At 50.6% G+C, this 67,782-nt stretch overlaps 16 protein-coding genes across 16 annotated transcripts in view; 6 read left to right on the forward strand and 10 right to left on the reverse strand.

The window, feature by feature from the left end:
* Nucleotides 1-19,682: 19,682 nt before the first annotated feature.
* HRG_01217 (mitochondrial carrier protein) lies at nt 19,683-20,716 on the forward strand (the record flags this gene model as incomplete). Its single annotated transcript, XM_044859688.1, has 2 exons — nt 19,683-19,715; nt 19,775-20,716. The coding sequence occupies 2 exons, from the start codon at nt 19,683-19,685 to the stop codon at nt 20,714-20,716; spliced, it is 975 nt and encodes a 324-aa protein (XP_044726088.1).
* Nucleotides 20,717-22,046: 1,330 nt separating this feature from the next.
* HRG_01218 (ZIP zinc transporter domain-containing protein) lies at nt 22,047-23,813 on the forward strand (the record flags this gene model as incomplete). The annotated part of the gene is made up of 2 exons (XM_044859689.1): nt 22,047-22,317; nt 22,378-23,813. The coding sequence occupies 2 exons, from the start codon at nt 22,047-22,049 to the stop codon at nt 23,811-23,813; spliced, it is 1,707 nt and encodes a 568-aa protein (XP_044726089.1).
* A 665-nt stretch (nt 23,814-24,478) lies between these two features.
* HRG_01219 (Clavaminate synthase-like protein) lies at nt 24,479-25,757 on the reverse strand (the record flags this gene model as incomplete). The annotated part of the gene is made up of 3 exons (XM_044859690.1): nt 24,479-25,395; nt 25,456-25,608; nt 25,706-25,757. 3 exons carry the CDS (start codon nt 25,755-25,757, stop codon nt 24,479-24,481), a joined length of 1,122 nt encoding a protein of 373 aa, XP_044726090.1.
* A 337-nt stretch (nt 25,758-26,094) lies between these two features.
* On the forward strand, nt 26,095-26,962 carry HRG_01220 (FRG1-like domain-containing protein; the record flags this gene model as incomplete). The annotated part of the gene is made up of 2 exons (XM_044859691.1): nt 26,095-26,489; nt 26,548-26,962. The coding sequence occupies 2 exons, from the start codon at nt 26,095-26,097 to the stop codon at nt 26,960-26,962; spliced, it is 810 nt and encodes a 269-aa protein (XP_044726091.1).
* Nucleotides 26,963-27,198: 236 nt separating this feature from the next.
* HRG_01221 (WD domain-containing protein) lies at nt 27,199-28,469 on the reverse strand (the record flags this gene model as incomplete). Its single annotated transcript, XM_044859692.1, has 4 exons — nt 27,199-27,397; nt 27,465-27,875; nt 27,955-28,054; nt 28,133-28,469. 4 exons carry the CDS (start codon nt 28,467-28,469, stop codon nt 27,199-27,201), a joined length of 1,047 nt encoding a protein of 348 aa, XP_044726092.1.
* A 560-nt stretch (nt 28,470-29,029) lies between these two features.
* HRG_01222 (kinase) lies at nt 29,030-30,571 on the reverse strand (the record flags this gene model as incomplete). Its single annotated transcript, XM_044859693.1, has 7 exons — nt 29,030-29,220; nt 29,287-29,452; nt 29,512-29,630; nt 29,684-29,893; nt 29,951-30,018; nt 30,073-30,285; nt 30,336-30,571. The coding sequence occupies 7 exons, from the start codon at nt 30,569-30,571 to the stop codon at nt 29,030-29,032; spliced, it is 1,203 nt and encodes a 400-aa protein (XP_044726093.1).
* A 409-nt stretch (nt 30,572-30,980) lies between these two features.
* HRG_01223 (mitochondrial carrier protein) lies at nt 30,981-32,350 on the reverse strand (the record flags this gene model as incomplete). The annotated part of the gene is made up of 2 exons (XM_044859694.1): nt 30,981-32,116; nt 32,173-32,350. The coding sequence occupies 2 exons, from the start codon at nt 32,348-32,350 to the stop codon at nt 30,981-30,983; spliced, it is 1,314 nt and encodes a 437-aa protein (XP_044726094.1).
* A 609-nt stretch (nt 32,351-32,959) lies between these two features.
* On the forward strand, nt 32,960-33,672 carry HRG_01224 (ribosomal protein l24e domain-containing protein; the record flags this gene model as incomplete). The annotated part of the gene is made up of 3 exons (XM_044859695.1): nt 32,960-32,964; nt 33,023-33,093; nt 33,152-33,672. The coding sequence occupies 3 exons, from the start codon at nt 32,960-32,962 to the stop codon at nt 33,670-33,672; spliced, it is 597 nt and encodes a 198-aa protein (XP_044726095.1).
* Nucleotides 33,673-34,303: 631 nt separating this feature from the next.
* Nucleotides 34,304-36,000, forward strand: HRG_01225 (f-box-like domain-containing protein; the record flags this gene model as incomplete). The annotated part of the gene is made up of 2 exons (XM_044859696.1): nt 34,304-34,723; nt 34,789-36,000. 2 exons carry the CDS (start codon nt 34,304-34,306, stop codon nt 35,998-36,000), a joined length of 1,632 nt encoding a protein of 543 aa, XP_044726096.1.
* A 761-nt stretch (nt 36,001-36,761) lies between these two features.
* On the reverse strand, nt 36,762-39,006 carry HRG_01226 (uncharacterized protein; the record flags this gene model as incomplete). The annotated part of the gene is made up of 3 exons (XM_044859697.1): nt 36,762-37,385; nt 37,443-37,829; nt 38,017-39,006. The coding sequence occupies 3 exons, from the start codon at nt 39,004-39,006 to the stop codon at nt 36,762-36,764; spliced, it is 2,001 nt and encodes a 666-aa protein (XP_044726097.1).
* Nucleotides 39,007-42,810: 3,804 nt separating this feature from the next.
* HRG_01227 (putative alpha beta hydrolase fold-1 protein) lies at nt 42,811-43,778 on the forward strand (the record flags this gene model as incomplete). The annotated part of the gene is made up of 2 exons (XM_044859698.1): nt 42,811-42,921; nt 43,011-43,778. The coding sequence occupies 2 exons, from the start codon at nt 42,811-42,813 to the stop codon at nt 43,776-43,778; spliced, it is 879 nt and encodes a 292-aa protein (XP_044726098.1).
* Nucleotides 43,779-44,002: 224 nt separating this feature from the next.
* HRG_01228 (MBOAT, membrane-bound o-acyltransferase family domain-containing protein) lies at nt 44,003-46,000 on the reverse strand (the record flags this gene model as incomplete). Its single annotated transcript, XM_044859699.1, has 4 exons — nt 44,003-44,109; nt 44,168-45,029; nt 45,085-45,692; nt 45,745-46,000. 4 exons carry the CDS (start codon nt 45,998-46,000, stop codon nt 44,003-44,005), a joined length of 1,833 nt encoding a protein of 610 aa, XP_044726099.1.
* Nucleotides 46,001-46,606: 606 nt separating this feature from the next.
* HRG_01229 (something about silencing, SAS, complex subunit 4 domain-containing protein) lies at nt 46,607-48,203 on the reverse strand (the record flags this gene model as incomplete). Its single annotated transcript, XM_044859700.1, has 2 exons — nt 46,607-47,580; nt 47,651-48,203. 2 exons carry the CDS (start codon nt 48,201-48,203, stop codon nt 46,607-46,609), a joined length of 1,527 nt encoding a protein of 508 aa, XP_044726100.1.
* Nucleotides 48,204-56,757: 8,554 nt separating this feature from the next.
* Nucleotides 56,758-57,341, reverse strand: HRG_01230 (hydrophobic surface binding protein A domain-containing protein; the record flags this gene model as incomplete). The annotated part of the gene is made up of 2 exons (XM_044859701.1): nt 56,758-57,144; nt 57,186-57,341. 2 exons carry the CDS (start codon nt 57,339-57,341, stop codon nt 56,758-56,760), a joined length of 543 nt encoding a protein of 180 aa, XP_044726101.1.
* Nucleotides 57,342-58,218: 877 nt separating this feature from the next.
* Nucleotides 58,219-62,894, reverse strand: HRG_01231 (ABC transporter domain-containing protein; the record flags this gene model as incomplete). Its single annotated transcript, XM_044859702.1, has 17 exons — nt 58,219-58,789; nt 58,852-58,944; nt 59,003-59,621; nt 59,707-59,771; nt 59,840-59,890; nt 59,952-60,023; nt 60,076-60,202; nt 60,261-60,272; nt 60,327-60,623; nt 60,687-60,849; nt 60,908-61,354; nt 61,427-61,465; nt 61,533-61,663; nt 61,741-61,974; nt 62,046-62,334; nt 62,391-62,620; nt 62,669-62,894. The coding sequence occupies 17 exons, from the start codon at nt 62,892-62,894 to the stop codon at nt 58,219-58,221; spliced, it is 3,666 nt and encodes a 1,221-aa protein (XP_044726102.1).
* Nucleotides 62,895-67,263: 4,369 nt separating this feature from the next.
* HRG_01232 (AMP-binding enzyme domain-containing protein) overlaps nt 67,264-67,782 on the reverse strand; it is a gene marked incomplete at both ends in the record, with an annotated part of 3,361 nt that continues 2,842 nt past the window's right edge. Inside the window, 3 exons of the mRNA XM_044859703.1 lie at nt 67,264-67,371; nt 67,439-67,479; nt 67,537-67,782. The exon at nt 67,537-67,782 is cut by the window's right edge and continues 505 nt beyond it. Coding sequence (XP_044726103.1) covers nt 67,264-67,371; nt 67,439-67,479; nt 67,537-67,782 — 395 coding nt within the window. The remainder of the gene's footprint in view (nt 67,372-67,438; nt 67,480-67,536) is intronic.

A 67,782-nucleotide genomic window follows, 5' to 3' on the forward strand; every position in this document is an offset into this window, starting at 1 on the left:
GAAGACTAATTTCTCCCTTATTTCGATCGTTTTTCTAACTTCTATCTAACGCCTATAAAAGACGGTTCCTATAGAGCATTTATAGTAAGCTGGCTTTTTAAGCTATAGCTATTAGTAAGGAAGGTATATAAAAGAGACCTCCTAGACCTACTAGTAAACTAAAAGTAGCTAGAAAAAGACCCCTTTAGAGACTAGTTTTTCTAGGCCTAGAAAGACTACCTAGCCTTATATAAGGAGATAGGGTCTTTCGAAGAGGTCCTTAAGGAAAACCTAAGAGGAAAATAGGTCCTTAGCTATAAGTAGGTCTTTATCTATAAGACTAATAAATATAGCTTCCTTTAAAAATATAAAGCCCGGCTAGTTATCTATAGGAACTAGTAGGAAAAGGGGGATTTACCTACTAAGGCAACTACCTTAGTAGGGATATCTTTTTAGACCCTTTTAGCTATAGTAGTAGAATTCGACCTCGAGCTTAAATAGATAGATATAGTTAACGCTTTTATTAACTGCCTACTTAAGGAAGAAGAAGTTATCTATATACGCCTTCTACTAGGCTTTTAATAGCTAGGAAAGGTTCTATAGCTTAGGAAAGCTCTATACGGACTATAAAGATTACCCCTTCTTTAGTAATAGTATTTAACTAGTTCCCTTAAAGCCCTAGGCTTTACGAAAGTCCCTTAAGAACCGTGTATAATATAGAAGGGTAAAATTATAGTCTTCTTCTACGTCGATAATATTATCTAAGCCTACCTAAAAGAGGAAGAAGCTAATACTAGGGAGGCTATATAAGGCCTATAATAAAGGTATAAGATAACTAGGCTAAGGGAGCTAAAGTAGTTCCTAGGGATACGAATCCTTTAGAATAGGTCCTAACGGACTATCTAGCTTACTTAGGACGCTTATATTAATAAGGTCGCTTATAAATTCCTCCCTAATTCCCTTAATAAGAAGCTTCCCTCTACGCCTATATTAGATAAAGAGCTTTTACCTAATCCGTCCTTTTAAGCTAGGGAGTAAGAGAAACACTAATATTAATAGAAGGTAGGCTCCTTACTTTTTTTAGCTATTTCTACTAAACCGGATATCTCTTTTACGGTCTCTTAGCTAGCTAGGTATAACTAGAATCCTAGCCCTAGGTATTAAGAAGTAGTAGATAGAGCTATCCTTTATCTTTATTTAATAAGATTATATAGTCTACGCCTAGAAGGGTAGGGAAGGAAATAAGCTACTAAAATCTTCCTTTATTTAAGCGATTCGTCTTTTATAGATAATTCCTTAGATAGAAAGAGCTTATAAGGGTATATTATATCTATTTTTAGAGGAACTATTACTTAGAGAGCTTCGAAGTAAGCTACCGTTATAACTTTTAGTACGGAGGCAGAGCTACTAGCTCTTTTAGAAGTATTAAAAGAAGCGATTTTCCTTAGCTAGCTACTAATATCTCTATAACTATAAATTCCGACCCTATTAGCTATAGAATATAATAATATATAGACTATATAAATTCTTATAGAAAATAGTAAGTTATTAACCTAGCTATAGTATATCGATATCTATTAATATTAGTTACGCTAAGAGGTCTAAAGGGGACTTATTTCCGTCCGTTAGGTTTTAATAGTATTAATAAAAGCTAACGGTCTTATAAAGCCCCTACCGAAATAAAAGCTAGCTATCTTTTTATAGTAAATTAGGCTAGAAGACGTTTAAGAAAAGCTATCCTTAGAGGCCCGCCTTAAGAGTCTATAAGAGGAGCTAATAGCCCGTATAAGAAGGTAACGTCTATAGCTAAAGAAAAGGAAGAGGTTTTTCCCTTTAAAGGGCCCCCTATTTTAATTAGGTTTTTTCCCTTCTAAGAAGGCCCCCCTTTCTTATAGGACTTTCTCCTCTTTAGGCCCCTATTCCTTAAGTAGGTCTAAAAGAGCTTAGGGACCTAAAAGGGCCCTTACTTTCCTCGAGTAAATAGAGAAGTATAGAGCTAAGAACCTCCTTTATACGCTTACTAGCCCGAAGCCGTATTAGCTATGCCCTTAAGGGGCAGGCTATAACTAAGGGGGTGTGTTACGAAGCGTGGCCTAATTTCTTAGTTCTCGGAGATATCCCTTAGTATAAGGGACTAAAGAAGCTAAAAACACCCGGTATAGAAGAAGGAAGAAGGAGCTAAAAAGAGGTATAGAAAGGAGGGTAGGGGTATAAGGGGAAGTAGAAGTAGTAATAGCTTCCTATAGAGGTAGCGAAAGATAAGACGGATATACCGGTAACGGCTAGAAAAGAGGGGAAAAACCAGTAAAAAGCTTAGTAGTCAAAAGGATATTAATAGCTTCTTTAAGTAGGATCTTCTTTATTAATTAAGATACTAGATAAGTATAAAGATAGGCGTTAAATAAAGGAAAGAAGGATAATTAAGGCAATATAATAATTACTCCCCTACTTATATTACTGCTCTTATAAGAATTAAATCTCGCTGCCTTACCTATCCGACCTATTACTTTTAATTTTACCTTTATATATTTTTATATACTTCTTATATCTCTCTTTATAAGAAGTTCTAGTATAGTAATAGGCTAATCTTATATACTTAGACCTTTTATAAAATTCCGGATTTTCTACTAATTTAATAGTAGTAGTATTATCCGTTAAAATAAGAGGTATAGTATTAAGAATCTTAATAGATAGATCCTTAGTAATATTTTTAAAAAGTATATTTAAATAAATAGCTTCTTTATTTACCTCCCTAAGGCTAATATACTCTACTTTATAGGTAGAAAGGGCAATAGCTTTCTACTTAGAGTAAGCCTAGCTTATTATATTATTATATATATAAAAATAATAACTAGAAAAGGATTTTCCGTCCGTTAAATCCGACGCCTAGCTAGAGTCGGTAAAACCCTTAATATATAGATAGGTAAAAGGGATATTATAATTATATTTAATCTTTAGGCTAGGGAATTTATTTAAATATTTCTAAATTATATTTAAAGCCTTAAAATACGTTTAGTTAAGCTTAGCCGTAAATCTAGTATATAAAATTATAGAATATAAGATATCTAGCCTAGTAAATAAAGCTAAGTATAATAGAGATCTTATTTCTTTCTAAAATTATAATATATCTTCCTTAAAAGGTAATTCCTTTGCTTTTATAAGCTTAAAGCCTACTATAGCGGGTAAATTTAAAGTTCCTAAACCTTCTTTATTAAATTCCTTTAATTTATTTAAGGTATAATTTTCTTAGGATATATATAGCTCTTTATTTTCTCGGTTTATTATAATATTTAGACCTAAGAAGTCTTTTATATCTTTTAAGATAGTAAAATCTAGGAATTTATATAATTCTTTAAATAATCTTTCTTCTATTATAGATTTAGAGGGCCCTACTTTAAGAAAGTCATCGACGTAGATTGCTAAGGCTATACTATAGTCCTTATTTATAAATACTTCTTTATTTATTAAAAAAGGAAGAAATCCGAGTTTATTTAATATAATTTTTAAATAATTATACTAGAGCTTAGGACTTTGTTTTAAGCTATATAATACTTTCTTTAGCTTTGCTTTAATTTAACCGGTTTTATATAGGTCTAGGAATTTAGTTAATTTAATTACTTTAGCTTTATAAGCTAATCTATATTTTAAATAATATTCTTTAAGAGCGTATTCTTCGTAGCCTATAGGAAGATCGATATATACTTTACTATCTATATCGGTATATATAAAGGCATTTATTATATCTATTTATAAAGCTTTAAATTTATAAATAATAGCTAAAATAAGTAGAATTCTAATAGATTTAGGTCTAGCTATAGTCGAGAAGGTATCTAGGAAATCTAAGCTATAGATCTACTTAAATCCCTATATTATAAAACGGGCTTTATATTTTATTATATTATTTTAACTATCCTTCTTAATAGTATAGACCTAACGGCCTCCTATAGCCTCCCTATCCTTACGGAGGTAAGAAAACTCCTAAGTTTTATATTTAATTAGCTAGATAATTTCCTTATTTATAGCTTCTTTCTAAAATACTACTTCGGGGCTATTTATTACTTATTTATAGGTCTTTAGAATTTTTAGATCCTAATTCTCTATACTAGTAAGAATTAACTCTATAAAATCGCAGTTTAGAAATAAATTAACGTTAGGGTATTTAATATAGTTAGAATCGAACCCTTCTAGATTCTTAGGTAATTCTACTACTATTTTACTAGTAGTAGGAATAGGATCGTTATTTAGAGACTCTTCTTTTATAAAGGGCAAGGGACTTTTATCTCTAGGTTCTCTAGTAGCTTCCTCTATAGGGATATAGCTTTCTAGCTTATCTTTATTTAGAATATAATTAAAATTAAAGATATTATTACTACTAGAAATTTCTAGATTTTTTATATATTTATTTTCTAGTATAGTAATATCTTTAAAGATAGTAATCTTTCTCTTAGTAAAGTCCTAGATTTTATATGCATTTTCTAAATAGCTTACTATTATTCCCTTAAAAGCTCTATTATCTAGCTTATCTTTAAGGTCTTTATTCTTATAATATATAAGGCTTCTAAAGGTCTTAATTTTATTTAAGGTCTTAAAAGGTAGTATTATATTATCCCTCTTTTTTATAAGACTTTTAAATCCTATCGTAGAATACGGTAATCTATTATATAAATAGGTAGCTATTAAAACAGCTTCTCCCTATAGATATTTAGGAAGCCTAGTAGTAAATAAAAGAGCTCGTACTTTTTCTAATATAGTACGATTTATTCTTTCTATTCTACTATTTAATTCCGGCGTCCTAGGAGGACTAGAATTAAAGGTAATTCCTTCTTTTTCGTAATAGAGCTTTATTTTATATATAAATTCTTTAGCATTATTAGAAAATGCTTCTTTAATCCTAGTATTTTTAGGGTTATTTTCTACCTTATTTTTAAATTCTAGAAACCTATCTAGAGCTTCCCCCTTTTTTCGAAAAAGGTATATTTCTAGATATCGGGTTCCTATATCTAAGAAAGAAATATAATAGTAATATTTATTATAAGGAGGCATTTTAATTAGCCCTTAAATATCTAATACTATTTTTTTTAAATAGGTATAAGACTTATACGAAGGTTATTTATTAACCTTATTCGTTGCTTTAGCTCTAATATATATTTTGTATTATCTTATTTTATTTTCCTCTTTTAAAGGCATTTTTATATCCTTATTATATCTTTTTAATATTTCTAAAATAGCCCTACTATTTATATACCTTAAGCGTAAGTACTAAGTATAAAAATCCATATCCTTTATCTTTAAAGATATAATAAGGATTAATTAGCTTTCTAATAAAGGTTCTATAAGAATATAATATAATTTATTTCTAAGAAATCCTTTAGTAAGGACCTTAGCCTTATTATCTAATAAAAGGACTTTATTTCCTCCTATTAAGGCATAGGTACTATTAAAATAAGATTAGGATAGTATATTTACCCCTAATTTAGGTATATAAAAGCAGTCTTAAAGGATATACCTTTTATAATTATATAGGAACTTAAATACTAAGTCCCCCTTTCCTTTTACTAATATAAAGGAAGCTTTTCCCTAGTAAACTTTAGACTTAATTTCTTTATAGTTAATAAGGAAATTCTTATTTGATACTATATGCCTAGTAGCTCCGGTATTATAAATAAAATCAAAGATCCTTTTATTCTTATAACTAGGAAATCCTCTTTCTCTTACCTTTAAAACTAATTCCTTTATTCTAGGAATTAAGGCTTCTAAAGGTCTTAAAAGAGAGTCTTTATTAGCTTCTACTATAGGGGTATTTATAGAGGTTAAAATTACCTCTAAATCCTTAGACGTTTATATAGGGGTCGGAGCCCTAGAAAGGTCTATAAGGTCGATATCTAGGTCTATATTTTCTTACGAAGCTATATTTAAGACCTTATTACTATCGTCCGAATTAGACTCTAGCTCTATAATTCGAGCCTTCCTTCTTTTATTAGTAGTAGAAATACTACTAAAAGCGGATTTCTTCCTAAAAGAAGAAGATAAAGAAGAAGATTTTCTCTTCTTAGAAATTTAAGTCCTATTATCCTTTTTTCCTTTATTTAAAACCTAATAAGTAGGAGCCTTATTCGGGTATAATTTATAGTAATTTACTATAAAATGCCTTAGTTTTTTATATTCCTTATAATAAGGAGTATCTATAGAATTTCTATAGGATTTCTAAGGCTTCCTTTATATTAAGAAGGCTTTCTCGGAAGATTTTTCTATATCCTCTATTCTTCTAGCTTTATCTAAAAGACTAGCTATTAAGGATTTAAGGGTAAACGCTATAAAATTATACCTAAGGCTCTATATAATATTTATAATATAGCTTCTAAATTCCTTATTAAGGCAATTAAGAATCTATGCTATAAGAATAACTTCTAGAATTTCTATATTATAGGATTTTAAATCCTCGTAGATTTCCTTTACCTTATAAAGGTATTTCTTTAAATTAGGGCCTAAGGGACTAAGATTAAAGAGCTGCTTTATAAGTAAATAATTCGACGAGAAATTCGACGGATTACATAGCTTTATAAGCTTATCCTAAGTAGCTTTAGCATTTATTAAATGCTTAATTTATATTAAAGGGCTATCTTCGACTTAAAGAAAAATCTAGGATAAAGCTTTTATAGTCTTTATATAATTTTCTTAATCTAAGGTAGCGATAAGCTTTTCCTTAGTAAGGATAGCTCTTATCCTTATAGTCTAAAGAGTATAATTTAAATTTCCCTTAAGTCTAGAGAATTTATATTCTTTCTATCTACCTATTTTATATAAATTCGGTATTATTTCGTTCGTAGGGATCGAGAAGTCTAGACGGGAGTTTAAGAGCGTAGAAAGGTAGAGGAAGTCGTTAAGGGGATTTTCGAAAGGAATTTTAATCGGGTATTTCGACAAGGAATTTTAAAGGTATAAGTTAATTTCCTAGCTTAAAAGGAGTAAGCCGGGCTTATAACCTCTTAAGGTATATAAGCAAAAGCGGAATTTTAGGAAATCAAGGAATTATATAAGACTACGTAATAGAGGGGAAGAAGGAGTATAAGGTAGGACTTTTAATAGAATTTATTAGTAATATATTAGTATATAGAAGAGGTATTAAAGTTAATAATCCTCCCTCTATCTACTAGCGGATATACTATCTTATATAGATAATTATAGGTAAACGGAAGAACCTTTCGGGACTAGATTTACGCTGCTATATAGCCCTAAGACTAAGGAATTTAGTAATACCTCGAGTATATTAGGAAGTATCTTAGTTCTACTAATATTCGTGTTTAAAGGAGGTTGGTCGTGCTAGTGTTCTTAAGAGGTCTTAGCTAGCATTCTAAGCTAGCTTTATTTCTTTAATTCCCGATTATACGATAACCGGCAACCCGTTTAATATATAATAATATATAAAATAACGAGCGATTCTTACTCTATAATATAGGATTTTATCTATAGTTAATATACTACTTATTAGATTATATAATTAGGAGAGTATATTATAGCTGCTTTATTTATAGTAGGAACACCGTTCCTTATAAAGAGTGCTACTTCCTATATAATAAATTCGTCTTTCTCTAGTCTTATTACTTCTAGAGTTTATTAATTAAATAGTCCTTAGGCTAGTTACGTTATACTAATTATATTAGTTATAAACCTAACTTCCTTTAGTACTTATTAGACTTCGAGGCACTTATAATCCGATTCTTTATAAGTAAGGTAAGTAAGCTTAATCGGTTCGACCTAGTATTCTTTATCCTATTCTTTAACTTATATTAAAGCTACCGCGAGTTTTCCTTATAGATATTCGAGGAAGAGTAAACTACTCTATATATTATCTTTAGCTACTTTTATAACTATTATTATACCTCTATAAGGTCTAATATTACTCTCTACTTTCTCTAGGGTCTAGAATTTAGTGTTTTCTATACCTTAGGCTATATCTATATATCTTTTATAAAGTCTCTCGCTTAGTTAAGGAATAAAGTTAATTAGGTAATTTAAAGGGATCAGGAGTTTTTTATATATAATTTCTCCGACGATTTTATTTATAAGTCTATCGAACTTCTTATCTAGATCTACTTTATATCTATAGTATATAAGGATAATCTTTAAGCTAGTTTTTACTATTCTCGTTATCTCGATTTCCTTTATATCCTCTTTAACTCTTTATCTTTTCCTTTTATAGGTATTAATCCCTATTATAGTTATATAGATTATCTAATTATATATATCGCTTTATTATATATTATCTATAATTATAATAACTAATATCCTTCTTACTTTTTTTCTTATATCGCTTACTTTTAGATTCCTTAGCTTTTACTTATATAGGCTTTTATATCTCTAAAACTAGTCTAAGAAACTAAATTCTTTTTTACTAGTAGCTTAATTCGGGTAAGATAGTATAACTATAGCTTTAACTGTAAGAAGGTATGAGCAATAAGCGCAGAATCGGGTAATCGATGACGTAAGCGGAAAGATCGGTCGAAGGAGTATAGGGTATGATTTCGTCTGGAATTTATAACGAGCATATAAGGGGCTGAATAATATATTGAAAGAATAGCGTTGCAAAAGATGCTTATATACTTGCTCTTTTTTTCTACTACTCCCAGGGAAATCCTTCGTCTTTTATAGACCATTGCTCGCCCACTAGTAGACCAATTAGTCAGCTTTCTAGCACATTCTATAGTGCTTAAAAAGCTCTATCTATAGTATATCTTCCTAACTTAGTAGGTGGTCTGATTGTGGCGTGATGGTTGACGTAAGACTATGGGTTCTGGCATGAGTAGTGGATTTAACCAGAATGTTCTATGCCCCACCTATTCTCGTATCGCGGATATCTTCGGAACCGCTAGGCCAAAATAGGCAATAGGGTATCCGTTCTGCTCGTAATTGACTTATGCATTTTATGCATATTTTTGTTTGTAAGGATAGGCTTATCCTGACCCGCCTTTCCTAGAGGAAGGTATAGTTATCTAGTAGAGGTCTTTGTCTTTTAAGGGTTATTCCTTAGACTGTATTATAGAGCCCCTTTTTACTAGCTTATTCTATAAAGCCTCCCTATGCCTGTTATTTCTTTATAACAGTAAAATAGGAATATAAGGGTATATTCTTATATTAACCTATTTTATAAGTAGTAATATAAAGGAGTCTAGCTATATATCTACCTAGTATATAATAAGCCTTTAAATATATATACCTATTTAAGAAAACCTATTAATAAGTACTAAGGGAATTACGCTTTTATTATTTTTCCTTTTAAGGTAAAGAGTCCTATTTACTACTTTATATATTATAAATCCGATCTTATAGTCCTAAGAGTATACTATATACTTATTAAGGTAATATCTTTCTTTATTATAATAAAAGTATCTCCTAGGCTAGTTAAAAGCATTAACCTAAAACTATATATATTAATTAGATAGGTAGTAAAGTCCGATAGTATTTACGCTACCTCCTTATCTATAACTTAAAGAGTAGCCTTTACTACTAACGTATCTTTATTCCCTATTAAGCTAGTTAAATATCTACTCTTATTAGTAAATAAGGTTAATCTTTATATCTTTAAAGGCTTTTATTAGGTCTAAGATCTCCTTTATAGGCTATCTAGGTTTCTTATCTATTTTCTTTAACTCTTTAAGAAGTTTTTCTTTACTTTTATTAGATTTAGCTTCCTTTATTACTTCGTTAATTTCCCTAAAGAGCTAGTCTTTCTTTAGGTTCTTAAGCTTTTAATTATAGACTTTAGATACTATATCTTATTACTTAACGTCCTAGTAAGGTACTAAGTAGTTATTAATTATATAGATAAGGCTTTTATATAGGAGTTTTAAAATAACTTTAGATATCTTTTTATTTCTTTCTATAACGTTAATAATAAGCTCCTTTAGTATTATATAGTAAATAAAGTATAACTAAACTATAGATTCTTCTTAGCTATTAAGTTATACCTTACGCTATAGGTATAAGTAGAGACTAAGCTATTCTATAACTTCTATAATAGTCTTAGGCTTTTTAGTATTATAATAGTCTAAGCGGTCGTTAGTAGTTTCTAGTTATTTAATATTATATATATAGTAGTATTAAAGGAGTCTCTTCTTTACTTCTTCTTAAGTAAGTCCGTTTATAAGAATTTTAATAGTAGGGGCTTATATAGAGGAGATATAGACTTTAAGCTAGTCTATTTTATCCTTATTATAAATACGGTTAATATATATCTCTTATTTAAACTTCTTAAGGAATTTAGTTACGTTTTTACTATTAAATTTACTAATAGGTAGGAGTTATAGTTAGCGGAGTCTTCTTATAAGGTTATCTTAGCTTTTAGTAAGTATATCTCTAAGTCTATTAATAATCTTATTAATATCTACCTTAATTTTCTTTATATCGCTAGTAGTAGGATTAAATAATCTCTTATAACGGCTAGCGTTTCTAGATATAGTATGCCTATAGATTATAAGGTTATAAAATTTAAAGTTAAAGTTTTTAAAGTTAAAGGATATCTTATTATAACTATCTTATTACTTACTTTCTTATTTATTAGCGGGAGGTAAGCGTTCTTTATAAGCTACTATATAAAGGAGAGCTAAGGTTAAGGTTATTAAGGTATCCCTTATTAGTACCTAAATTAGTATTATTAGTACGTATATATATCGCGAAGCGTGGCCTGATTTTATAGTTCTCGGAGATATCCCTTAGCACGAGGGACTAAGGAAGCTAAAAACACCCGGTGTAGAAGAAGGAAGAAGGAGCTAAAAAGAGGTGTAGAAAGAAGGGTAGGGGCATAAGGGGAAGCAGAAGTAGCGATAGCTTCCTATAGAGGTGGCGAGAGATAAGACGGATAGGCCGGCAACGGCTAGAAAGGAGGGGAAAAACCGGCAAAAAGCTCGGTAGTCGAAAGGATATTAGTAGCTTCTTTAAGCAAGATCTTCTTTATTAATTAAGATGCTAGACGGGTATAAAGAGGGGCGTTAGATAAAGGAAAAAAGGATAATTAAGGCAATATAATAATTACTCCCCTACTATAATTATTGCCCCCGTAAGATTTAAATATCTCTACCCTGCCTATCCGACCCCTTACTTCTACTTTTACCTTCGTATATTTTATATATACTTCTTATATCTCTCTATGCGAGAGTTATAAGCCTAGGAGGAATAGTATTCCTATACCTTCTAGCTACTATAAAAGGCACCTTTCTTATATCCCTCGTAGCTTCCTTTTACCCCTCTTACTAGAAAAGCCGATTTTTAACCGACTTTTCTACCTTTCCCCGTAATAATAACGAAAATCGACTCCTCTGCCGTCCCTACGGTCCGTAGGACGATTCTTATAGAGCCCTAAGATTAGGATAAGTAGGTAAAGGAGCTACGGGCTCGGGTAGACAGAACCATCTATAATTTAGTCTTCTCTAATAAGTAGGACCCTCTCGAGCCCCCTCTTCGACCTAGGGCAACGGACTTTATAGAGGGAGCTACCCTCTTCTCTAAGCTAACCTCTATATAATAGAGAGCTTTTTCTGCTGCCTTAGGCGACTACGAGAGTCACCGTAAGGAATACCTTTACGAGACGAAGCTGCTAACTGCTATACGCACGGCGATAACGGAATCCGTTAGTGCCGTAAAGCTAATCTCTCTTCGAGAGGAAGAGACTCCTAGGCAGTAGCTTTTAAAGCTCGAGACCTTAATAGCTCCCTCGAGAGGATATATAACTAACCGTATTAGGAAGACCTATACGGCCTACCTAGGAGCTTTTTCTGCTAGGAACCTACTAGCTTCTTCGTAGCTAGCTAAGTAGGAAGAAATCCTCGAGGAAGCTAACTAATACTTCCTTATAGAAGCTCTTTCCGGCTAGTAGCTACGGGATATATCTCTACTAATAAAGCTTATTAGAGACGGTTACTCGACTATCTTTCGAGAGGCTAGCCGGGAACTAGATAAAGAGGCTGCTAAAGTATAATAGTAAGCAGTCTTATTCCTTCGTGGCTAGCACTCGACATAGACAGCACGACCTGCAGCTGCTATAGCCCCTATTGCTGCGGCCCCCGCTGCTGCTGCTGCGGCTGTTGCTCCTTCGGCTCCTCCTCCCTCGAGAGCCTTAACCCCGTCTTTAACAGCTGCCCTAGTCCCGGCCCCGGCTTCGCCTTTTGCACCGGGCCCGGTCCCGTCTATCAGACCGGCCCGACTAGTCCCTTAATAGACCTTTTAGTCCGTTAGTCGAAAAATCAGGGAACTAGTCGAAATCGAACCTCTTCGTTAAAATTAGCAATAAGGGGTAAAAAGGGGGGGTTTTTAAGCAGACCTTCCGGACCGGGACGAGGATTCCTCGAAGAAACAACGTACGAGGAGGAATCGACCTACCTACTAAGCGTGCAAAAAGCCCTATCGGCTAGAGGACTACTAGCAGGTCTTCGAGGAAAACCGACCTAAAGGAATCAACCCTTTAAAGAGGCTACGAGAAATAGTATAATAGTCTCTTAGGGAGGACCCCTCGTTATAGAAGAAGATAGACGAGATTTAGGTTGCTAAGAAATAGTAACTAACGCCGCTACCGTAAATTCGAGGAAAAATCGTTAGTATAGTAAATCCGGCCTTCGTCTTCCCTACGGATTAATAAGGCTAAGACTAACTATTAGAGCCCTCCGACTATCCCCTACGAAAATCAGCTATCCTTAACTCTAGTGCTTCCCTCGATATCTATAATATACTCTTACGATTCCGGTCCTTTAAGAAGGCACGAAAGGAATATCTTATTGCCGGGGAATTAACCGTACGGATAGAGGGATATAGAAGGGTAAATTTTACGATAAAATTACCTAACGGATCTATACGAATTCTTCGAAGAAAAAGGGTAGCTTTTTGCCCTCGATTATTAATAAGCCTAATTTCCTTCCGCCTTCTTCGAGAGGAAGGAATCTTCTAGGATACGACGTCTAAGCCTACGAGGCTAGTCTAGAAGAATTAGACTATTAGGCTTATCGAGGAAAAATTCGGTTAATTTATTCTCGAATTCCGACCTATCCTTAGGAAGGAATCTCTCGAGAAGTTAGCTTTCCCTACTAGGAGGAATAGGTCTACTATAAAGGACCCTCTTCCGGCAGCCTAAGGAAACGGCATTCTTTAGCACGCACGACTTAGTTACCTAGGCCCCCTAGCTTTATATAAGCTAGGTTAATAATAAGGTATACGAATAAGGGGCCTAAAGACCGTCGAATGCGAATACTATGGCTAAGGGAAGACTAGGAGACGAATTTCTAGACGGACCCTAATATAGCCGGACTAGCCGTATAAGGAAATTTAGGTCGACTAGACCGACGTCTCTAGGGATTATAAAAGCTTCGTTAGGGTAATGTTTTTTATAGACGCTTTTTTAGGGATAGTTTTCCCCTATTTCTTACGGACCTACTAAAGTAAGTATAACTAGTCTGCCCTCCTGGACTTCGTTAACTAGATAAAATCCTACTTTAGCTACGAGGTAAAGAAGATACGGTCTAACGGAGAGCTATTTACGAAGGATATCTTAAATTAGCTTCGAAAAAGGGGCATTTTACCCCTTCTATTAGCACCGAATACCTAGGCCTAGAACGGAGGGGCAGAAAGATTAGGGGGTGCTATAATAGAAAGGGCCCGTACGATAAGACTTACTATAAAGCTTCTATACGACCTTTAGAGGGAAGTCGTTAAGACCGCCTATTACCTTCGGAACCGGACCCTAAGGGACCCTAGGGGACTAAGGGACTATAGGGACCTAGAGACCCTTTTTAAGACCTAAGGAATAGACTAGAAATCCCCCCTCGATCTCTTTACGAAGAAGAGGGCCTTGCTAGCCTACCTTCGTGCCTATAGCTATAAGGCATACGCTATAACTGCCGATATATAGCTAAAAAGGAAGAAGAAAAGAAAGCTTAATCCTAGAGCCTTTATTAGTTACCTCGTTGGGTATAATTCTACGAATATCTTCCGGATCTAGATTCCTCTTCTATAGAAGGTTATTTTAACTAGGGATATAATTTTCGACGAATCTAGCTTCTTCGACGGAAAGAGGGATTAATAGCCCCTCTTACTCTCTTAACGTTAGCTAATTTAGAAGATCTAAATTCCCCCTTCCTAATAGTCTTAAGAAGAGGCCCTAGACAAGGAAATAGAAGAAGAAACCGACGTCGAAGTAGTCGAGGATAACGCTAACTTCGAAGAAGAAGAAGAGGAAGCTGCTAGATTAGATAATCTAAATAAAGAAGGAGACTATAGGAAAGCGGTAGAGCTAGAATACGCCTACCTCCCTACGCCTCCTCTTATAGAATAAGAAGAAGATCTAGAAGCAGGTTTTTTAGTTAGTCTTCCTGTCTCGGCCCCTAAGGGGGTAGGAAAGGCACCTCTCTCGAAGGATTATCCGGCTGCCTTTTTATCCCTGCTTCGAGAAGCAAAGGAAGGTATAGGGCCCGATACGAAAGAAGACTAACCTCTCCCCTATTTCGATCGTTTTTTCGACTTCTACCTAACGCTAATAGAAGACGGTTCCTACGGAGCGTTTATAGCAGGCCGGCTCTTTAAGCTATAGCTATTAGCAAGGAAGGTATATAAAAGAGACCTCCCGGACCTACTAGTAAACTAGAAGTAGCTAGAAAAACACCCCTTTAGAGACTAGTTTTTCTAGGCCTAGAAAGACTACCTAGCCTTATACGAAGAGATAGGGTCTTTCGAAGAGGTCCTTAAAGAAAAGGCAAGAGGAAAACAGGTCCTTAGCTATAAGTAGGTCTTTATCTATAAGACTAATAAACACAGCTTCCTTTAAAAGTATAAAGCCCGGCTAGTTATCTACGGGAACTAGTAGGAAAAAGGGGATTTACCTACTAGGGCAACTACCCTAGTAGGGATGTCTTTTCGGACCCTTATAGCTATAGTAGTAGAATTCGACCTCGAGCTCGATTAGATAGATATAGTTAACGCCTTTATTAACTACCTACTCGAGGAAGAAGAAGTTGTCTATATACGCCTTCTACTAGGCTTCTAATAGCTAGGAAAGGTTCTACGGCTTAGGAAAGCTCTATACGGACTACGAAGATCACCCCTTCTTTAGCAATAGCATTTAATAGGTTCCCTCGAAGCCCTAGGCTTTACGAAAGTCCCTTAGGAACCGTGTATAATATAGAAGGGTAAAATCACGGTCTTCTTCTACGTCGATAATATTATCTAGGTATACCTAAAAGAGGAAGAAGCTACTATAAGGGAGGCTATACGTGGCCTGCAATAAAGGTATAAGATAACTAGGCTAGGGGAGCTAAAGTGGTTCCTAGGGATACGAATCCTTCGGAATAGGTCCTAACGGACTATCTAGCTTACCTAGGACGCCTATATCGATAAGGTCGCTTATAAATTCCTCCCTAATTCCCTCGATAAGAAGCTTCCCTTTACGCCTATATTAGATAAAGAGCTTTTACCTAATCCGTCCTTTTAAGCTAGGGAGTAAGAGAAACACTAATATTAATAGAAGGTAGGCTCCTTGCTTTTTTTAGCTATTTCTACTAGACCGGATATCTCTTTTACGGTCTCCCGGCTAGCTAGGCATAACTAGAATCCTAGCCCTAGGCATTAAGAAGTAGTAGATAGAGCTATCCTTTATCTCTATTTAACGAGATTATATAGTCTACGCCTAGGAGGGCAGGAAAGGAAGAAATTAGCTGCCGAAATCTTCCTCTATTCGAGCGATTCGTCCTTTGCAGACAATTCCTTAGATAGAAAGAGCTTATAGGGGTATATTATATCCCTTTTTAGAGGAACCATTGCTTAGAGAGCTTTGAAGCAGGCTACTATTACGACTTCTAGTACGGAGGCAGAGCTACTAGCTCTTTTAGAAGCGTTAAAAGAAGCGATTTTCCTTAGCCGGCTATTAATATCTCTACGACTATAAATTCCGACCCTATTAGCTATAGAATACGATAACACGTAGACTATACGAATTCTTATGGAAAATAGTAAGTTATCGACCTAGCTATAGTATATCGATATCTACTAGCATTAGTTACGCTAAGAGGTCTAAAGGGGACTTATTTCCGTCCGTTAGGTTCTAACGGCATTAATAAAAGCTAACGGTCTTACGAAGCCCCTGCCGAAGTAGAAGCTAGCTATCTTCTTATAGCAAATTAGGCTAGAAGACGTTTAAGAGAAGCTGTCCTTAGAGGCCCGCCTTAAGAGTCTACGAGAGGAGCTAATAGCCCGTACGAGAAGGTAACGTTTATAGCCGAAGAAAAGGAAGAGGTTTTTCCCTTTAGAGGGCCCCTAATTTTAATTGGGTTTTTCCCTTTAAAGAAGGCCCCCTTTCTTATAGGACTTTCCCCTCTTTAGGCCCCTTTTCCTTAAGTAGGTCTAAAAGAGCCTAGGGACCTAAAAGGGCCCCTATATTCCTCGAGTAAAGGGAGAAGTGCAGAGCTAAGAACCTCCTCTATACGCTTACTAGCCCGAAGCCGTATTAGCTATGCCCTTACTATAAGGGCAGGCCATAGCTAAGGGGGTGTGTCGCGAAGCGTAGCCTGATTTCGCAGTTCTCGGAGATATCCCTTAGCACGAGGGACCAAAGAAGCTAAAAACACCCGGTATAGAAGAAGGAAGAAGGAGCTAAAAAGAGGTGTAGAAAGGAGGGTGGGGGCATAAGGGGAAGCAGAAGTAGCGATAGCTTCCTATAGAGGTAGCGAGAGATAAGACGGATAGGCCGGCAACGGCTAGAAAGGAGGGGAAAAACCGGCAAAAAGCTCGGTAGTCGAAAGGACATTAGTAGCTTCTTTAAGCAGGATCTTCTTTATTAATTAAGATGCTAGACGGGTATAAAGAGGGGCGTTAGATAGAGGAAAAAAAGATAATTAAGGCAATATAATAATCACTCCCCTACTATAATTGTTGCCCCCGTAAGATTTAAATATCTCTGCCCTGCCTATCCGACCCCTTACTTCTACTTTTACCTTTATGTATTTTATATATACTTCTCGTATCTCTCTACGCGAGAATATAAGTAAGAGGTCTTAGTAAGGTTCTAAAATAGTTTAGATTACGCTATCGTCGTTATTTATATTTTTTAAAGTATTATATAAAGATTATAGTTTCTTAACTAAGTCGCTAGTAATAAGGGTTATAAGGCCGATAATAAGAGCTTAGGGTTTTTTAGTATTAGCTTATTACTTTTCCTTTACTACTAGTAAAAGCATTATCTAATTATTTATTTCCTAGTAAGTCTATCGCCTTATTAAGTCCTTAACTTTAGCTATTAAGGTAGTTACTACTTTAATTATTAAATCCCTAGATTTTATTTTTTCTAAATAGTACCGTCGTCCTTTAGGTATTCTCGGCTTTATAAAGCTACTTATCGCCGTATAAATAAAACGGAATAACGAGTTTACGCCCTAGAGACTAGTTTTAATAAGGATAAGAGTATATATACCTAAAGCACGCGTAGTATATAGCTAAGGATTAATAGAGTAATTAACTATATAATTATTTAATTATCGATTTTATATATAGCTCTAAGGGCCTTAGGTTATAAATATAAGTCTTAGAGATTTCTTTACTCTATACCTCTTTATTTCTATTAGAGTCGCGTAACTAGTAGCCTTTACTTTAAAGGGGAAAAACAAAAATTTAAATTAACTATAATTAAGGGAGATACTTAATTAAATAATCGAGGTCTTTATAACGCCTTTAAGTATACTTAGAAGTAAGTTAGAAAGGGAGTACTAAGGGTCTTATCCCTATAACGGGCTAATATCTATAGGGGTACGATCTTACCTATTAAACTAGCCTCTTATTTCTCCCGTTACTCTCTACTAATTATATAGCTATCAGACTATACCGGACGCGGCTAGAAGGATGCTATAGAATCCTCCTCGTAACCTTACTATAGACCGGCTTACGCTATTAGCGGCCTATTATACTCGGTAGCTCTAAGTTAGCCTTAGGCTCTATATATTAGTCCTTAATTAGTATTAGTACTCCTATCTTATTATTATATTCTACGGCCTAAATTAAAGGATAAGGCTCGGCACCTAGTTATATGCGTCCTTAGAGCGCCGTTTCTTAGCTTACGTTTAGCGTAGTAATATATACCGCGTCGCTTATACGCGACCCTCTATTAACGACTAAAATTAATAAAAAGGGGCTTAGTTATACCTTATATAGTATATCGGAAAGAGTCCGGCCGAGGGAACGCTAGGCCGTGTCCCTTATATTAATAGACTATACGCTAGCCTTTCCTCCTTATATTATACTAGTCCGTGGCGCGAAAGGGTAATTTAGCTTATTAGGGATAGCGCCGGTCTAGCCGTATTAGTTAATAGACCTACCCCTTATATTACGCGTTAGCGCTATTAGTAACCGCGTATTTTCGTAACTAACTAAGGGGCATATAGGCTTCCTTTACCTACTAAATAGGGGCTAGCGTTTAAAGGGGTAGCTATAACGGTAAGAGATAAGATAGTCCGAGGTTAGGTTAGGGATAGAACTTATAGCTAGATAGATAATAATACCTAGATATAATAGCTTTATTTAAGTTAAAGAAAGCGTATTATATAACGATAAAGATATATATACTTAGTAGTAGTAGTAGCGGCGGCGGCATTTCTAAAAGAAAGGGGCGTAGACGCGTCTAGCGGTAGAGGGCGAAGCGAAGAGGTCTATATAGAGGTCGGCGGTAGACTAGCGGTGTAGGCGAGATAAAGACGGCGCGTATAAGGAAGGCGGGCGAAGGCGGAGGGCAGGGTGCGGCAGCAAGCAAGGGCCGAGCGTGTTATAAAAGGAGAGAGAAGTTAAGAGTATATATCGACGAGCGAGGGCAGGTATTAAGATATTTATATTCCTGCTATATTAAGCGTTATAACTAGGATCACGGGGCAGGGGCGGGGTTAGGGCGGCGGCGGCGCGATACCCGATCGGGGAGGGGCTATTTCCGGAGGCGGAAGTAGCGTATTAAAGATTACTCTTTAAATTAGTTTAAGCTATATATAGCTATATATAGGTTAGGCTATTAACGACTATTAAAAGGATAGGGCTAATAAGGCTAAAGAATATCTAGAACCCCTTTTTATTAACCTATATACCCTAGACACCCTCTTATAGAGTCCTATACCCTTTTAAAAGGCCCTATACCCTTATATAAAGCTTTATATCTTTTTAAATTAGTATAAGAGTTATAGAAGCGGTTAGATAGTTAAAGAGTACTAAGAAGGCTATAAGATAGTTAGGGAGTAAATCTATTATTTTAGTATAAAAGGGTGCTAAAAGGGGGTGCCGTAAGCTAGTAAGCTGACTTACAACCTACCTTTCGTTGGGTATAAGGCTCATTTTCTCCCGTCGGCCTCAGGGTGACGGAGAGTTAGATTCCGCAATGTTTGCACGTTGGATGGTGGGGGTGGATTTAGGGAAATACGACTCCTCAAGAAGCCGTTTGATGTTACGAAGTAACCTACAGGAGAGGGAACAAGGCAAAAAAGCAAGTGTCAGCGGGTGGGTGCATGGCAATGCTGTAAACGCGACGTTTTTTGTCTCGCCAGGGATAACGGGCTTCATGGACGGGACCCGCGGGGTTCCGACTCGATCCCTGCTGCACCGCCACGGGCCGGACAGAGTCGTTGAAACTCTTTGTACCGGGACGGACATTCTACTATACTCTTTGTTCACCCTTGCTGCAGCAATACAACTCATCGTTTCTCATGTCTGTCGGCAACGGGGCAGGAGTCAGCCTGGTAAACCACAATGGCCCCTGCATGCGGAGTGGCACAGAAACTGACGTCGGATACACCAGGCTGGGGGAGTCGCCGCCGTGATAGGCGAGGTGGTGGTCCATCCCATGGACACGGTCATCACGCGCATGCAGTCTTCAGTGTACCGGTCGCAGTACAAGAACCTCGACGGCTCCCTCAAGCGCGCCCTCTTCTCCGGGCTCTACCAGGGCTTCGGCCCGACGCTGATAGCCAGCGTGCCCTCGTCGGCCGCCTTCTTCGTGGCCTACGAAGCCTCGAGGTCGGCGTTTGCAAGGGCCCGCGCCGCTGGACACGTCTCCGGGGTGCCGCAGCCGGTCCTCGACGCCGCGAGCAGCGCGGGCGCCGAGCTCGTGGCCTGTGCCATTGCCAACCCGGCCGAGGTGCTGAAGCAGAACGCGCAGGTGGTGCCGCAGGCCCGCCAAGCGTCGTCTCCCACGGCGGAGATTCTGCGGCGGTTCTGCAGGCGCCCGTCGAGGCTGTGGGCGGGCTACTCGGCACTGGTGGCCAGCCAGCTGCCCAGCATCTGCCTGACGTTTTCCCTCTACGAAACCTTCAAGGCGGCTCTGCTCGAGAGACTGCGGTGGCAGGCCGACGACGTGGCTCGGCAGATGGCGGCGAGCGCCCTGAGCGCGGCGCTGGCGGGCGGCTGCTCGTCGTGGCTCTTTGTGCCCATTGACGTGGTCAAGACGAGGATGAGGCTGGCGGCAGGTGGCGAGCTGCAAGCTGCGCGGCCGCTGCTGAAGAAGACGAGTCGGGGACTGGCAGCGTCGTCGCCGCCGCCAATGAGCAAGGGCGCATGGGCCGTGGCCGCAGATGTGCTTCGTACCGAGGGGGTTCCCGGGCTGTTCAGGGGCTCCATCTTGACCTGCGTGGCGGCCTTCGTGGGCACGGGGCTTTATATTGGCTGCTACGAGGGCGGCAAGATTCTGTTCAACGAGTTATGCCGCGGCCAAGCGCCTCACGGCCTATCAAGTCGGAGGTAGGGGAGAGCATGGTGTACGATATGTGAGCCCCGCGCCGGGCCAAGTGTATGATATTTTCCACTCGATTAGATGTACCATTATCGCCGCTTCGTCAATATACCTGTTTGGCCTGAACGGAGGGGGAGCTGTCCTGGATCTGGGGTTCTTGTCGAGCCCACACACCAAGGCTAGGCCCAGAGTCCAACAGTCCATGTGTATTTAGGCTCAACCTTGGGCTAAGGGCAGGCATGAACAAGCATGTAATGTAAGCTTATCATCCCGGCCACGTCCCCGCGTGCTTGCCGGGTGGTCTAGAAGCAGCACACGCTCGCAGTCTGAGACACGGCGACTCGGTGTGTCCGAGCAGCAGCCAATGAACAAGGTTGGTGCACCAGCCGGACCTCAGAGGGGAGTGCTGCCGTGTCGCGATCGACACTGGCTATCTTCGGATCGTCCGAGGCCCAAACGGCTGGTTCGTTCAAGGACCTGCGATAACAAACCGGAGGTGAGTTTTGCGACGGCGGCGACGGACAAGCTTTGCGTTGTTGGGTTGACAAGCCTCGGGTTGGTCTTGACAAGCCGTCACTCACCAACCAGTGTGCTTTTTCACGGCATCACATGACGGCCCGGCGCCTGAAGGAGATGACTTTCTGCGCCTGTCTGTCTGAGCGGCGATGGAGACGACTCTTTTCAAGTTGCCCGTACTCTTATGATAAGGACTCTAGCAGGTGCTATAGGTGGTATGGCTAATCCACGACCGCTGCTAAAGTATTAAAGTACAGCAGCAATGCGCGTCACTGGCCTACAGCGGCTACTGCAGCGCTGCCCAGACGCTACAGGCACCTAAAACGGACGGCAGGGAACAGAAAGCGAAAATGGGAACAAAGACCCAAGTATCGCTACCTCCGCCCCTGCGCCGGTACCAAAAAGAGAACCCTGGTGGTGCAGCCATTTGCGCCACGCCGGCACGTACCGCACCCGGCATATTCCGGTGGTTCGAGGTACTCGAGACCTGCGCCCCGAAGCAGTACCTGATGGAAATGCCCTCAAATCACGAACCCCCCCTGGTGCTGCCGCGGCCCTTGGGCTTCCTTCGCTCCCTCAGACGCCTTTTCCCCAGTCTTATGCTGCGCCTCTGGGCCTTGCGCTCTCTCTTTCCGCCTTCGTTCTTTATCCCTCGTCTTGGTATTTCCCCCCTCCCTCCCCTCGGCTCCGGACCTTCTCTACGTCCCTTCCTTTCCCTCCCCAGTATTTTGCGTGGCATCGCCATCAACAACAACATCAACATCAGTATCATCATCATCAATAGCCGCATCCCCCATCGTCGCAGCGACCCCCCCTCGCCGCCGTCATGATCTGCCTCGACAAGGCCGACGAGGCCACCCTCCGCCACCTCACCTGGAACCAGAGCCCGCCCGCCCTGGCCGCCGATCAAACCACCTGCCAGGACCTCAACGGCATCTCCAACAAGCGCCAGTACGTCGCCGCCGGCCAGGACGATGACAGTGGCGGCGGCGGCGGCGCACTCGGACCCGGTGCCGCCTCCGATGACGGGGCACGCCAGCATCTGCGCCGGCCCGGGTCCGTGGCCGCGGCTCCGGGCGCGGGACGATGGTTCAACGGTATGCACCCTATTTATGCACGCCGCCAAACCGCTCAATGACTCACCAGGCCCCCTCCAGGACCATCCTCGCCTCTCCAGGCGGCTGCTGGCGGTGATGGCCACCTCCGTCTTGCCCGGGTGCCCTCCTCCGAGGCGCGCCTCTGGAGCTGGACCACCTGGATCCTCTCTGTTCTCTTCTCCTCCTGTCTTCTTTCGTCCATGACCGCGCTCGCCAACTGGTCTCCCCTGCCGCATCTTGACGCCATCACTGCCGCTGCCAATGCCACGCCCATTGCTGATCACCATGGCCCGCCGCCCGTCTCCCTGCGCCTCCATCTGCCTCGGGCCGCCCTGAGCAGACGCGCCACCTGTGCCGCCGCCGGCGTCGACCACGTCGAGTACAACACGCCGCTCCACGTCGGCGCCCTCCTCATCATCTGGTTCGTCTCGTCCCTGGGCTGCTGCTTCCCCATCATGGCCGCCAAGTTCCCCGGCCTGCGCATTCCGAGGCGCTTCTTCTTCGCCGTCCGCCACTTCGGCACCGGCGTCCTCATCGCCACCGCCTTCGTCCACCTCCTGCCCACGGCCTTTGTCTCCCTCGGCAACCCCTGCCTCGGCGAGTTCTGGACCAAAAAGTACCAGGCCATGCCGGGCGCCATTGCCCTGGCCGCCATCTTCCTCGTCACCGTCATCGAGATGGTCCTGCATCCCTCGCGCCACGTCCCCCCGCCGCCTCTCGTCTCGGGCACCGCTGCCAGTGGCCATGCGGCTCCCGACGGCCACGGCCCCGGCCGCCATCTCTGCTCCGGCACCGCCATGCTCCCCTTTCGCGACATGGGACCCCTGCGCGGCCGGGCCTCGAGCATGGCGCAGGGCCTGTCGCAGCTCAACAACAGCCCTGCCGTCGACGGCAACCAAGACGGGGCTGACGCCGACGCCGACGAGCAGCCCAAGCCCGAGCACGAGCCCGAGCACGACGGGAGCGAGTCCCGCCAGGAGCAGCAGCTGTCGCCCGAGCTCAAGCGCCGCAAGGAGCGCCTGCAGTGCATCCTGCTCGAGATGGGCATCCTCTTCCACAGCGTCTTCATCGGCATGGCCCTCAGCGTCTCCGTCGGCACCGACTTTGTCGTCCTGCTCATCGCCATCGTCTTCCACCAGACCTTTGAGGGGCTGGCCCTGGGCGCCCGCATCGCCGCCATTGAGTGGGAGCACAAGAAGTGGCAGCCGTGGATCATGGCCCTCACCTACGGCTGTACCACGCCCATTGGCCAGGCGCTCGGCCTGGCCACGCACACGCTCTACAGCCCAGACTCCGAGGTCGGCCTCATCGTCGTTGGCGTCATGAATGCCATCTCGGCCGGCCTGCTGACGTTTGCCTCGCTCGTCGAGCTGCTGTCCGAGGACTTTCTCAGCGACGAGAGCTGGCGCTTCCTGCGTGGCAAGGCGCGTGTGGGCGCCTGCGTCCTTGTCTTCCTCGGCGCCTTTTTCATGAGCCTGGTTGGCGCTTGGGCGTAAGCCGGGAAGGGGGTTGAGGCGTCCACGTCCTCTCCCCTATCTAACCCGCGCATTGCATATTGCCGAATGGATCTGGTCACAAACAGAGCCCGGCAAACAAATCATTGTGGTGGAGCGAGGCCTGTCTTGCATAAAGTTGGCCGCCTTCTAGAGTGCTGGATCTTGAAGGAGCTTCAGCAAGAGGGTCGGCCAAGGGATGTCACGTATCCCTTGTTTCGACTTCTCTCTGCTTAACCCTGTTTATTTTTCTTTCATGACGCTTTGTGCATTTGACTCTGTTCATGGCGCCGCACACTTATTGCACTGTCGCTATCTTTCTCTTCTTGGACACTTGTCAGCTTCGCTGAGCTCAGTCTCAATGTCGAGTATTAAAGCAGAAGCCTGGCGTGAGCCATATTATTCGTCGCTTGCCGACACATTTCATCATCGTTTAACGCAACCGCTCCAACTGGACCCAGAGGAGTCCGTGTTCTCGTAGCCTTCGTTGAGTATGCTGTCCAGGCACATATGCCGTTCGCCCGCTGCCAAAAGCCCACAGACAGGTGCTCTGCCGTACGATTGGCACGATGAGGACAAACATCTAAAGACTACGCGATACATACACAAGGTAGACTTTTGCGTGCCCCTTCCGCCCACGTCCGAGTTTGTTCGCTCAACAATGGCTTTTACGACACCGTGTTCTGCGCGACGACGACCCTGGCAAACTCGCCAAACGTCAGGTGGCGCTCCCTGTCCACCTCCTCGTCGAGGTTGGGCTGCGTAAAGACGGCGAGGGTGTTGCGGGCGACGCGGCCGCCGGCACCGGAGCCGCGGCGCACGCCCCTGACAAAGTGCGGGACGGCCTTGAAGCGGCCGGCGGTGATGCGCTCGAGCGCCTCGCCCGTCTGGAAGGCGATGCAGTCGCGCGGGATCTTGACCTGGACCGTCTCGCCCGCGCGCGACTTGATGTACAGCCCGGCCGAGGGGTCGGGCGAGGACGGCAGCTCCTCGAGAGGCGACAGGGAGGCGCCGTTGGAGGGGGCGGCGGCGTCGGGCACGACGGGGCTGGCCGTGCTCTCGTCGACGAACATGGCCGAGGTGAGGCCGGTGAGGCATCCGTGGTCGAGGTGGGTGGCACACCAGTCGTCGTTATCGTCGTTTTCGCCCCCGTCTTGGCCGTTGCCGCCGCTTCCAGCCTCGTGGGGGAAATAATGCAGCAGCCGGGCCTTTGTGGTGCTCGAGGTGCTGACGACGTGCTCGAGATATCCGCGAGGATACCCCTGGATCTCCTTGTCGGCGAAGCGGTCGCAGGCGCGGGCCACGAGGACGGCCACGTCAATGATGAGGCGACACAGGCTGGTGAGGGCGGGCCGGAAGCCCGGCAGCACGGCCTCGGGGGGCCACAGGTTGGGGGCCAGGTACTCGGGGAAGGAGTCGGGGGAGAAGCCGGGCGTGGGGCGGGCGCACTCGAGGTGCGGGTCGAGGTAGAAGGCGCAGTTTGCGTAGTAGGAGCCCTTCAAGGTGTCTGCCTGGCCGTTCTTGAGCGTCTCCTTGCCGCGGGACCAGCCCGTCAGGTACTTTGCCTGGCCATTCTCCAGCTTCTCTGGACACACAAGGTTAGCAGCGTCTTTCTCATTCGCCTCCGGGGAGAAGGGACACGCACCGAGCTCAGCGGCCGGGAGGTTCCCAAGGTAAGAGGCGTAGGAGAGGGCGAGGCGGCGCAGCTGGGCAAACTCGGGGGCCACGTCCTTGACGACGAGAATGCCGAGCGAGTCGGGCCCAAAGGCTTGCTGGAGGGTGTCGAAAGAGACGGTGCCTGAAGATGGTTTGAGTCGCTAGTTTTAACTTCCCGCATTCCACGACAAGGTTTAAGTCGCGATGGGTCGTTCGGGGAGACAAGGTTCTTGTCTTACCGTTTGTGAGGTCCTCGAGGGAGACAGTCACGGCCTGCGCCTGGGCAACCATGATGGGGAGATGCGACCTAGACGATGACGATGGGAGGAAAAGAAGGACAGAGAAGGGAAAAGAAGGGATCGAGGCGCGTTAATATATACCTGCCTGGTCTAGATCACCGGCCATTCTTGTTCATTTTCTTCCATGCGTCTCTCCCGGCTCGAAGCGGGATGCCCCGGCCCATTCCGCGAGCCTCTATGCACGGAGAGCACTGTAATAATGCGGGGGAGGGGCTCGGCTCGGCGCAGATTCGTCCCGTGCCTTACGTAACCGCGCCGTGGAGCTCGCCGCCTCCCGACGACAACCTCGCAGCGGCTTGTTTGTTGACCTCAGCAACCCATCCGCCGCCATGGTCAAGCCACTCACCTTCAAGGGCGACAAGAAGCCCAAGAAGCGCAAGCGCGATAAGCAGCCGGGTCCGGATGGCGGCGGCGACGACGACAATGCGCGCGCCAAGCAGCTGCAAAAGGTCGACGGCGACCCGGACGACGATGCGAACCAAGACGACAGCTGGGTCTCTGCCGAGGCCCCGACGGACGTTGTTGGCCCCGTCGTCATTGTCCTGCCCACCGATGTGCCCTCTGCCCTTGCCTGCGATGCTGCCGGCGCCGTCTTCTCCATGCCCCTCGAGAACATTGTCGACGAAAACCCTGCGAGCGCGGAACCGCACGACGTCCGCCAGGTCTGGGTCGCCAATCGCGTCGCCGGCACCGAGAGCTTCCGCTTCAAGGGCCATCACGGAAAGTGAGTCAAGCACAGACAGCAAAATACCCTTCCTCACATCTTCTGACCGCTTCTCCAGATTCCTAGCCTGCGACAAGATTGGCCACCTGTCGGCCACGTCCGAGGCCGTCTCGCCCCTCGAATGCTTCAACGTCATTGCCACGGCCGACACCCCCGGCACATTTCAGCTGCAGACGCTGCGCGAAACGCTGCTCACCGTCAAGCCGCCCGACGAAGTGCGTGGCGACGCCGACACCATTGCCTTTGGTACCACGCTGCGCATCCGCATGCAGGCGCGCTTCAAGCCCAAGCTGAAGGCCTCCAAGGAGGAGAAGGCCCTGGCTAAGATTAGCCGCAGCGAGCTCGAGGCGGCGGCGGGCCGGAAACTGACCGAGGACGAGGTCAAGCTGCTCAAGCGCGCCAGGCGCGAGGGCGACTATCACGAAAAACTGCTCGACATCAAGGTCAAGGGCAAGCACGACAAGTTTGCCTGAAACAGCAACGGCGAGCGAGTGGAGCAGGCAACCAAGCCGCGAGTGTGTTTTCTTGCGTTTAATACTTCTTTCCGAGGGCATGTACGGTGTCTGGCGTGGGAGGAATGAGGCTCTGCTACGGTAAGACGGCGACGCCCACGTGTGTGCATCGGGACTAGATGCGAAATAAACTGCATAGGTTCAGGCACTGGGTATCATTTGACACGCAAAGAAAACAGCAGGCGGCGGCTCACGGGTCAGCCAGTCGGCCTCCAGGCCTTGACGGCACCGTCCTCGCCCGCCGTCAAGACGAGCTGCTCTTGGTCAAAGAAGCAGAAGGACCGCACAATCTCGTCCCCGTGAGCCCCCGGAAGTCCCACGCTGTTGCTCTTGTCCAGCACCCACGATTGTCCTGCGGGGTCCTTGGCCAGGAAGACGAGTTCAAAGCTCTGCCGGCTGCGTGACGGGTCTGCATTAGCGTCGAGCTGAACGCTGCAAAGAGGGTTTGGGAGATCAAACGTACTCGTGCGACCCGGCGCCGATAATGGCGCCGCTCCCGTCCGTCTTGGGCGTCACGTCGGCCACGTACTGACAGCCGAGGACGGCCCTCAGGTCGCCCGAAGGAAGGTTGGTGGGCGCGGCGTCGTCCCCGTCGCGGGCGACGTCGTAGATGGCGAAGCGCTCGTCGTGCGAGAGGGCAAAGGCGAGCGAGTCGGAGAGGAAGCCGGCGTGGTGGATGGAGGCGTCGTGATTGTGCGTCTGCAGCGTCAGCTCGTCCTCGTCGGCGATGCGCGTGTCGTGCAGGCTGACGAGGCCGTCGGTCGAGCCGCTGAGCAGAAGGGCCGGGTCGGACGGGTGCCAGGCGAGCGCCGTGACGTCGTCGCTGTGGGCTTGGTCGTAGTGCGCGCGGGCGGTGGGCGCGGCGCGAACGTCCCTGGCGGCCGGTGTTGGTGACGATGGAGCGCGGCGGAGGCGGATGGACGAGGGTAGATGGAAGTGGTAGAGAAACTCACCAGAGGAATATAGAGGCCGTGTGGTTCTGCAGCTCGGTCCCGACGGCAATGGTCGGCGTGCTTGCGCTGCAGGCCATTGACAGGATGGGCGCGTCGCTCGCTGCGCAAGGAATGATGAGTCTCGGTTCCTCTCACTCGCAGCATCGAGCAAGTGAAACAAAGAGAAGAAAAAGCCCACCTCGAAAGTGCGCAACTCTGGCCGCATCCCCCCTCAGCCTCACATCCCACACGCCCACCGTCCCATCCTCGCCCGCCGTGCACACCAGCGCGGCCCCCTCGCCGGCGCCAAACGGGCGCAGCGTCGTCGTCGCCCCCCCGTGGTCGGCCCTCCACGCCGCGGCCGGCGGTCCCTGGCCGAGGCGCGCCGGGTCCAGCAGCGAGAGGCTCCGGTCCGAGGCGAGGGCCGCGACGAGGCCGCCGCCCGTGCGCTGCAGGTCGAGCACGTAGACGCCTCCTCCCCCCTGCGCCGCCGAGCTGGGCAGCTGGTGGCGGGCGACGTTGCTGAGGCTGTACATTGGCGCTGCGTGTTTCTCTGTCGGGTTGGCTGGGTCGAGGTGAGTGTGTGGGTGAGTGGGTGAGTGGGTTGGTAGATGGAGGAGTCCACTACGGGGCCCTCTGTTTCTTCTTTTCTATCCGAATGAGAATCGTTTTTCTCGTCACGACGTTGAGAAAGTCGACTTTGGACAGGTTTCTGAGCAACAGTTGCTATATTCCATATCAAAGGCCGTCTTTTGCCCGGCGGGTCGTGATGTCGCTGGAAAGTTTGTGACCTCGTTAACTGAATATTCCAAGGTGAATAAGAAGCTACTCCCAACCCTAGTAAACCCATCCACGCCCCAATTCGTCTTGCCCCCTTCGACCGCGGCTGTTCGAGGATCAGCGACTCTAGGGACTGTCCAATGGGCTACAACAAGCCGCTGATCGGTCTATAACAAGTTGCTAGCATGACATGGACGGACGAGTTCACGTCCCCCATCATGTGCAAACTCACGGCCACCCCCAGGTCGTTCAGCTCTGAACCTTCCAAGTCCCGGGCACACATCGTTTTACAGCGCAGTGTCAACGTGGCCAATCCTTATCTATCCTGCTGCGCTAGCCACGGCGATTCAAGCAGCTTGCTGGCATCGGGGCGGTCCCATGGATCCGGTCTCACCATTGACCCAATAAAGCTCAAGAACTCCTCCCTTTCTGAGCCCAAAAGGTCGGTATTCTGGCTAAACTGTTCTAGAGTGCACGGCGGGAAGGTTGAGGGCTTGAGTAGGTGGCCTATATAAGTTAGTAGCCGTCCAGCAAGTGCAGTGTCTATGTTGAGCTGGCCTATGGGAATCGTACCGTCGGCGTCAAAGTACCGATGTCGATTCTTGGATCTATCCAACAACCGTCTGGGTATACCGCCAAAGACGGCGGTGATTTGAGCCAAGTGAGCCTCGGGCGTGTACAGGTCGTTCGAGGTCCACGTGCCGTCGAAGAGAAGTCGGCCTTCGGAAAGTTCCCAAATCTGTCGAGGAAACGTCATGATGCCGCACGGCGTTGAAGTACTGCAGGAAGGGAGCTTACTATTAAGCCCAGATTCCATATATCCACCCTGTAGTCCCAGTCCGCCCCGAGTATCACCTCCGGCGCTCGCAGCATCTGGGGCTGGATCCACTCTGTCAAGTGCTTGTCGATCCAGCTCGCTTCCGCCAACTCGTTAGATGTTGCGCAGCTTTCTCTGTCCTGAAGGGCTCACCGGTTCCAAAATCTGCCAGCCTGACGGAGAGATCAGCTGGGCAAGCTACGTCTTCCTCAGCGGAGGAGACTTGAACGGACTCGGTGTAAAAGTCGTTGGACGGGTCTAGCGGCGAGTCGCGTGGCTGGAATACCTCAGACGGCGCGTGCTGGAACATTTCGTTGATGGCCGAAGTCTCGATGAGGATGTTTTGCGGTTTGATGTCTGCAACTGGTGTCAGAGGCAGGCAGCCAAAGCGAGGCGCGAAGATGACAGATGCGGACTGACGGGAATGGATGACTCGACATGTATCGTGTAGATACGATAGGGCAAGCAGGAGTTGCTTTGATATGTGTCTCATGAGGCGCAGAGGGACCTTTAGTTTTGGGAATAGACGCCTGTAGCTTGACATATCTGGGCCCATGGCTTTGAACACAAGGCAGACATGATGTCCGTTCGGGCCACGGTGCTGGAAGTTGTCGAGCAGACCGAGAACATGGTTCGCGCCGGGGTTGATCGTGTTCCGATCCCTTATGTGCCTGAGAATATCCAGCTCAAAAGTATTGTTTCCTTGTCCGAAGGAGTCGGCTGTGAGGATTTTGAGCGCAACGTGTTGCTTCGACCTGGGGTTGGGCTCAGACCATGTCTCTTTGCAGGCGCTTCAAAGACTTACTCGAGGTCGAATGCCAGCCAGACGGTAGAGTAGACGCCGTATCCAAGCTTGCTGACGATCTTGTATTGATCGTAACCGAACAGATCTCCGATCCTCACGGCGTGGTAGCCTCCCTTGCAGTACCGAGTGATGCTTTCCTCGGAAATGGCACTCAGTGAATGAAGCTGTTGAGATGAGCGGCTGAATAGTGACTTCAGGCGAGCCGCGCCAGGGCCGAGAACGTTTGCCAATGCCATCATCGATAACGTGGTTGCTGTGACGAGGGTGAGGGGCGCAGCTTTTGGATCAAGCCCCTGCAGGGCACCAACCACCCGCTGCTACTTCGCACAGAGCAATAGATCTAGGAAGCTGAGCTTGCTCCCCTTTGCCGTCTACAAACAACAACTCCACGCCTTCGCATCATTTCCGTCACTTGAACACAGGCTTTCACAAAGAATAAATGGTGCTGAGAAAGCTGCTCGTGGGAGATATCGTACAAGGTCTTGTTTGTCCACCTCGCGCGTGCCAAACTCCATCGACAGAATGTATCCTCGCAACCGTCCGACAACGAAGCAGCCTCTTTACTCAACGCCCGCTCCCTGTTCCTCCAAAACGCCGGATCGATGCAGGCCTTTGCCGCCGCCGCCACTGTTGCCAACCACCTCTCTACACATGTTCGCCGTGCCTTTTATCCGCACGCTCATTGACGCCTCGAAACACGCGCTTGCCCACCTCGTAACTGCTGATCATGATGGCGCAGGCCGGAGCCACCTTGAGCGTGCGCGGGATCCAGCCTTTCCATAAGCCCGGGACGCCCTCCGTCTTGAAAATGTGCCACAGCAGCCGTACAATGTTTCGCTCCTCGGGCACATGCGCAGGGCCTGCGCCGCCGGGCTTTGACTCGCGGGGCGCGTCGCGGTACACCTGCGTCCGAGTCTTGCCCACGTCAAACGGCGTCGTCACAATCGAGGCGAACGCGCCCGACATGGCACCGGCGGCGAAGCTGTCAACGAATGTCTCGCTGTGATTTTCTCGGCTTGGCAAATCCTGTCGCGTCGGAGAGTTTGACGTGGCCCGCTTCGACTCGCGAAGGTGCGTGAGTCTCGCTCGGATCGATTCATACCCCCACCAGTATAACCCAGAGAAGGGCACGTCCCGCCAGAGCGTCAGCGTCAACCCTCTCCACAGCGCCGTATATCCGTGAATCCCGACCATTTCCTTGATCCCCTGGAACGTCTTCATCAAGTGGTTGGTCGTTGACGTGCCCGAGGCGGCTTGCATCCGCGTCCGAACGAGCTCGATGGGTCCGACAGCCGTCGCTGCCAGCACGCGCGCAACCGAGCCGCAGGTCAGCGGGGCGTAGTCGGGCGACAGCCTCGAGAGCGGGCTGTTCGAGTTGTGCCGAAGCCAGTCGTAGCCAGTAAAGTAGATGATGTTTGCAGGGATGGTCATGACAAGCGTGGGAGACAGGCCCCTCCACAGCGTCGTGACGCCCTCGTTACGGGCAATCTTGCGCAGGCCATCAAAGGTGGAGCTGTACGTCTTCTTGCGCACTTCCTGGACGGCGCAGTCGCCCGAGGCCGTCGTGGATGGGTCCGATGCTCCGATCCGGGGAGCGGCAAGACAAAATTCGGCGTTGTTGCCGGCAAAGAAGACTTCGCGGCAGCACGCCGTGACGCCGAGCTCGGCCGACTTAGCAGACGAAAGGGTGTTTGTGGTGAGAGCGAGCTTGGAGAAGTCGATGCTGGAGATGGGCGCCTTTTGCGACTGTAACCGGACCCGAACGACGTCGAGAGGAGTGACTGTACAGTGGCGAGTTAGCAATAGACGCAATGAGCAGTGGATGAGGCCGACTCACCCAGCAGCGAGGTCACCAGGCTTCCCGACATAGCCGAGATCATCTTCTGCATCGCCGTGATGTCGCCCCTGGAACTGCCTGCATCGCCCTTGGCATCGGCCGCCCGAGCCATGGCGAGCTGCTGTGACTCTAACCTGTCGTGATTCTGGCCGCGAGAGCTGTGAACGACAGAGGCCATGCTGCGCACGCTGGAAGCATTGCACGGTAGGTGGCGAGCGCGCAAAGAGTCTACAGCGAGCTCGGGGTGGCCGGAAAGGTCTCCTGCGAATCGAGGAAGACGTTGCTCGGCCAGTTTCTGATGACTTGGACACAGAACCGGCCTAGGATGGCCGACAGATGGGTATGTATGAGACAGAGTTTCGTGGCAGTAGAGGAGGAAGCATTAGTCACTGTTGGTTGTGATGAGTTAGCTTTGTCATTGATAACGCCGAGAAATTTGGGTCGCCGGAGATAATGGACCTTTTTGAGCCAGCCAACATGCGATCTCGCCATCCGCCGATGATGTCAGACTGATCTTTGATTGGCCCTGCAGATCGAGGGTGGGGCTGCACAGTCAGGCAGTCAGTCACCGATAAGATATTGAACTGCTTTATTATCGATAAGCCGCCGAGTCCCGGCAAGCGAGAACCCATTGGTTGGCGCAGAAGGATCCTGAGGTGGGGTGACCGCCATGACTAAGCCCAGAAAAAGTTGCCTCGATAAGATTTTTGTCCTGCCGTCAGCCAGTCCAACATCATCACCAGCTTGCCTCGAGTTATACAGTGGCGCTGCGCCTCGACCGTTCAAGATGCGGTAGGTCGTCATTGTCTCTGCGACCGTGGAAGACTGTATGTGCTCACAGCTTGTCCAGGATCGAGTCCTGTTACTTCTGCGGCCGCCCCGCGTATCCCTCCAAGGGCATTACCTTTGTGAGGAATGACGGTTCGACGACCCCATCCTGCAGAGCACTTCACCATATACTCACCCGCCTGCGCTGCAGCCAAGTCCTTTCGCTTCTGCCGCTCGAAATGCCACCGCAATTTCAAGATGAAGCGCAACCCGCGCAAGCTCAAGTGGACAAAGGCCTACCGCAAAAACGCCGGCAAGGAGATGACGGTCGACAGCACCCTGCTCTTTGGGGCCCGCCGCAACGAGCCCGTCCGCTACAACCGCGACCTCGTCCAGAAGACGCTCGCCGCCATGCAGCGCATCAGCGAGATCCGCGGCCGCCGCGAGCGCGTCTTCTACAAGCGGCGCATGGCCGGCAAGCGCGAGCGCGAGCTGGCCGTGGCCCGCGAGCTCGTCGCCAAGAACGAGCACCTGCTGCCGCGCATGCGGGGTAGCGAGAAGAAGCGCCTCGAGGAGCTGGCTAAGGAGCAGGGTGTCGACGTGGACGAGCTGGTCGAAGAGCAGATGAATGCGGCGACGACGAAAACCAAGGCGTTTGGCGGTGAGAAGAAGAGACTACGGGTCCGGATCGACGGCGACGTGGAGGAGGTGGAACAAATGGACATGGACTAGAATCGCAAGCCGGGATAGCGCACGACGGGAAGCTTCGGGCTTCATCAACAGGCGCTCGAAGCGGGCTACACCGCATGGCCCAGGAGACGTTTGAGCTTTGTAGCTGGCGTTGTTGGACGGATCTTTTGGGTTGCAAAATAAAGACGTGTTTTTGCGGTTGCCATGTTCTATTCTCGTTGCCAGCCTCCTGGACATGCTCGAGGCGTGGTCAAGTTTGAATGCTTGCCTCGAGAAGGGTGGTTCCGGGGAGGCTGCCATCGTGTCTCGGAGTTGAGCCCCTTGAGCCCCGATAACGGCCGAATTGTATTCCTGCCGAATCGGATAACTACCGGCTACGCTATACCGCAGGTTTCGGACGACGTACCCGCCCGGGCTGCCGTGCATGTACTGTACCTACTTCTCCACTAACTCCGTTGACATTACCGCGTCATCCAACTTCATTACCATTCACCTCGACCTGCATTATTTCCGCTTCTTCCCCTCCTCAAATCCATCCTTCATACCTGGTAAACCTATCCTCTCAACTTCTCAAGGTCACGTCAACCCTAAACATCTGGACGGCCAGTCCGCGTAAGTAGAGGTACCGCCACTCCACTCCCCCTCCGGGGCCCAACGGACTTGGCCCTCGACCATGTCCACCCAAGCGCCTCGACTCGACTCGGAGCTCGATTCCTTCCGCGAGCAATGGCTCTCCGACTTGCGCACCCGCAGACACTCCTCTTCCTCCCACCAAGCCCGGCCCGCCTACGCCGCCGCCGCCTCATCCCCAGCGCCGCCCCTTGCGCCGAGGAACCAACAGCCCGCGCCACCGCTCTCCCCGTCCTCCGGCAGCAGACGGCTCGCGCCCGACCCCGACGTCGAAGACGACTACCTGCGCGCGCGCGCCTTCGACGAGCCGCCCGCCCCGGCAGAGTACACCCTCGATGGGTCGCTACGCCCACGGCCCGGGAGGACGCTCGTCTCGGCGCTCGACCACTACGAAGAGGCCATGGAGAAGGAGGCGCAGGGCAACATGGGCGAGAGCTTGAAGCTCTATCGCCAGGCATACCGTGTAGGCGTCTATCCAACCCCAAAGACCGGGTTTCATTAGCTGACAAAAGCCCTGTTGTGTCCCAGCTCGACCATCGCGTCGACAGGCGATACCGCGAGAAGCACTTCCCCCCGTCCTCGGGTGCCCCGTCATCCGCAGCACTACTCAAGCTGCCGTCATCGACCAACCCGTCACCGCCAAGCCAGGAAAACACAACGACAACCAAGGGCGCTGCTGCTACCACAGATGACCCGACCCCCCAGTTCCAATCCACCGCCGACCTCATCGACTCCTTCTCCCACCTCGCTATCGTCCCCCCCCCGCCCGATGTCGAAAACACTCCCTCGCCGCCATGTCCCATCGCCTCCCTCCCCTCGGAGCTGCTCGCCCACATCCTCTCGGACCTCGCCGCCGCCGACCCGGGCGCCTTTGCCGCCGCCGCCCTCGTCTGCAAGCGCCTTGCCTACCTCGTCGCCACCGAGCAGCGCATCTGGCGCCGCGTCGCCCTCTCTCCGGACCACGGTTTCCCCGCCATGCACTACCGCTTCAACCGCACCGTCGAGTGGGCCGAGCTCGTCGACGACGCCGGCTTCGTCGACTCGTCGGAATCGCGCAGGGCAGCCGAGAGCGCGCGGGCGGCGGCGACGGCGCTCGTGCCGGGCGTCTGGCCCTCGTGGCGCGACATGTTCCGCTCGCGCCCGCGCATCCGCTTCAACGGCTGCTACATCAGCACCGTCAACTACGTCCGCTCCGGCCAAATGTCCACCAACCAGGCCACTTGGGGCGGCAGCCCCGTCCACATCGTCACCTACTACCGCTACCTGCGCTTCTTCCGCGACGGCACCGCCATCAGCCTGCTCACCACCTCGGAGCCCGCCGACGTCGTCCACCACCTCACCCGCGACCTGCTCCGCCTCCACCGCGACCGCCCCCACCATCACAACAACCACAGCCATCAGCATCAGCACCAACATCTCCCCTCGGCGCCCATGCGCCTCGCCCACCGCGGCCGCTGGCGCTTAGGCTCCCCGCCGGACGACATCAACAGCAGCAACGACGGCGGAAAGAACGACGGCGAGGCTGCCCTCTGCATCGAGACGGAGGGCGTCGGCCCCCAGTACATGTACCGCATGGACATGGCCCTGCGCAGCGCCGGCCGCGCCGCGCGCAACAACAAGCTCGTCTGGAGGGCCTTTCACAGCTACAACAAGCTGACCGACGACTGGGCCGAGTTTGGGCCCAAGAACGAGAAGCCCTTTTTCTTTAGCCGCGTGAGGAGCTACGGTATGGGCGAGTAGCAGTTCCTCAGGGGGGCGGGAATTCTAGCCATCTGTATTGTATATTACTCATGCATTGTCCTGGAAGGAGATAGGTGGGGAGCATGACCGAGTCAAAGAGGGCGCCAGTCAAGACGACCGGGTTGAGAACTCACTATGCATGCAGACTTTCGCCTGGCACGTGTCACGGATCCGAGCCTGCCAAATGATGACGTTACTTTGCATCACTGCATCTCTGTCCCATCATATGTACTTCATAGTTCAAGAACCGTCCGAGGCCAACCTCCACGCCCATTCCCCGGTCCATCCGAAGCGCCATCCGAGACGACCAAGTACATATATGGAAGATGAGCCAAATCAGATGTTTTATCACGCACAAGAAATGCTTCCCTCGTAGCCAATCGCTCAGGCGCCAACACGCTGCCTGCCCATGGATATACGCAGCCATTAAAGATGATGGCAATGGTAGAAACGGGTTAAGCTCAAGAAATAAAAAACAAAAACAAAGAAAATGTCAAGAGTTGCCCCTGTCGAAAGCCAGGGACGAATCGTCAGGCGACCTTGGGTCTGCGCGCATGTTTGTGCAAAGCGGTTGAAGCGAGGATAACGGCGTGGCAAGGCAGCGCACGCTCCATGCTTCTGGGTATCAACTGCGAGGTCAAAACAATGGGTATGATATGAGGGTGGTGTAGAGCAAATTCTCGTCCCGAGGCTGTTTGGTGAGGCGACTTGCGCCGTCTTGGGCGGCGGTTAACAGCCATCCTTGTAGCGAGCGCCTCTCCTCACCGTATTCTGCGTCCGTCGAGGAATCTCGGGCTATTGCCGTCGTAGTAGCGATCCATCTGAGACCGAGCCTTACGAGCCTCGAATTCCGCCCGCTCTTCTTCGTCGAGGCTGAAGGCCTTCTTGAACCAGCCAAACGTGCTCTTCTTCTTCTTGAGCGACTTGCCTTCCCCATGGGACCGACCCGTCGGCGTCACCGCACCGTCGTAGGCCCCCAACGTGGCATCACTGGGTGTCCTCACGCTGCCTAGTTGAGACGGCTGGTTGCGCATTTGGTGTGAGCTAAATTGCGAGGCGCGGGGCCCCATGGCCGTGTGCGGTCTCTGCTGAAGAGGCGAGTGCGGCGAAGCCTCGACGGGGCGGTAGTATTGGAGGTGATCAGAACGTGGCGAGTGTACCATGTGCGGACGCACTGGAGGAGACAGGCTGGCTTCCGAGCCCGCGTGTGAGCCTTGCTGGAGGGACTGTGCCTCGGTGTCGGAGCAATACGCAGAGTCGAACGGCTGCGAGGCGGTCGACCGAGGCGTGGCGTACTTGGACGACGGCCTGGGAATCGACGCATCCGCGACAGACCTCGGAGGTATGTGGATATCATCAGGCACAATGGATTTGAGCGACATGCGCTGGCGGAGAGAGCCATGCGTGGCTTTCTTCACCGCGTTGCCATCATCTGCCTGGACCCTTTGCTCAGGCTTGGGCGTAATGTTTGCGGCTTGGTTGAGCGCAGGTGACGGAAGCTGCTCGGGGGTTCGTGGCGAGTAGATGCGAGGTTGGAGAACGTACAAGGACTCGTCGGTCGACGAATCGAGGCGTCCGCCCTCCTTTAGGCCATTGAGCGAGCCGAGCTCGAGAGACGAAGTCGATGGTGCGGATGTTTGCCGCCTCGACTGCCGCGAATCAACCGAGTCGTTGGGGGCATGGCGAGCCATGGAGCGGCTTGGCAAAAACGGCGGTACGGGAGGCACGACGCCTCTGGCATCTGTATCGTCTACGACTCCCGGCATGACCCCGGACGAGGAGACGCTGCGGATGCTAGACTGCTGGCGGTGAGGCTGTCTCGGGTCAGACTGTCTCGACGAGACCCTCGAGTGGGTGGAAAGAGACTTGTCGCCATGGGAGCTGATCGAGGGGGACGAGTAGGGTGGAATTTTGGCCTGCCGCCAGTCAGTCGTCTGCAGCGGCAGGGAACAAGAGCATCGGAGATTAAAACGAAGGAAGCGAGGAAGAAGGAAGAATAAAGGTGGAGAGCCTCACCCAAGTCCTCCGGCTGACCTCACCGGCCTTCTTCTCCATCTCAGCAATGACAGTCATGAGCCGGATGAGGAGGTTATTGACTTCTTGAGCGCGGTCGTGGATGTCGTCAAAGGCCAAGAGCCAGCCCTCGGCATTGCCCTTCATGGCATCAAAAACATCGGCCACGTCTGGGCGCTGGGTCCTCCACTCTGCATCCCTCTGATCGTTGAGCCAGCTGGTAAAGGCGGCGGTGCACTGCAGGCCAGCATCGATGTCGTTGTCCCACTGCTTCATGGCGATGTCGGTGCGGGATAGAATATGGTCGATCTTTTCGTTGGCCTCGAGGATGCCACAACGAAAGCTGCGGTCCTCGAGAAGCTCTTCAAAGGCCCCCAACTTGGACAGAGGCAGCTTCAGATGGTCTATGCGGGCGGTGAGGTCCGTCAAGGCCTGGCCGAGATCCTCGAGCGTGATCTCGAGGTACTCGTCCACCTCGTCAATGTGCCCCTGGAGAATGTTGATGACCTGGGCGTTGCTGTTGGCCATGCCGTTGAGTAGCAGGTAGACTCCAAAGGAGATTTGGGCGAGCAGCTTGAACAGCTCGTGTTGCTGCTGGCCAGGGCGGTACCGCCAGGTCACGTCGAAGGGTTCGGCATCCTTGTCCTGGGCTAGCAAGCGCTCTCTCCGGGCCCGCGCGTCGAGTTGCGCCAGCTTGGGCTTATCTGCGACGTTGCCGTTGGTCACCTCGTCCAGGGACTCGGTGAAGGCGTCTTGCAGCGATGGAATGGGATGGATGGGGATGTTGTGTGACGTCGGCGTCAGCGGCGGGCCGGGTGATTGGGCTTGGACAATCGAACGTCGGTCGGAGACACGGCCATCGGGGCCGGCGGCAGCGGAGTCGGAGGCATCGGGGTGGTCGGCGTCGGAGTTGGGAAAGAAGGAAATGGAGATGCGAAGACCGCCGTCGCCTTCGGGCAGTTTGAGCGACGGGAGCTGCTGCGTCGACGTCATGGCCGAGGCGGACGAGGGTCGGCTTGGAGAATCTGCAGCGAGCGGCAAGGTGGGGAGATGTTTCGGGGGGGCGTCTGCCGCCTGGGCCGCGACCCCCGAATGGGCGATGATCAACGAGGCAGAAGCAAGGTGATGTTTGCTGGAGAAGGAAGCAAGCGGCGGGGTTTAGGGCACAGCGCGAGGGGAAGCGGAAGGAGCAGGCGAGGAGGAGCGAATCGACAGGTCGTGAGGTCGGGAGGGGGCAGCAGCTCAGGCCATGATACTGTGTGTAGATGGACGAGGATGAGTGCCGGTGGAGGACGAATGGCTGGCGAGACAGTTGAACAAGTCGGGACAAAGGCGGTAGGCGACGCGTGTGACTCGTGGAGGGGGAAGTCGGGGGCAGGAGACGGGCGCGGGTGAGACGTGTAGATGCTGGAGACGAAAGTGAGACAAAAAGAGGGACGATCCTGACAGGCAGGTCGACAGGGACCGGGCCGGCAGCGGTTGACGGCGAGGCCGCAAAGGGGAGGTGTCTTGGTGGAGCGACGAGTCAGTGCAGACGACGGCCGAGCGATGGCACCATTTGCGACGGCGGCACACACTCGCAAAGGTGGGTTGCTTGCTGGTGGGCGACGGTGGGCTGTATGGAGAGAGGAGAGGAGAGGAGAGGAGAGGAGAGGAGAGGAGAGGAGAGGCGATGATGGATACCAAAGGCGATGGCGGTGGTGGTGGAGGTGAAATACCTACTGGGCTACGGATACTGGTACGTAGTAGGCTACTCCCCAGGGTCGGTTGCTGCTGCGCCGTGCCGAAGCCGATGCACTGCTGGCTACACGTTTTGGCGTCCACGCCATTTTGGTGTTGCCCCTCTTCGCACCCACTAAGCCCGTCTTGGGGCGAGGGCTGCAGGCATGTACATGCAGGTACGCATCGAGTACATATGCACAGCACAATACAAGTGCACGCCGATTACCTAAGGCACATGCCGGCATGCTCGCACCACCGACAAACAGTCGGCGAGATGTGCCTGTGCATTTGCATGGCGGCGCTCAGCTGGGGCGTCTTTCACGCTTCGCATTCGTGTGTGTTCCTCGTCGGCTTTGGTGTGTGTGCTGCGAGAGGGACCGGTTGGCCTGGCGCAGAGACCCCTCTCCCCTGAGCGGGTACCTGGCCAGGAGCTGGATACCTGCAAGGTACAAGCGTCGATGCCAACGCCGCCCTGCCGCCGCCAACCGTCGGCGTACAGTAGGTACCTTGTAGCCTCTCCTTTCTTTTTCCCGCCTTGCTTTCTTTCCCCCTCTCGACGCGTGGCTCCCACCAGGAACAAGGTCGGCCGTTGGGTGCCGAAGACAAATGCATGTCCAGCTCCTTTCTTTTTCCTCCTCGTTGCGCGCTCTATCCGCGCGCGAGCCATCTCAACCCCTGCACGCTGCATATCTGCATACGCCCTCTACCTGCATGTACATACCCCGTACAGGCATAAGGCACACGCACACGCACACGCACACGCAACCGTGTCACGACTTCGCCTCCAACAGTTTAAATGAGACTGAGGGTAATCAAACTCGCTCGTCATGCGCGTTGGCCAATCGTGCTTGGCGTCTTCATGCCCCTCTCGTCTCTTGTCCGGAAACACGGCCGCTCTATTGGCCTGCGCTGCGACAGGAGAAATTCCACGAGCCAATTCCCTTCGTCGTACACGGTCTGTGCTGCCTGGGCTGCCTGGGGAAGGCAACGACGATTCGCTGTGCGGGATGCCTTGGGCCCTGTTTGGGGCGTACGGCAGCGTCCAGCCACGGTATACGAGTTGCATGCAGCGGTTCGCCGAGGCTGCATCGAGTCTCTGCCGACTGTAGGACAAATGGTCCAATGGGAGCGGTCCATGCCGCGTTGCCAGCCGTCTCCGAAGTGCAGCGCAGAGGAAGCTGTGTACTTGCATCTCGTAACTTATCTGCTGCAAGTAAATCAGCCATCGAATTCTTATACTTTGCCCTTGATCCCGTGGCGTCTCTAACGAGTCGAACCACATTGTAACCGGCATGGCTTCGGTCCGCAGGTGCTCTGAGCGGCGTCATCAACAAGGACTCGGTGCTGCTGGAGTTTTCTCACGTCACGATTCGACAGTCTGGTTGGGTCGGAAGCTGCAGCACGTGTTTCACCATGTCCTTGAGCTGGCCATTGCAAGACGCTTCAAGGGTCTATAAGACAGGGCTGATTGCGTGTTTGTTACACGAGGCGTTGATGTGCAAGAGAAGAGCAGAGACGCTACGAACAGGACGCTTTCGTTGAGACATGTAGGCCGTGGCTTCGTGCAAGTCGGAGAGCCTCCAGCCAGCTGACAGACAGCCCCGGCGCCCTCCGCCTGGCCTGGCCGCCATGACCGCTCGGCCGTGCAGGTCCGACAAGTCCTCCGGGCCCCCCCGCCCGTCCGTCCGGTCTTGTGCGCTCAGACAGGCGCCGCGTGGTCCCCCGGCCAAGGCCTCGGGTCTACTTTCTACAAAGCGCAAAGTATGACAAGCCCCTTTTCTGACCGGCTTACAAAAATGGACTATGTGGCTTGAACCATTGATGTCTGTACAATTTCTATGTTAAGGGATTGCTCCAAGGTCCGCTTTTAAACGTTTTGTTACACGCCACATGGAAGCACGGAACTCGTCGCCCCCAACTTCATTTCGATTAATGACTAGCGATGGTGCCGAGTGAATGTTGGTAATGTTGGTAGGAGACTGGTTACTGTACGCACGTGGAAATGAGAGAAATATCCATGTATTCGGGTGAATTGATCGCGTTGCTATTAGACTCTCGGTATCCGTATTATGTATCAACTTTGCAGGCCAGATCGCCAGACTCGAGACGCCCAGGCCTTTGTTCTTTGTCGTCACTCCCCTTTCCACTGCAGTCCTCGGCCAGAATCTCGTCATCAGCCGTCCCGGCCGGCGTCAAAGACCCGGACGCCGTTGCCGAAGGCGCTCCCGGGTGTCCCCGATCTGCCCGTCCGTGCATGACGACGCCAAAATACGAAGTTGCATATTTTACATACAAACAGCAACCGGGAGAAAAAAGGCAAATCCATACATACATCGGCAAGGTATTCAATTGCGGCATGAATCTGCCTCCGGTCGAGGGGGAGAGGAGCCCCAATCGTCAGAGGGGGCGGTTGATCCTGGCCCAGGTTGAAACAGCAAGCCCGAGATAGGGGGATGAGCTGCAGCGACCGGCAATCGACGGTGCTGCGGCCCGCAGGTGTGGTGACGGACCTGGGGGCATGGCCATCCAAAGCGACAGCTCAGTTCGCGATGCTACCCTGCCTGGGCCCGTCACAACCCGCTCGGGTTTAATCTTTACTGTAATTAATTACAGTACATGTAGGATGCATACTAGGTAATGTATAATCCCTCCGCGGATCCCTCGACAACACCCGCCACGGCCCCCGAAGAACACGGTACGGTCTGTAGCCCTCCCTCGCCCACCGGCGAGGGATGGTCCGATCAAACCCCCCCAACGAAGGCCGAGGCCAACAAGGCCTCCGGCGTCCCGGCGCCGAGAGTGGGGCGGGGATGCCGCATCCGGCATGGCTACGGACCGCACGTTCTCTTCCTTCTCGTAGCGTTTGCTTTTTCTCATTCGCCCCGAGCTTACGTCCTCTCCACTCTTTACGGATACGGGTAGCAGTAACCTTAAGTACCTCGTACCTTGCATCAAATTCTTCCCTCCCCCCCCCGGCAAGATGCCTCGCCCGAGCTGACAGGCGGCTGCAGCACAATCCGGCGAACCTCGTCCCAACTCCAGTCGTCGCCATCGCCCTCATCTGCCGAGACAAGCATGGCCCGCGGCTTCTTGTGCTTTGGCTCCGGCCCCTGGGATCCCACGCACCGCTTCCACACCTCGTGGCTGCTTGGGCCCTGGGCCCTCTTCTTCTGCCGCGCCCTCATCGTGAGTTCTTCTCTTTTCTCCCTGGCCGTCCGTCCGTCTGCTGTCTGTCTATCTATCTGTCTAACAAGGTGTCCGTCCGACTCGAGCAGTCCCTCTGGGCCTTCACAACCATCTTCTTCATCATCGGCTGGACCTGCGCCCACCCAGCCTCCCTCGGCGGCTGCCCCGAAGCCCGCCGCTCCTTTTCCTACTTCACCATCCTCGCCTACTGGGGCCAGGCCTTTTACTTCTTCTTCGCCGCCGTCCACACCCTCGTTTACGCCCTCACATCGCGGCCCCTGCTCGCCCGCCTGCCCCGTCCCCTGCAGGCCCTGCACTCGCTCTTCTACTCGTCCGTCGTCACCCTACCCGTCATCGTCACCGTCGTCTACTGGGCCGTCCTCTACCGCAGCCCCTGGTTCCCCCTCGTCTTCGACGCCTGGCGCAACCTCAGCGAGCACGCCCTCAACTCGGGCCTCGCCCTCTTCGAGATCCTCGTCCCCCGCACCAACCCCTTGCCCTGGATCCATCTACCCTGGCTCGTCCTCTGCCTGCTTGGCTACCTGGCTGTTGCCTACATCACCGTCGCCGACCAGGGCTTCTACACCTACAACTTCCTCGACCACGACAAGGTTGGCGGCCGCGGATATGTTGCTGCCTACGTCTTTGGCATTGCCATTGGCCTCGTCGTCGTCTTCTCCGCCGTCCACGGGCTCATCCTGCTGCGCCGTTGGCTGACCGAGTCCAAGCTCGGCATGAAGGGCAAGTTTGCGGGGTTGCCCACGATGACGACAACTGACGCCGAGATGAATGTTGTCGAGCCCGGGGAGTCTCGGTCCAAAGAGGCAAAACCGTTGACATCGCCAGCGCAAATGTAAAGGAATAGACATCATGAACAAGGTCGGGTCATGTATGGGAGTGACTATTCCGACGCCCAGGGGCATGGTTAATGAGGATATTAATGGACAATTACATACCAGTTTCATAGCTTCAGAGCACATGACGGCCCCTGTGCCATTTCCTCGGCCGGAATATCGTCTTATATCATGATGCCATTGCTTGGTCCGCCAGCGCCCACGCAGCTTTGTTTCGAGGCATCGTCTCAACATTTAAGCGTCACGCCCTTCCTCTTCTCCGCCTCCCGAATCTCAAACATAACCTGGACCCCCACAAACAGGCACGAGCAGGCCACAACCAGGAACAGGAGGCCTGCGAACCCGTCAGCAAGGCGCTCTCCGCGCTAGACAGGGGATCCATGGCAACTTACCAGACCAGTCGTGTAGAATCGCCCTGACAATGCTCTCCAGCCCGTCCAGGCCGACGGCAAACCCAACCAGATTCGCCGCCATCATCATGATCACGTTGGCCACCGCGCCGACGCAGCACAGCATGCGATATGCCGTCGGCCGGCTCTCCCACTTCCTCTTGGGGAACAAGTAGCTCGCCGTCCACTCTGGCACCATGAACAGCACAATGAGCCAGCCCCAGATGAGCAGCCGCAGCTGAATGTCGTGCCAGAGGGCGACAAAGCTAAAGACCAGTAGGTACGACACGATTGACTGGGCCACGGCCCGCCAGTTGCGGAACGAGGCCCCGCCGAGCGGGATGAACAGGTACCGGATGAGCCAGCGGTTATACGAGCGGTGCCAGGCGCGCCAGAAGAGCTGCGTGCTGTAGTTGTTGCTCACACAGCGAACCATGTTCTCGGGCGGGTCGATGCCGTCGACGAGCGCCCACAGGCGGAACATGCGCCACGGGAGGAGCAGCTTCAGCCAGATGATGTGGAGGTTGAAAAAGGACAGCAGACTCAGCTGCGCCGCCGTGTACTCGCTCCACACCGGGCTGGCCTTGCTGATAGCCCCGACGTAATCGTAGTGCAGCACCAGCTCCATGGCCAGCAGCACGAGCACGAACCGGACGGCGTAGCGGATCGTGCGGGGACGTTCAATGCTGGCGCACCGGTGCTTGAGCTGCGCGATGTAGTCGTTGAAGGTCAGTATGGGCCCGGCCAGGTACAGGGGCGCGTACACAGCATACGCCACGTAGTTGCGAAAGGTAAAGTCCCCGACGTCGGCCGGAAGGGAGATGCGGTCTCTCTCCGACAGGTTGGCTGGGTCCAGTTGCTTCTTCTTGGACGGATTAGCTAGACTTCCTCTGGCCGGGGTCGTCATGGCCGGCACATACCTCCAAGGAGTTGCTGCTGCGCTTGTCGATGCTCCAGTAATAGTCCATGTTGAAGCTGATGAGGCGCAGGACGCTAATGTTGAAGAGCACCTCCCATCGCGACACGAGCCCTCCGTAGCCGTCGAGCCACGCGCCCCACTGGACCAGGGCCGAGTCGGCCGGCGCAAAGCGGGTGGCCAGGGGCTGCAGGCGGTATCCCTCGCAGAGCTCGTTGGCAAAGAGGGTCGAGATGTTGAACGCCCACGTCGCCGCGGGAATGTACCTGCGCGGCAGCTTCTTGGCAATCTGGAAGTTGACATGGAGGATCAAGAGAACCTTGAAGGCCGAAACGCCATGCAGGGCGACGAGGAAGAAGAGGGCAAAGGCGTAGTCGAACGAGGCGCGCTGCTCAAGCCGCCCCTGGCCGCTCGAAGAGGCGCGGCGGCCAGACGACGGGTAGATTGCGTTCCAGGCCCGCCTCAGCAGTGGATGCAGGACGAGGAGCGCGCCCATGTAAGGGAGGTTCTCGCGGAAGGTGTGGTACTGGGGATCCGACACGTCGACCTTGCGTCCGGGGATCCAGCCGTCGGACAGGAAGCGTTCGTACTTGTGGTATCGCGGGTCCGATGCTATTCTCCAGCGTCAGCACGATGCGCCCCGTCATGCCGCCGGGCCACTCACGTCGCGAAACATGGTACGCGGTCCAGAACATGTACGGGACGGCCAGGGCGAAGACGAGGTAGTAGAGGTAGAACTCGGGCGTCCGCCACATGGGGGGCTGCGCCCGGGCCTGGGCCTTGGCCGCCGACTCGCGGCTCGTTGCGGCATCGCTGCGGGCATCGATGACGGTCTGGTAGGGGGCGGCGGAGGAGCTGGTGAATCGCGTGTCGAGCGTGTCGAGGTCGTAGACCTTGCGGAGAAAGGACAGCGTTTCCATGTCTTGTGCGTTGTCGGGCGACGAGGATATTTTGCTCGGAAGGGGAGCTTAGGCCATTTTGCTGGCGCACCAAGTGACCGGCCGATAAGGACGGATGCAATGATCCAGGGCGCGAAGAAAGAAGCGACAATGGACAATGGACAAAGAACGAGTGGCGGCGGGATGGGAGAGTCAAGAGGGAGCGTCTTGGCATTGATGGTGGACGGACAAGCCCCTCCTCTAGTGGAGCTCCCAGTCGGGTTCACGGGGGCCGAGGCTTGGTGGGCTTCAACTGCTCAGTATCCATGTATTACCAGTACTTACGAATACCCCGTATACCTTCAGTGCCTCGAGGTTCGTCATGGGCGCCATTATAGACTAATAATAAAAGCCAGTGAAGCCCCCAACGCAAGTCTGCGTCAACAATGCCAGCCCCCAGCAATGCTTGGATCCGAGTGCGCCGCCATTTTTGTACACGGTGGTAAATCAACACACAGCGAGCAGAGACGCTTTTCCCTCAACGCCATGCCACAGCAAACCCCAACTCCCTTTATCCCATTTTCGCCCCTTGCAATCCACGTCACGTCGCTTGCGTTCTGCAGCTTCAACCGATACGGCCATCTCAGGCTATGGCCGCTTGCCTCGCTTGTCCCGCCGCTTCTTCCTCGCCCGAGCCTTGAGCGTGTCGTCGTCCCGGTATTCCTCGGGCAGGACAAAGTCCGTCTCGGCCATCTCAGGCACCGCATGGCCCCAGGCGAGTACCTTTCTCCCCGTGCGGCGGTTCCGGTTGAGGGCCCCGTCGCGCTCGTGCTTCTTGCTGAAAAAAGACTTGAACGCCTTGGGCGGAGTCGGCCGGGCAGGTGCTCGCGGCCTCTTGGAGCCTGTGCCGGCCGCCATCTGCGACCGCGCCATGGCTTCCTGGCGAAGCTGCTGGGCCGGCGACGAGGCTTCGCTGGCGTCGTCCTGTGACGTCGTCGAGATTTCCTCCATGTCGCGACGCGCACTGCGTCTCGCCTCTTGTCTTGCATCCTGCTTCGGCCCCGGACCATCGTCCCGCTTCTCGTCCTCTGCGGCTTGCTCCGCCATGGCCCGCTCCTTTTCCTGCTTCCGCCGCTTCTCCTCCAGGCTCCAGTTGCGAAACTTGTCCAAAATGCTCTGGCAGCCCTTGATGAAATGGGCGCGAGCCGGCTCAAAGGATTTCTTCTTGGTCTCGGTGACGCCGCTGACCCCCATTACCCTCAGCCAGTCGTGGCCCTGCAGACCCTCGAGCAGTCGGATGATCTGGTCCTTTTCGTGCTGCGCGCGCCCCTTTTCTGAATTGCGAATCGACCGTTCCAGCCGTTCGGCCTTTTTGTGCACAGGCTCAAACAGGCGGTCCGGCAGTGGGTCCTCCAAGTTCTTGCTGTTCTGCTGGGTCTCTAGGAACCCAAAGTCGATTCGCTGCGAGTCGAAAACGTCGGTATAGAGTGAGTCGCCATAGCCTTTGACGGGAAAGTCGGCGGGTTGGTGGGGATCTGGTGCTACACGCGGCAGTTCTGGTGGCACGACGCGTCGGCGATCCGAATCGACAATAACAATGGGCGTATCGAGGGTGAACAAGTCTAGACTGCCATCAGAAGGGGATTGGCCATGGAAACGCGGCGAGGCGAAGGGGGCAAGAGAGGCACAAACACTGTTCTTTGGGATCATTGCCAATGACCTCGTCGTAGTCGGGAAAGTATGCCGATAGCTCGCTCTTGAACCTGGTGGCTTCCTGCGAGCGGAGCGTCCGGCCCTGCTTCTTTGTGCCCGCCGGCTCTGGCAGCAGCTGGCCCAGCCCGTGATTGATGCCATTGATGGCTTTTGCTTGGTGTTTGGTCAGGTTCGGGTCGGACTCGGCGCCGGCCTGCGCTGTTGGCGCGGCGCTGGACGCGGGCAGTAGCTCTGGCCTGCTGCTACTACTGCTGCCGCCGACGCTCGTCGCCACGAAGGGATGCTGGCGCGGCGCGGGACGTCTGATGCCGCCGGGCCCGTCGGTGGGCGCCGTCCGGGCCAGGATCTCGACAGCGATCCTCGCCTTCTTGGACCGCAGGGCCTCGAGGTCGCGCTCGGGGGCTTCGAGGCCGCGCTTCTGGCGCCCCTCGTCGTGGTACAGGGCGGCGGCGGCTGGCCCAGAGCGCGGCGCGTTGTGGTGATGGTGATGCAGGCCTTCAGCTCGCCGGGTGGAGCGAGTGAGGGAGGCCATTGGCGATGGCGTCGAGGCCTGGCATGGTCTTGTCGCTTGCCTATCGGAGCCGCTCGCGCAAGTCCAGGCGACACGGTCGAGGCGACGCGTTTTTCTGCTCTGGTTTCGCCGCTGTTTGTCGATGCAGCGAGTGGTGGAGGGAAAGGTACCTGGAGGAGAGGGATCACGGCGGCTTCAGCAGGCACGACGGCGATGGGGGAGACGGATGGCAGCTACAGCGGTTGGGCATCGTCCGGGCACGCTGTAGTCGGGTTGCCACAGCGCACTGCGAGGGGGTCGATGGGGGCAATTACAGCGGACTGGTGGCGCACACCAGCCCGCCAATTGCGGGGGTGTATTTTCGTCTCCTGGGAACCGACTGCCCCTCGAGTTCAACCACCAGCGTCCGTCCTTTTCGACTGCTGATCCGTCATATGAGCGATGCCCCTGCTGTTCTGTGCCTGAGGCACTGTCGCGATGCCTCGCTTCACCCATTGAGACGATAATTGAGGCCCCTGGCCCCGGGGTGCAGTCTCGCCGAGCGATTCACGGCTCGATTTGTTCCCTTCCCTGTTCATTCACCTCGACACCGAATGCTCTGGTTGCCTTTCCGCCAGGCCCTCACCCGCCTTCATCCATCTCCATCTGGTCGGAACGAGCTCAATCATCCAACTTTGGGTTCTTGGAGCGCCCCGCCCGCCATGGACCGGGGCCACTCTCAACCTCAGCCTTGATTGCGGGACAAGAGATCCAGCTAGCTTCAAGGCGCTTTCTGGAGTTTCTGGCGGACCAGAGCCTACCTGAAAACCACTGCGTCGGACAACGACAGAGGTAGCTCCAGCAATTGCATTACTGGCGCGTGTTATCGAGTCTTCCCTACCAGGCAAGCGACTGCCCTCTCCCTGGATTCGAAAACCTCAACGAGTACGCACGAAATCTGGTCCGGCCGTGCCGTGAAGCAGTCACGGACAAAACAGCCGAACGGGCTGTCCACTGCCACGTCCCTCTTGTGGTATCAGCGCGGGCACACGAGCATCGGTTTTGCCTTTTTCCTGTCTGCAGCAGGATGATTTCAGCTTTCATTATTGAAAGAACAAGGTCCACAGTACGTCCAACGTCGCCGTCGGCGGACTGAGGCTCAAACCCCCTCCCACGACTCTTCACGGCATACTAACAAGCAATCACAGCCTCTACTGGACCGACTGTGCCATGGGCCGTCGAGACCGTCGGCTCGACTCACCATGTCGGAGGCTGAACGTTCACCTTTGCCAGGCAGAGCTCCGAGGCAAAGCTGCCAGACAGACCTGGCGGCTAAAGCAGTGGCCGACATCGACCACAGACAGCTGTCAGGGCCAGAGAAGGCTTCACAAAAAAATGGCGGCTGTTTGGTGGGTGGCGTCCTCTAAGGCGGTGCGAGTAGAGTTTGCGTCGGCGAGGACAAAGCTGGCAATAGTGCTGGCGGAGGCGAAAACCGTGCTGACGCGCATCTTGTTGGCGAAGGTAAAGAAGGTTGAGACTAAGGATATGGAAGGAATCAGGATGAATAAGCAGAGAATAAGACTTCGGAGAGCGAATCAAGTCAGCCCACTGAGCTGCTGGGTTTGCTGAGCAGTTTGTCAATATCACGGGGAGATCTTTATGGCTCTTATATAGAGTTGATCGGAATGGCAATTAGAATGGCATGGTTCGAAGCCGGCCTTATCACTAACTAACGACTACAAAAATCTTCATTACTTCCGCCGCCGGTTTGAACGTGCAAGCTGCCAGGATATGTGTGTATATCCCCCCTTATCGACCACAAAAACGGCTCGATTATCCTTCGGAGAACTTGCTGGCATCCCCTGGCGGGCCTATGTTATTGCTAAATCGAATGAGAAGGCATTCAGTGGCCAGAGTAACCCTATTCTATATGTTACATCATGAATTCAGACTTTTCAACTTATCATCGCTTGGCAGTGAGCTGCGAATATAACCTGTTTTGAGTACCAATACCGGTTTCGAGATAAAATTTTGTTTCAAACTCACATGTAGGAGTTTTCGGGATCTGAGCCAGGAGGTGTTCTCGGGCGAGGAGGAGCGCGCGTGGGGGTTTTCGATTTGCATCTTAACTTTGCCCGTAGACGAGGTACAGATAGCAATCAACACGAGATAATTTACTCAAGTAGAATGAAGGGTATGTTCTTTCCCGCAATGCTCTCGTGTGAGTATGCGCTGCGTACCGCACCCGCAAGGACGCCGTCTTACGCATCAGTAACAATGAAAGACGAGGCTATAAACAACCGTTTATGCCCTACGGCGATGCCAGTCTGTTTCATTGCTCGCTCGACGTTTTCAGTTCTTTCGTGTTGTCTAGTCCGCATCACATGCTTCTTCATTCCGTGATGCTTCTAGGGGACTAGTATCCAGGAGCCCCAATTGCCTGACAAAGAGATCGACCCTCTGTCCGGGCAATGTCTTTTGTGAGGCCATCTGCAAGCATCGCCTCGGGTATTCGCCAGGCTCAGTTGTCCCAGGGCGGAGGAGCGCACGGCTTACAACGATCAGGTGGCTCAGAGATGGATTGTAAAAGGTTGTCCCTGACTCAGATACCAACAAGGCGCGGTGGCACACCACCAAGATGCCTTTGGTTACGCCCATGACCCTGCAATCATCCTGTGACAACAGCAAGCCAGAACACGCTGCGTACTGTGATGGACTTCCAAGACCCTCCTGCTCAGCTCAGATGCGGCTTAAGGAGCAAATAATGGCTATCCGCAAGTCGTCCGAACCTCAACTGCCATCGCCTTGTTGTTGCCACCGGGCCCGAAATCAAGTTCATCCTGTTCGCAACTCCATAAACACTAAGAATCTTGGCACTGGGCTTACGTTAGGTGCCATAGGGTTGCCCTGGCAAGGGACCTTTCTGTGATCTCGGGGCCGCTGTCTCTGGGACCTCGACCCTAGAATGTGGCTCCCTAGCTTCTGGGGCCTTGGCCGTAGTATGTGACGTTGCTCTCTGCGTTGCCTTGGCCGCCTTGAGTTCCATGTTGAGCTTTTTCTCCTTATTATACCACTCCTTCACTTGCGCATTTGTCCCTCCCTGCATTGAGCAGTCCGGTGATGTGCGCCAATGTCGATGCAATGTCCTGTGCCGAAGTCATGGTAGATTACTGACGGCTGGGAGCGCTAGAGGCTCTGAATGAGATGACGAGAAATTCAGGTTGATTGATTAACGGAGAAGAAGCCGAGTATGTCTACGACTAGAGGCGTATTTAACACTATGTTAAATAACGTGTGTGAATTATTATGTTATACACTACATATCCCCGGCAATACATATACAAAGTATGTATTAGAGTAAAAATTAGTAGCATGTTGTTCATTATTGTTCTGCTATAATATATTTGAGGTGAGTTAAACAACAACGTAGCATGTTTCCGTAGATGGCTTCAGATAACACTGAAGTTATAAGATATTCTAAAACAGCCTATAGCTCTCTATTTGATATCTTGAGCAATAAGTAAGAAACTTATATTGCGGGTGGCTTTGGTTTCTCTACTTTCTTCATCTCCATCTCTTTCTCTGCCCTAGTCTCGCCCACTATTACCTCGTTGCCAAGCTGGTAACAGCTTCCTCCTTTGCTGTCAATCAGATCGGACTCATCTGGGGAGTTATCCTCCATGTTGTCACATGTTTGTATATTCCGACTCGAAGCCAACTGATTGAAACAAGTTCCTGGTCCTATCGATGGCTTTCTTTTCCAGCGCATTTCCGTCAATATCATCCTGCAGAGGGCCTCCGATCATCTCCTGTATGCCGGCTACCCAGCGATCAGTGTCCCGAGTAGCTTCTCCAAAGCGTGTATCCGTCTGCTTGAGCTTTCCTCACCCGGCTGTAAAGGATTGCGCTGCAGCCGCAGCAATAGCTAGCTTGAAATTTTCCGCCTCCGTTAATGTCATCTTGGCACTGCGTGATGCCTGACAAGGTGCCCTCTTATCTCCGCATGGCTTCCAGGCTCGATAGACTTTTCCTGTGGTCCCATGTAAGGACAAATCCGCGTCTGGTATGTGGGACACATCTGTGTGCGCAACTTGTGAATGACTGAGTGAACCGAGGGAGAAGCAATGTCCAGATATACTCGTTCTCAGATATCCTAGTTGCGATATTCAAGTAGAAGATAGCCAGTAGCATATTGGATCAACTGAACCTAGAATCCTTGGAGCTGGGGGAGAAGTCAAGCAGTATTTGCCACTCATAGACTCGTAATATTTGATCAAAGCGCTCAACGTCTCGTCCGGACTCTACCGCAATGACGACACGCAGGTCCAGTTACGACTGTCTGGATATATCGCAGAGTCGCCAACAGACGTTTCAGGCCTTGGCGTTAGTACACCCCATCTCGACGTGTCGCACGCAGGAACTCTCGGCAATATGCACTCATTGACAAGAAAAAGGGTTTGGTTGGATTCGTTGGCACTGCTTACATTGTCCTCGCGCTCTTGATAGTCAACTACCTCCTTGTGTTTGACCCGACAAAGGACCCGTTTCTGTCGCCGACGACGATCTCTCAGCATCGCCAGAGCTTGGACACGGACAGCCATGGCGTCCGAATCCTGTGGATGTCAAGTTCCTCAGGTGCGCTCGTGGTATTGGCAGATTCGTCGTGCGATTCCTGCCTTGCCCTCGCTTCCTGGCCGGTTAGTTAGTCGATAGTGAGCAGGTATTCAACGAGGCAAGGCCCAAGTTATATGCCAGGTTGTTTAGGCTGACCAGAGTGCGATTTCACCAGGCAATTCTGTCCATGTGCGATGGCCAGGTTGTCACTGGCGCCGGAATCCCCATCAGTGGCTTCGTATGCCTATTTGATGGTCTATCTGCCTATCATTGGCAGATGATGGCTGGTCTTGCTTGGTTCTCGACTATGTCCCACTTGGCTGGACTCTCGGTAATTCGAAGCTACCTCTCTCTTTCTGCCTGGAAGAGAAACTCTCGCTTCCTCCTAATGGCATTCATCTTCGTACTGCTGCTCATCGCCCTTGTGCCCACTCGGCTCTTTGCATGGAACTGATTCAGATGAACGCTTCAAAGAACCAGGGGTTCTTGCATCAGAGTTTCTTGCACAATCCCCAGCAATCTGCTACTTTGTCTAGGGCTTCTCGGCTTCTCGGGCAAAGAAAGGAGAATTTCTTTTACGAGACAGCTCGGGAAGGCAGGCAAGCGCCTATGTATTAATGCAGAGAGGGTTGGACAGGAAGCTCTCTCTCGAGCAGATGGTGAGCTCTGCTATCCTTCTTGTCTCTGGCGTCACGGCAAGCTTGTGTAAAAAATTCCAGCCTCTCTCTCGACCTTTGTCCTCGGGGCTGAGAAGGATCTTGAGGAAGGCGACCCTTCACGTTCTGGCCTGGTTGGCGCCTGAAAGACCGTTTGATAATGGAGCGGATGGTGCTCAGCGCCGCTTTCTACGTGAAATGAGGTTTCATCTCGTGTTTCGCCCAGCCCTCGCCATCGTGTTCACCTTGCGCCTTTTCTTAGATCTTTTTAACTCCACGTTGACAGAGGGTTGTAGCGAGCGCCTGCACTTGATAGGCTTCTTGGCCACGTTTCCACTGACACTCTCACATTTAAAGGCTTCTGGATCCTTGTTCCCATGCTTTGGGGGACGTTGAAACTGGCTGTAGCTCGCACAAGCCCATCTCGCGACATGACAATCGAGGAGAATAGGTGGTCTTTTGGTTAAATACTATCCATCCTACTACTATTAGGCCCCCTTCTCAACATTATCAACATCGTCGTGTCACACTCTGAATGGCACACTGTTGATTCAAGCTCTGGATGGCCACAGGTGGAGCGACGCGCTACAACGTCGGCTCCGGAACTCGAGTTAGGCAGACAACCCGCACACAGGTCATCACCAATATAAACTCGAGCTCGCGGAGGAATTCACAATCACATTGCGGGTGGAAGCAAGGAGGTCGCATCATGGATCTCTGACCTCCATAATTGTCAAGGAAACAGTGCTACAGCCCCATGCCGGCTTGACAACCGCCTGCCTTTTCTTCGTTGGCCAAACGGTCCTCCTGTTCTTCCAGGTTCCACCAAGTACTCTGAACAACGACTCTAATTCCTCGCTTGTCGATTATTGGCAGTAAGAAACCCCTATTACTGCTGTTCCTTGCTAGGAATCTCAGTTTAGTTGGCCTTAAGGCGTATGCTGCCGGTTTAGTAAGGCGTGCGGCGGCTTTTGCACTAACGATAAGAATTAGTATCTCGAAGTTAATCGGCTGCAACCTTGGGTTTTCAACTTACCTCTCCCCGACCTCCGGGTATATTAGCAGTACACTCAAGTCCATTGCAGCACCTAGGACCGTTCAGGATCGAGGGTTGGCATGGGCCACTCTCGCGGGAACACTTAGTAGCATAGCGTTAGCATATTGCAAAAGGACAACGTTAATAAGAGCGTTACCTGTGGTGGGATTTTAAGGCACTAAGGCTCAATTAGCATGCTCCTCTCTCTGTAAAATACACGCCGGTGCGTAGATCCAAAACTACCTTTCCTCGACCTCCGGGGAGGTTGGCATTACATTGAAGTCCGTTACAGCACTTTGGGCCATTCCGGATCGAAGGCTGACAAGGGCCTCCTTCTCGTGAACACTGATTCGGATAATATCCTGCTAGACGGTCGCCATCGGCAGCGGCAATCGTACCAGCGGCTGCAAGGATCAAAAACGTAAACGGCTTCATAGTAATGGTGTGATTGATAGTGATTTCAAGACAAATATATGATCAGTGTCAGATTAGCGTTAGATAGTACCTAGTGTTAGATAAGTAATGGAAATAAGCTGTTATTCGGTCCCAAACTAGAGATCTTTTCCAGCTTATATATATCGGTAGATAATATGCCATATTATTGTCTTACACTCTCGTCTTACTTTAATAATTTGAGTATAAAATAAGGGTATGCTTTACATTCTTAGATGCTAGCAACGTTCCAGTGCAGTCTACTATAGTCTTATACCTACGTGATTATGTCTGCAACACGTAAGGTACAAGCAACAAGCGAATCGGGCAAGGATATATTAGCTACAGGCCATATGGATTACAAACGCCTAGCGAGGTATAAGGCTAATAAATACTCAGTATAATGGTACAGTGACATAGTATAACTAGTAATAATAACTAAAAGGATAAGTACTACTACCCTCTACCAGCTAAAGCCTTCAGAAAATCGCCCGGAATAGCGCTCCAAGCAGCCCAAATGGCGTCTTGAAGAGCTGCAAGAGATAAATGGTCCGTATCGTAATTTTGGTCAACCCAGGTCTTCATCCAAGATCATACATTCTTGATAAGGTTGAGATCAAGGAGCCTACAGCATAACCGTAATCTCGTGATATTACAACCAAAACTTGGCTAATTTTGCTGTATGTGCTGGGGTGTTATCGCGCACAACGGGGGACGTAGAAGGAAGCCCTTGCTGCTGTTGTTGCTGCTGCTGGGACTGCTGGGTAAAGTAAATAAAGCGAATTAGCGTCGAGTACGAATGGCCGCTGGTGAGCTTTTAAGGCACCCTGATATAAGATAATGGCGATGCCAGACTATCGTTTCCAGAATCCTTTTTCGACCCTGGGGCCCAAAGCCGAGAAGAAGCGCTCCAAGTGATTTGCTTCCGGCTATACCATCCGGCTATACCATGGCCGATGTCCTCCAGGATGAAAACGAGATGGACCGCCCCTTCACGATGCTGAAAAGGTGGGTAGACCGGTTCGCGGAAGCGCAAAGGCCAATGGAGCAGGACAAGTTCACCGGTTCCTGTACATACGATATGGTTGGCCAGAATCTCTTTTCTAAGCCATTAGTTTCCTGGAAGCTGGTTTCGACATTGGCAACGCCATCGCGAATACCGTGTCATTGCCGGGTACTTTTATCGTCTTCTGTCAGCTGCCACCAGCACCTCCATGGCATACAGGGTCCACTTCCACGTCATCTGTTGGAGTGTCACTTCACTTTTGCCTGCACAACACAGTGATTTTCTCACAGCTTCATACTATTATAGTCGGCAGCCCTCTCATAAATAGAACACGAATACATCCAACGGGCCATCTCCTCGATACATCAGTCAAAGCCCTTGATAAATGCCGAGAAGACACAGAAATAGGCGTGCCGCTCAGTACTGGAAGTCGGCTCTCCAATCTGTACAACGTTGCAACCGTTCTAGCTCTGGAGTCCAATGCCGTGCGCCCCTATGATCACTATGAAGGGGCTGCACTACCGGCGGAGGCGAACAAGGGTTGTAGCGGGAGATCTCCTGCGCCGCTGAAGTTTCGGATAACGCGACATCATGCGAACCTGTCGTATCGTATGGTATAGTAGCAAGCTAAAGGCTGCAACATAGCTGCCACCGACGTCCAGACTACGCATAGTTTAAGCCACCCGCTAGATTCGGGCTCGTCAATGCTTTGTAGTATCAGCAAGCCGATGCCTTTTACAAAGGAAAGAGTCAAGAGGCGAGGTAATGGCTTGTATTTTTTAAGAAAATTGAGTTGATATTGGCACATGGAACCTCAGTTTAAATTCATGTCATTAAGCCTTGTGTTAACGCTTATTTGAATCGTTTAGCTCCGAGTCCGAAAAGTCTTAATACCTTGCGCAGCGCGTCCGAAATCACCTCGACAACTGCCTTGCCTTGCGCCTTGATCTCAGGCGATGCATCGGCCGGGACTCTGGCTAAGATGTGGTTGGAGAAGGCTTCATGTCCAGCTAGCAGCATCTCTAGCCTCGGCACAAGAAAACCGGCAACCTTGGCATCCTCGAGCTCCTTCTTCTTACTAATGAGGGTGTTCACGGCGATGGGATTGTCGATGGCGAGCGTCTTATTCACGTGTTCCACTAAGCCGAGGAGGTCCTTGATGGGAATGGGCCTTGGGAGCTGGCCCGAGTGGATAGCACCGCCGGCGAGAGCGAGGTAGACGTTGGATAGAGCGGCAAGCTGGGGAGCAACGCCATGAGGCCGCCTGTGTAGGCGCTGACAAGGCGGGTGAGTCTCTTGACGTTGGTGTCGATGTTAGTGACGTCCTGATTTACTTGCTTAATGGTTGCCACGGCGAGTTCGGAGAGGGATTGCTCTAGAGGGGCGGCCGAAACGGCGGCGAGAAAGAGGACGAGGGGCTTATTAGGAGACACCATTGTGCGGTCGGGTAGATGACATTAACAACGTGGCGATACCAAGACGAGGCTCAACAGCGGCATGCAGATAAGACGTATAAATGATATCAGAGGGGCTGGAGAACTCCTTTTCAAGGGCGGGGCATTTATACGGTCTCATTCCATAGTGCGTTGTTGGTGCCCTGACTCTCTGCCATCACTCCGCAATGCTCAGCGCAGTCACATCGTGAGCTAGGCAAACCAGGTCTCTAAGTAATCAGGCCGTTGCAGATCTCTAGTACTATCACAGTACTTCATGTAAACAGCATTTTTCATTAAAATAACATCACCCGAAAAACCCCCCAAATACAGGGACTTGGTGTTCTCCTATTATACAAAGAACCAAGGACTGCAGCAGGTCTCTATATTAAGAAATGCCGCCGTGATGTGCTAACTATAAAAGAACATGGATTACTGGTTTATATATATGTGGCCCCTTTTACCTCTTACAGTGCCTTCGAGAAATATATATATATATCTGTTAAGGAGAGTAGGCATAAGAGGCTATAGTTATGCCTAGTAGACCTAATAGTTATATATAAGGAAGCCTGCCTAACTAATATAACTCCCTTAGCCTAAGGATATTATATAGGCTTAACTTAGGTATAGGAATATCTTAATGCCCTCTTTTAGCTAGCTATATATAGTCACTATACCTATATAAGCCCCTCCCTTATCCTAATAGATAGACCAAGACATACATCACTAAATTCACCTTTCTGTGCCCCTATTTCTTCCACTGTGCTCTTAAGCCCCTGCTTGAGAATATCCTATGTTCGAGGGTGCGCCATTTAAACAGTGCAAAACACGGGGGTCTACACTATACAGCGACAGTCAATACCCTTCTTCCTCGTCCACCTCACTTCTTCTTCTTCCTCGTCACTCCAACGAGCCGCCCAGCATCCAGCTCAAGCATCACGTCAGCGTCTTGAATCGTCTCTAGACGGTGCGCCACCACAAGCATCGTGCACCCGGCAAAGGCTTCGGACAAGACGGCCTGCATTCGCACGTCGGTCTCGTGGTCGAGGTTACTCGTTGCCTCATCCACCAGCACCACCTTGCTTCCCGTGCTGGCATTGTGCACGACGGCCCGCGCAAGGCACAGCAGCTGCCTCTGGCCGTGAGACAGCCCTAGAGTCGCTAAGTCGGTGTCGAGTCCTCCGCGCGAGGCCACGTGTTTCCACAGGCCAACCCGCCTCAAGGCCTCCTCCATGGCGTCATCGTCCGCCGCGACGGTCGGCTTCAGTCGGCCAAGGGGCTCAAGGTTGGTCCGCACAGTCCCGGCTAGTTCGACCAGCTCCTGTGGGAGGGTGGTGACGCGCGAGCGAAGCTGCTGGCGTGAAATTTGGGAAATGTCGATGCCGTCTATGCAGACCGAGCCTGAGTAGTCCAACAGGCCGAGGATTGACGCCAGTAGCGAGCTCTTGCCACTGTCGTGCGTTAGCTTTCCACCGAACGAGTCCATGGCCCAGGTATGGGCGGTCCTGTTTACCTTCCGGTCCGCCCGATGATACCAATCTTTTGTCCCGGCTCGATGATGACAGACAGGCCGTCGAGAACAGGGCGCGACGCTTCCTCATTGGGGCTTGAGCCAGTTTAGTGGCGCGCCCTGATATGATGCCCTTTAAAGTCCGTCAACTTACTTGTACTTGGCGCTCATGGATCCGACCTCAATCTTGCCGTGCTCAGGCCAACCCGGCGGCAACCGCGGGTCTTGTCCTCGTAGCGGATCCTTCTCAATTGGAGTATTGCGTAAGAAGGTTCGCAGCCGGGCAATGGCTCCGAGTGACGTTTCTAGATTAATCCACGCGTTGATGAGCTGGGACAGGGTTTCGCTCAGCGTCATCACGTTGATAAGAGCAAGGCCGATGGCACTCTGCGATGTCGTCGTATTGAGCGCGAATGTCACCAACACCCCGGCGATAACGAGTATAGACATATCCAGGGTCAGCGCGAGCCACCGCTGGATGCAGAACATGTAATAGTACGGCTTCTGCGAATAGTCCAACAGCCTGAGACTGCCGGCCAGCACCTTGGACTGCCAGCCAAAAGCCCGGATGTGCTGCAAGCCGGCGGCCGTTTCGGTGAGTTGTGTATAGAGGGGCGACTTGGCTTCGAGGTCGAGGTGCCGTATCTGTCGCGATGTACGCAGGTAAAACTTTTGGAGACAGTAGAGGGCGACGACGAAAAATGGAATAATAACCGAGGCGTACTTGGCTCCAGAGGCAATGATGCCAATATCGGTCAGGACGGACAAGGCAACTAAAGAAGGCCACCAGAAGCAGCAGGGTCGTCAGAAAGAAAGAACGGAAAGGGGGCGAGAGGCGTCAAAGATGAACGGATTTACGGTATGCAACTTCCATGAATGCCATGGGAAGCATCTGGCTGACAAGCGTCATGTCCTGGCTGAACCTGAACGAGGGAAGCGCGTCAGTAAGCTACAGACTCCTTTCCTCTATTAGACCAAAAGTGACACTTGCCGGTTAAGAAGAGTTCCAGAGTCGGTGGACGTAAGAAACCAAAGTGTTGCGCTGGTGAACTATATATCAGAAAACGCCAAAAGGAGCCCACGAGTAAAGGGAGGCGGCTCACTCCATGACGCTATCCAGCGGCATATGGTGCAAGTTCTCTGCCGACTTGGGCACGAGCTTGAGAAGGTAGAAGCTAATCGAACGTGTATACAGGTCAGCGTGTCGCAGAGCAAGACTCCCGAAACCGCGCTGGCACAACGCACGTGAGCATCCCTGAGGTGCATGCCAAGGTCGACACGCCCAGGACTGCGTATCCGATAAAGTAGCGACTGTTTTCGAGGTCTCTCTCGAGCCAGATACGAACAAATATTTCTATGCCGAGTAATGTTAGTGGCCGGCAGATGGACGCCGATCGAGGAGATATACTTACGCGGTGCCTTGTCTGACACGGCCGATGCAGCTACGGTGCAGAGCTACAGGGCAAACAGGAGCCTACCAATGGATTCGATATAAAAGTAGTATAGAGTCACGTCCCCGCACTGGCGCTCCGCCCTGTCTTCTTCCGGTACTGGCGGCACTGTGCTTGTTGGGGGAGTGGACGACGCACGGGACGTCTCGGACACGACTTGAGACTGGCTATCTTCAGCTCTCCTCTCGTCCTTATTTTCCAGATCTCGAGCAAGGCTCTGTCTCCCTGTATCATGGTTGACATGTCTCTGTTCTCTGACGCTCCCCGTCCCATCCAGTACGAGAACATTGTCGGCGAGGGCGAGATGCTCGGCTGCGGCACCCTCTAAAGTCAGAATGGAATTTCATCTTCTTGGGCAGGCAGAAGCCTCCATCGTCATCGACTTACGCGAGTGGGTAGTCATGATGACCGTGGTGCCTGATTTCCGCAACAGCCCGTCGCAGCCCAGCAGCTCGGAAAATACAGCCTGTGACGTCCGGCCATCGAGAGCGCTGAAGACGTCGTCTAGAAGCAGCATCGGCTTTCGCGAGTAGACGGCTCTTGCCAGTGCCTGCAGTGAGCACTGTCAACAAGCACATCACGGGCGAAAAGATTGTTTCGCGACGCACCACGCGCTGACCCTGCCCGCCGCTGAGGTTCACGCCGCCGCTGCCGGCGAGAGAGCCATCGCCGTCTGCAAGCTGGCGCATATCTTCGTCCAACAGGCAAGCACGGAGAACTGTGCCATACCAGTACGGATCATAGGCGCTCTGGCTGATGATATTGTCGCGGAGAGTAACGTTTCGAAGCCATGATGATTGGCCGCAATAGGCCATGGATCCGTGCTTGACGTAGATGGCCCCCTCGCTAAGTGGCACCTCGCCCAAGATTGCCTTGGAAAAGGTGGACTTTCCGCTTCCTACTGGTCCGGAGACCATGGTGAGACTCGACTGGACTAACTCGACGTTGACTCGTTGTAATATTGATTCCGCGCCGTCTGGGACGGCGATTGACGCTTCAGCAAACCAGACAGCGCAGCGGTCAGAGGGCAATATCCCCGTTCTCGGTCCCGCCATCTTTCGAAGCGGCTTGAGCTCGAAGTTTTGGTTGTCTTGTGTCTCGCTCGATGGGAGATGACAGTCTCCCACAAATCGTCCATCTATCCTCTCGTCGAGAAGGAGAAACGCCTGTATCCGACCCAGGCAGCCCATGATGCCGGCAAAGGAAGGGTACGCTAGCAGCAGCATCACTAACGGATTTCGAGACGAGGGCAATGATAGAGAGTGTCGTAAATACTTGAGCGGCGTTGAGGCCGCCAGCAAACTTGGTCCAGAAGAGGCCGCCGGCAATAACGATGATGGGCGTGATGCTGGTAGAGAAGGAGGCTATATATACAGTGGAGCCGCATCAGCATCCCCAGCCGCTCGAACAGAGCCTTTCGGGGTAGGGGGGATTCAACTACCGATTGCGTGCATGACAATAAGTAGCACCCGTAGCTTCTTGGAGAAGTCGACTTCGACAAGGCGAAGCCCGTGGATGTACTCCGAGACCGCAGGCACTAGACCCGTCCTCTTAATGCCTTTGATGTGCGCGAGAACATTCGACGTGACCGAAACCCGCGCCTGAACCCTTTCGTTCCAGGCGACGCGGGCTGGAGCCATTCTTCGCGCAAGCTCAATGGAGGCCGCGGTTGTAACTACAACACGATGAATAAAGTATATCAGCTCGGAGCTTCGTCTAGCCTCTAGTCTTCAGTGTTGTCGTTACCTATTCCCGGCAGCACGACTAAAAAGGACGCGCCTCCGACAATCGTTGCTAAGGCATATATGCCGAGCGCGAGTTCGATAACGCTAGCCCAAATTTCGTGGAAGACAGCGAGGCCTTTCTCTATGCCGTCAATATCGGTACTCATCAAGGTCGCGGCGGCAGATTCGTTAACAGAATCCGCACTCGACGACTTAAGTTTAAGCGTCTTGTTGAATATGGCTGAGACGAGCAGTCCTCGGAGGCGGGCAATCATGCGGTAAGTTAGGTGCATATAGTATGCTTTGGTAACCTTAACCGACGTTAACCTATATTCCCGTTTCAGAGTCACTCGGTGAATCTAGTTACGGCTATGCCCATGTAAACAAGCAGCGTGGCCCCAACCAGGCCGCCAACGGTATCGCGGGAAAGGTTACGCTTGTCGATGGCGTTGACTATGCTTTGGAGGAGGAATGGCTGCGCAAATTTGAATCCTATGTGGCACAGCCTAGGGATCACGATGGCGAGAAAGGATCTGACGAGGGTGCGGAGGCACGCTCTCGGCAAGCAATATGGCGAGCTCTTGTTCGCTGTCCAAGCTGAGCGGGAAGATGCGAGAGATGACTGGACAGTGGCTGTTGGCTTACCCTTGGCCCAGAAGGGTTCAAATTTCGCAAACAGACGCGTTGAACTAAGCGCAGGGCCTAGGTCTTGCAGGTCGCCGACGCTTATGATGGAGCGGAAGCCAATGAGCAATGTTGAGTTCAGCCACAGGAACAGAGAACGGCCCCAAAAGCCGCTGGTCGACTCTCTGCCAAGTGACGAGGCGTCGTCGGCCATGACGTTGTCGGGTCCCGCACTGCGCAGATCCATGGCTATGCGGCTTCGACTGGAGCGGACGCTTCAAGTTGACTGGTAGAGTCGGTCGGGCCGTGGTGATGATTCGGGACGGCGGGGGAGGCCTCAGTCTTGATGCAAAGAGGGCGTTTCGTGTTTAAGTAGCAGTACTTCGTCCATGGTACGTGTGCATGCATCGAATGTTGGTCAACCAACATTTGACCACCCCGGGCCGTGGCCGAGATTGGAGAATTATATATATGTGAGTGTGTTTATACTTGGGACTCGCCTGCCTGGCCGCGAGCCGAGCCTCCGCCCTCTTTTGGCGCCTGGAGTCTCAAGGGATACGCCTAGAAGAGAGAGCAGGTCGCCAGAATGCGTACCTTGTCTCAATATGTGGAAAGTATGCCGCAAGGCTGGCGGCCAAGTCTCGTACTTACCGGCCAAGAGTCAGGTGTATGGCCTGAGCTGTGCATGGCCGAACAATGCATTGCAAAGCTAGAGCCGCGAGAGTGGAATATCTCGCTTTGTGTGCTGGAAACTGACATTTTAATCACTTATCCCGGGATTGCCTTCGCCTAGGCTCTTAACAGAGACGATCGAGCCAGGGAATCATTGATTGGAGGTCTTAGCTGGTCCTCCGTATAGAGATGATACTCGTCTATGGATCCTTTCAAAGGTTTCATTGTTGACGGCTGGTTGATTTTCTACGGCTGACAACAGGAGAATATCAACTTTGAACCCAAGAAAAGTCAAAGATTTGACCGGAGTTGAGGTTATGGCACGCGAAGGATACCTATCACATGCATTCTATTACAGCCAACTCGTCCTGACCGACAAGCCACAGTGCCCCGGCCATGAGTCGACTAGCAGGCCGGTGGGTCGACGCATGCAGTCATTGAACTTCTGGATGCATGTTGGTTGGCGATGTGTACACACTCACAACTGCTCGTACAGCCAACAAGACATAAATGGAGAGGCGCGGTCGGACATGGATGAAAAAGGCAGGTCGCCACAACGGAGCAGCCCCGAGGCACCCTTGGAAGGATTACTCCAAGGTAAAGATCCCATCCGCCCCTCCCCCCAACATTGCATCCCGGCCTGTAAACGTAACTGCATTGCCAATCTTGCCACATTTGCTACTCGACATGATGCAAGCTGTTCTTGCTGAGTCTAGAGCGGGCTGATCCCGCGATTGCAGGTCGTATAGCTAATACTAGCAGATATTTATATACTACAGCTAGGATAATAGCTTGCTGTCTTTTATAAAAAGCCTCATAGTCTAAAAGTTATTATTTTTGACTACTAAAGGGGATAAAATTTATAGGCGTAAAGATATAAGCAGCTTTTATACCAGACGTAGTAATAATAGCAGAGGGGGCGTAGGTGCGGTCTGTAGAAAGAGCACGGTTGGCGCAGCGCCCGCTCTTTCCTCAGCAGAAACTCCTTCGAAGGAGGGCAACCTATCAAGCTCCACTAAAGTAGGGATTGCAATGCGTGGTAGGAGCTATATAAAACAAGGGGATAACTGCAGTCTATTAAAGGGGCTCTTGATTAACAATTAAATTGATTAGCCCCTGTTTTCTAGTTTCTATTTGTTCGTGCTTATACTTATAGCATCTTTTGCGTCTGGCAGAAGCGAGCTGAGACTCATTAAAAGCCACCCTGCCATGGTACCTAGCATACCATCTTATTCCTTATACAGATGTTTCGGGTAAATATTAGGTATGCTACAAGCTTTGGAATTAGTTAGATAATCTATCTACTTAATTCGGTTAATAGACGCGACTTTAATATTAATATTATTAATGATGCAAACTGCTTAATCTACTGAATTAAGGGTCTTTATTAGGTAGAATTAATATACTTAAGAGCTAAGTTTAGTTAAGTTAATTAATTATTAGCCGGATTAATTGAAGTTAAAGTAGGTTAAGCTATGTCGGACTCTAAATAAATCTATTTTAATAATCTACTAGAAATAGCCCTTTAGCATACTCCCTACTTTTAAGCAGCTTAAGAGTATCCTGCAGAATGCTCTTGTTCGGATGCTTAGCTGCCGACGTCTCCTCATACTTGTCTGCCCATGAGCTCCCGATCGAGGACAGTTCCGTAGATCATGCTAGGCCCCGCGACTGAAACATTTCCTTATTATCAAATCGTACGGGTAGGTGGCGGATGCGGATCGGCCGGCATGTTTCTCCGGACGGACAAGAGCTGATCACACCTGTCTCAATCATAGTCTCCGGAGTTTTCTCGCTATGACGGCTTTTCCAATCTTCCAAGTGCTTAAGCAGGTATTCCATCCCAACCAGGACCTCCTATAGGCTCCCACGACCGTTGCCGTCGTCCCAGCCTTACGTTGTCATCAGCCAAAGGTAGATAGGCTTAAGGATTTTCCTTAATATCGCCTGAAGCCCGCGAGTCTTAATCGGATAAGACATCGTCGGTAGGAATACGCTTTGACTTGTCTCGTTCTCCTTTAAGGGCGGAGACAAAAGTCAGGATATCTATCCTCTTCCGTAAAGCTCTCAATCATAAGATACGTAGAACTCCAGCTTCTCTGATTGCCAATCATAACCTCAAGCTCAGCCGTTAATTCCTTGCAGAGACAGAAGTGTTCTCCGTCGTGCCCTTAGACAGCCCGCCTTGAGCTTTTACTCCGTTGTGACGATGACCTGATGGACCTAATGACGTTGGCCAATTTCTCAATAGGATCATTTGTGGGCTAGGTAAAATGAATCACATTTTTATTGACTGCTAGTGATAACGCATAGCAAACGAGCAGTCCGTAGGGAATGTAACACTAAGACTGTATCACGCTCTGGTCACGGAAAATCCCGGTCACTTAATCTCGTTCCTAATTACTTGGTCCTATGAAATAATGAGCTATAAAGAGTTCCTTGCTGTTCCTCGGGACCGCTTGTTGCTTGGACATTTCCCACTTAGACAACTCGAACCTCTTTTATATTACACTTCGACCGTTGATACGATGAAAGCTGCGGCTGCTTTCATTCTCGCCTGCTCTATAAGTACGGCATTTGCCGGATCTATTTATGCACGAGCAGAGCTAGGAGGGCGTAAGAAAAGAGTACCATGCGGGAAAAGCTTTGCCTCCAAGATCCACGATTCTGCTCACTGCATCTTATTCTTCATTCCCCAAGGCATCACGCATCCAGAAGATAACCAGCACTTTCACAATTGCTGTTTCGGTAAAGACAGGAGTGTGAATTCGTAATGAAAAATAGAGGACGAAAAGGCCGGTTCGAGGGATTAAGGGGCACACAGAGGTTTATAGACGTCGGGCAGGGTGAGAGTACGGACTAGGAATCGCTTCTATATTAATAAACTAAATCAGCTCGCAGTTACGAGCTGACTTATTAAGACATTAGGGCTGTGCTTGCCCTAGTTAAAAGCTTAATATATAACCTAGACCTTATTAACTAGCTGCACCTAAAATGGCGATTAAGGCAACCAACTTAACCTTAAGCATTGGGGGGGGGGGGAAACTAAGCCCCTAGCAGTACTATGGCGCCTATACCTACGTATAAGACCTACTTTTACGGTAGGGACGCTATTATGCCACTTCTATAGGCGCTTATATGATAGCGCTATCTCTAACTAATTATTTTAGGTCGGCATAGTCTAAGTTATTGGTTCGGTCTAAAATGAACTATGCTGCCCCCCCGCCGGATTTGCTTTTCCCCCTTGTCAATAGCCTTATTAGGCAAGCCGTAGGACTAAAGTTCTAATAGTAAGCTTAAGCCTGGGCGTTATAAGAGCGGTCGTAAGGCGATATTTCTAAAACCCAGCTCAAGTCTATATCATCTATTTGCCGCATCACGTAGTTCCCAGGCCGTGTGCAAGTCGTCATGTCCTTCGCGCCTTAAACATAATCTATCGACTAGTGCTACAATCCTAATTAAAAGACTTGTAATTTTACTACTACCAGGCTTCTTATGCAAATCTATGTGTGATATCTACGGCCTCGCAGATCTACCCCCGAAATTATCTGTAGCTATAGCCTCCAACCTTACCTTATCGACCCTTGGCAACTCATGCTCGCCGTTCTCTGTCGGTGCTGGCAGGAATCCAACTGCAACCAGATACGCCAAGTACATGCCAAGAATCTGTACACTAACAGCGCTTGACGAAGACTTTCCATCCCGACTCCCTTTCCCCTTATCATATGACCTTAGCGCTGCTGTCGCATTGGCGTCATCCAACTCTGGAGCGATAGTGTTTGCGGGCAAGTTTCCCACGGCGAAGTGAAACAATGGGAGCAGTGCATGCTCCTCCTTGGTGTCATCACCCACGAACTGGATGACCTTGGTACACCACTCTTGGTACGGCACTATCGGCACGCGATATCCGTATGACTCAAGGGCACCGACCCACTCATTCAGCGTCAAACGCGGATGGCTGGTAACCTGAGCCACGCCCAGCGATTGCCCAGTAGTTGCAGGGAGATGGAACGCTGCGGCGATAACGATGCGGCTGACTTGCGTAACAGGGACTGCATTGACCGTGTTTGCAATGTCAGGACGCGCTCTTACCTGCAAACAGCCTTTCCATAGCCGGACCAGAAAGTCGTCCGTGACCGAAATGCCAGAAGCCGGGTCTCCTGTGATGTACCCGGGTCGTACAACGGCTCCCACAAGACCTCTCCGTCCGGCCTCACCCATGACAAACTCGCTCGCCCACTTGGACTGGCCATAGCCTGTGCCAAGGCCCCTGCGACTGCCTTCCAGGTCATCCGTCTCCGGGACACCAGTTTCGACCTCTCTCGAGAGCTGCACGTAATGGTCATTATCCAGCGTTGAGGTTGAGCTGACGAATGTCAGTCGCTTGGGTTTCCCCGTGGCGCAAAGTCGGATGCAGTCCAGTGTGCTAAGCACATTGGCCGCCCGTAGGCTGGAATACGGCA

The sequence above is a fragment of the Hirsutella rhossiliensis genome, assembly GCF_020360975.1.
Source record: "Hirsutella rhossiliensis strain HR02 chromosome Unknown scaffold00001, whole genome shotgun sequence".
Classification (NCBI taxonomy): domain Eukaryota; kingdom Fungi; phylum Ascomycota; class Sordariomycetes; order Hypocreales; family Ophiocordycipitaceae; genus Hirsutella; species Hirsutella rhossiliensis.